Source organism: Ictalurus punctatus, chromosome 13, assembly GCF_001660625.3.
Source record: "Ictalurus punctatus breed USDA103 chromosome 13, Coco_2.0, whole genome shotgun sequence".
Lineage (NCBI taxonomy): Eukaryota > Metazoa > Chordata > Actinopteri > Siluriformes > Ictaluridae > Ictalurus > Ictalurus punctatus.
This window is the reverse complement of record NC_030428.2, coordinates 2764876-2825823: the sequence shown is the minus strand read 5'-3', so window position 1 is coordinate 2825823 and position 60948 is coordinate 2764876. Positions and strand designations below refer to the sequence as shown.

At 39.4% G+C, this 60948-nt stretch overlaps 6 protein-coding genes across 8 annotated transcripts in view; 2 read left to right on the top strand and 4 right to left on the bottom strand.

Annotated features, from left to right (window-relative positions):
• The first annotated feature begins 565 nt into the window (after window positions 1-565).
• gdpd3b (glycerophosphodiester phosphodiesterase domain containing 3b) lies at window positions 566-8285 on the top strand. Its single transcript, XM_017483010.3, has 10 exons — window positions 566-1312; window positions 1491-1533; window positions 3286-3421; window positions 3514-3559; window positions 3662-3780; window positions 3867-3956; window positions 4221-4354; window positions 6553-6612; window positions 6920-6971; window positions 7063-8285. The coding sequence occupies exons 1-10, from the start codon at window positions 1168-1170 to the stop codon at window positions 7186-7188; spliced, it is 951 nt and encodes a 316-aa protein (XP_017338499.1). The 5' UTR covers window positions 566-1167; the 3' UTR covers window positions 7189-8285.
• nif3l1 (NIF3 NGG1 interacting factor 3-like 1 (S. cerevisiae)) lies at window positions 7237-14941 on the bottom strand. 2 transcript variants are annotated; one of them, XM_017483003.3, is made up of 7 exons: window positions 14879-14941; window positions 13702-14283; window positions 13451-13607; window positions 12529-12652; window positions 9739-9877; window positions 9009-9092; window positions 7237-7534 (listed from the first exon to the last, which is right to left on the bottom strand). In XM_017483003.3, exons 2-7 carry the CDS (start codon window positions 14252-14254, stop codon window positions 7350-7352), a joined length of 1242 nt encoding a protein of 413 aa, XP_017338492.1. In that variant the 5' UTR covers window positions 14255-14283; window positions 14879-14941; the 3' UTR covers window positions 7237-7349. The 2 variants fall into 2 exon arrangements, with proteins under 2 accessions (XP_017338492.1, XP_017338493.1); XM_017483004.3 differs by lacking the exon at window positions 14879-14941 and adding an exon at window positions 14468-14853.
• A 3506-nt stretch (window positions 14942-18447) lies between these two features.
• cabp5a (calcium binding protein 5a) lies at window positions 18448-24487 on the bottom strand. The gene is made up of 6 exons (XM_017483013.3): window positions 24452-24487; window positions 23704-23734; window positions 21758-21901; window positions 21167-21276; window positions 20168-20315; window positions 18448-19977 (listed from the first exon to the last, which is right to left on the bottom strand). Exons 1-6 carry the CDS (start codon window positions 24485-24487, stop codon window positions 19949-19951), a joined length of 498 nt encoding a protein of 165 aa, XP_017338502.2. The 3' UTR covers window positions 18448-19948.
• Window positions 24488-29908: 5421 nt separating this feature from the next.
• On the top strand, window positions 29909-41096 carry lrrc45 (leucine rich repeat containing 45). Its single transcript, XM_017483000.3, has 18 exons — window positions 29909-29989; window positions 32192-32474; window positions 32908-32969; window positions 33411-33481; window positions 33932-34110; window positions 34346-34474; window positions 35579-35691; window positions 35788-35846; window positions 36129-36206; window positions 36419-36554; window positions 36946-37023; window positions 37107-37218; window positions 37306-37376; window positions 37463-37555; window positions 38692-38784; window positions 38992-39165; window positions 39542-39689; window positions 40327-41096. The coding sequence occupies exons 2-18, from the start codon at window positions 32243-32245 to the stop codon at window positions 40521-40523; spliced, it is 2025 nt and encodes a 674-aa protein (XP_017338489.1). The 5' UTR covers window positions 29909-29989; window positions 32192-32242; the 3' UTR covers window positions 40524-41096.
• Window positions 41097-43825: 2729 nt separating this feature from the next.
• On the bottom strand, window positions 43826-49908 carry dcxr (dicarbonyl/L-xylulose reductase). The gene is made up of 9 exons (XM_017483012.3): window positions 49803-49908; window positions 49653-49706; window positions 49371-49468; window positions 48057-48211; window positions 47920-47962; window positions 47736-47835; window positions 46253-46317; window positions 44431-44548; window positions 43826-44143 (listed from the first exon to the last, which is right to left on the bottom strand). The coding sequence occupies exons 2-9, from the start codon at window positions 49702-49704 to the stop codon at window positions 44040-44042; spliced, it is 735 nt and encodes a 244-aa protein (XP_017338501.1). The 5' UTR covers window positions 49705-49706; window positions 49803-49908; the 3' UTR covers window positions 43826-44039.
• Window positions 49909-51083: 1175 nt separating this feature from the next.
• rfng (RFNG O-fucosylpeptide 3-beta-N-acetylglucosaminyltransferase) overlaps window positions 51084-60948 on the bottom strand; it is an 11382-nt gene continuing 1517 nt past the window's right edge. The window contains exons 3-10 of one of the 2 annotated variants that reach the window (XM_017483007.3): window positions 58683-59158; window positions 56297-56345; window positions 55994-56093; window positions 55173-55326; window positions 54070-54155; window positions 53150-53315; window positions 52430-52515; window positions 51084-52263 (exon numbers count right to left, since the gene is read on the bottom strand). In XM_017483007.3, the coding sequence (XP_017338496.1) occupies window positions 52197-52263; window positions 52430-52515; window positions 53150-53315; window positions 54070-54155; window positions 55173-55326; window positions 55994-56093; window positions 56297-56345; window positions 58683-59072 (1098 nt within the window). In that variant the 5' untranslated portion in view covers window positions 59073-59158 and the 3' untranslated portion in view covers window positions 51084-52196. Of the gene's footprint in view, window positions 52264-52429; window positions 52516-53149; window positions 53316-54069; window positions 54156-55172; window positions 55327-55993; window positions 56097-56296; window positions 56346-58682; window positions 59159-60948 lie in introns of both variants that reach the window. The other variant, XM_017483005.3, reaches the window with a different exon arrangement.

Sequence of the window (60948 nt, the reverse complement as noted above, 5' to 3'; positions counted from 1 at the left end):
AGAAATAAAACTGAATTGAAACTGCAAGGCAAATCAATTTCAGATGTGATGACCTTGACAAGCTTACACTTCCACCTCTAGTTAGAAGCAGCTTCTCCATTTCCACAGGCCTTAAAGTTAAGCCCAATGTTGTTGTTGTTGTAGTTGTTGTTTTCATTTGCCACTTGATGGGGGGTTATGAAAGACAAACTGTGAGAGAGAGGAAGTTGAGGTGTCAATGCTCTGCCTCCTAAAGTTTGTCTCACAGTCTTAAGGTCATGACATACCCATGTGTGTGTAAGGGAGTGTCGAGGCTGAGATTGTTAAGCGTAATGACCGTTAATGTGTTTACGAGTGGACAGGTGCGTCACGCTAGGGACCAGTAGCAGTACAGACACACTTAGATGATATCAGTGGCAATGAGTGGTTTTTTATTTATGCTGTGGAACAGCAAACTGTGCTAAAGCTAAATGTCTTTACTGTGCTCTTTAACTGCAAACTGAAACTTTAACACCTCACTTGTAACACATCAGTGCTAAATACCTGTTCAGTTGGTGCTATGCGTACGATTAAGATATATCGTTTTAAGTCAAAATACGGACTGTAAAGTTGTCTGTCATTTTTATTCATCTAAAGGCTCTTAGCTGAGGAAGTCCTTTTTAAGGCGGTCTGCATTATACCATGATTGTGTAATTGTGGGAAGCATGAGTAGCTTTGTGGTCTCCATTGTGATACGCAGTGCTTTACACTGACACCAAGATACAGGACCTCAGGCTTATGAAGAGGTCAACAGTCCATGTGACGTCTCGTGGAAAACTGACTTCTTGCGGTGTGAAATTATTCCTAGCAGTATTAAAGCCTACATGTTAATTTCTACTTATTCCATTTCACCTCATGTGTCACGCAGTAGTGTGCGGGTCATATTTTTGTCCCATTATACACCGTTATACTATATAACACCCTCTGGTTCCCATCCGGTATATTGTTTAAGATATGTCATACCTGACCATACCCACGCTTATTTCACTCCTTCTCAATCACGTACACTCACATGTTCACTCACATGCATACGCCGATGGTTTAGGTCACGTATGAAGGATGTGATCAGACCAGGAGACCAGTAAAGATAAATGAACCTTCTGCTCAGTTTCTGAATCATTTCAACCAAACAGCGTACTAGTGCACACCATGGATGCTGAGTTGGGAGTCGGGTTGTTGGTCGTGGCTGTAGGATGTTACATCTTATGCTCTCTGTATCTGCTGCGTAACCCACTTATTCTCCACAAGAAGAAACGTTTAGCCTTTTACAGCAGACACATTTCTCACAGAGGCGGTGAGTGCTCCGGTTATTCTGATTTGTCTCTGCTTTTTTGCACATTATGAAGTTAATGAACGACTTTATTCTTTTAGATAGTGTTTGTTTTTTTGGTGATATTTGCTTGTTTGGATACTAATAGTGTTGATCATTTAATACGATCTTAATTAGATGCATTTTCAATCATTTTACTCAGGTGGGGGTGAGAGGATAGAAAACACTATCGAGGCTTTTACACAGTAAGTACGGCAGATCTCTCTCATAGATTCCAAATCAGATCTCAATTCGATTCAGTATATAGACTGAATGTGCTAGACTATGCATTGCCAAAGACAGGGCACGCATACAAGATTAAATGAAATTGTCACGAATAATAAATAAAATATTGAATGTGGGTCAGCCACAACAACGACAAATACAAATATATTTAGTATTAATTTTCCTAATCATATTATCATTCCATTATATTTGATTATTAGTGATTAGAATAGACATTTTTATTAAGAACATTTGTTAAACGTACATGTAATGTACAATTATATAGTTTATATTTAGGCAATGCCATTTTCAGATTATTAAACAATGTAACATTTGTATTGTGACAATAACAATTGTATTGTTATTGTATTGTAACATTGTATTGTAATGTTAAACATAGAACCTTCTGTATCAGACCACCCAATGTTTAGGTGAGCAAAAGTATAGGAACAGATAAGTCTTGAAGTAAATGAAAGTACATAACACTTAATATTTGGTTGCATATCCCTTGCTTGTAATAACTTGCATCAAGCCCGTGACTCACTGACGTCGCCAAAGTGTTGGTTTCTTCTTATGTGTTGCTTTCCCAGGCTTGTACTGCAGCCTTTTTCAGTTGTTGTTTGTTTCAGGGTGGTTTCTCCCTTCAGTCTCCTCTTCAGGAGGTGACATGCTGCTCAATTGGGTTAAGGTCTCGTGATTGACTTGGCCAGTCTAAAACCTTTCAGTTTTTCCCCCTGATGTATTCCTTAGTGCGCGATGTGTTTGGGATCGTTGTCTTGCTGCATGGTGAAGTTCCTGCTGATTAATTTGGATGCATTTCTCTATAAAGTGGCAGACAAAATGTTTTTGAATTATTCTGAATTCATTCTGCTGCTACCATCACGAGTTACATCTTCAATAAAGATTAGTGAGAATGTTCCAGAAGCAGCCATGCAAGCGCAAGCCACGACACTACCTCCACCATGATTTACAGACGAGCTTGTATGTTTTGGATCATGAGCAGATCCTTTCTTTCTCCACACTTCGGCGTTTCACTTTGGTAGACGTTAACCTTGGTTCCAGAACTTTTGTAGCTCATCTCTGTATTTCTTTGTGAATTCCAATCTCACTTTCTGATTCTTACTGCTGATGAGTAGTTTGCATCTTGTGATACAGTGGATTGTGATACCTTCACCCCTGGGCTGTGGAAGTTGTTGGTGATGTTTTGGGGTTTTTATTCACAGTTCTCACAATGTTTCTGACATCAGCTGTTGTTGTTTTCCTTGGCCAGCCCATTCGGTGTCTGTTGCTCAGTACACCAGTGGTTTCCTTCATTTTCAGGACATTCCAAATTAGACCAAGAGTAGAGGTTCAGAGCTATTTTTGTTTAAACAATCAATCTAACAGGACACAGCTGGGTAACAAGAAACAACCTGCCAGGACCAAAAATCTGACCACAAATTCCGTATCAGACAGAATTAAAATATATAGCAACAGCAGGAAGTAGAAGCATGCAAAAATCCGTCTAAACAAATCAGATTACAGGTGAGATTTAAATAAAACAATGGAGTCCAACTGACAGAAGTGATTTCCGGAGACTGGACGGAGTGCAGAAAGTCTTAGTAGTAAAGATGTGAAGGTGGAACAGTCAGTAGTCCAGCAGAGGAGGAGCGCAGGGTGCAGGACGGAGAGCAGATAGGCACGAGGACACTATAATAATAGAAATAATAATTAGCCCTCTTCCTCCTCCTCAGTGCAGTGGATGTGGGAACTGAGATGTTCGAACTGGACTGTCATTTAACTCGAGATGGTTATGTTGTGGTGTGCCATGACAAATACCTTGAAAGACAGACAGGATCTGATGTGGACATCTCTTTGGTCAAATTTCAGGTGAGCATTACAGAAATTCTTCTTGGTCTCTTTACTAAACATATTTTAATTAAGTGCAGTTTCATTATAATGTTTTATTATTTATTATTTAGGACTTGCCACTCTATAGAGAGAAGCTTGAGGTCACATTCAGTGTTGGTAAGTAGGTTCAGATTCCAATGCAATAAAATGTTAGAACTCTCCAAGAGAAAGACTCAGTGAGCCTAAATAAAAACACGAACACCTTAAAATCTCCATCAGGGCATTTCGGTACGGGACAGGACCGGAGAATCGCCCTGCTGGAGGATGTCTTCAAGAAATTCCCCCACATGCCAATCAACATCGAGGTTAAACAAAACAATGATCTGCTCATACAAAAGGTGTTTACAATTGTGCTTGACTGATCACCAGTAGAGGAAAGCAATCTCGGTCATTTTAGCCATAATAACAGAGCTGTGTTATTTAGGTCTCCGCCCTGGTGAAAAAGTACGACAGGGACAACATCACAGTCTGGGCCTCTGATGACTCTCACATCATGGCAAAATGCAGGAAACAGGTATATCACCGCATTACATACGGTATGAGGCTGTGATTACATGTGAAATGACAACGTCTTGTGACACAAATTTATCTTTCGTGTCACTATTTATTTATTAACAGTTCAATCAAAACACAGTGCAACTAAAATATCAATAAATCACTCAGTGGTCCGAAGTATGAAAGACAGTTGTTCATTATTAAATGGCAAAGTGAGTACTATTTTCAGGCCTTAGAAAGGATTTGGCATTCTATGCACTGACTTGTGAAATTGCATGCCCAGAATCCCTACATGCCATACAGCTTCACCATGAGACGAGGAATCCTTCTTCTAGCGCTCTACTACACTGGCCTTCTTCCCTTCTGTCCTCTGGGAGAAAGTCTACTGCAGTTCTACCTGCCCAGAGTAATAAACAGGTCAGTAGCATTTTCTGTCAAAAAAAAAAATCTAAGAAAACTACAGTAGATTGGGGTTTTCTGGAATCTCTGGGCGATTCAGGGTTTGTTTGTTTGTTTGGTTTTTTTTGGAAGGGGGACTCTACATATAACTTGCTAAAATTGCATAAGTTGTCTTAAATAGTAAGTTGTTGGGTCACCACACTGGCATTGGCACAGACTCTACAAGTCTGAAAGATGAAAACTGTTCTTCAGTTCTTCCCTTGATTGGTGTTTTGATGATGGTGATAAGGGAGTGCCTATCTCCCGTAGGTGTTCAATTGGATTGAGATGAAGTGACTACGTAGGGCATAGCATATGATTTACATCAGGAGTGTAAAACTGCCTCATGTATGATGAATCGAATATAAAGGGGAAAAACTCTATAGCTTTTTTTTTTTCTTTTTTTAAGTACTTGTCAGCTTCTGGCATATATTGTCAACCAGATACAGTAAGTTTATCCACTAATCTATCAAGTAGTGGTCTGTTTTTAGCTTTATATTACCACCTCGTGGGACTCTGTGACAGACACAGGACACAATAATGATGTTCTATAGCTAAATTAAAACAAGCCCCTTGACAATCTTAACATCCTAACAGACATACGACACAATAAAGACATACTCTATTGCTAAAGTAATGATCTTTCCTGTCACTAAAGTAAACCAAGCTCCAATTTAACTTATAACACCGTACGACTGAAACGTGACACAATAATCACTTTTTCTATAGCTAAAGTAAAGAAAGCCCCTTGATAGTCTTAACACTCTAAGGCAGACATATGATGCAATAATGACATTTACTTTAGTTCAATCAAAGCAAGCCCTCTTTTTAACAGTTTTACACTCTAAGACAGACACATCACATTAATGACACGTTCCATAGCTAAATAAATACGGTTTGGTTTTGTTTAAAAAAAAACAAAACCCAAACATAATCATAATGTTCTATGACACAATATTGACGTGGTCTGTAGTAAAAGTAAAGCAAGCCCCCTAGTTTAAAAGCCTAAACAGCCATGAATAATGATATTTTCTATAGCAGGGGTGCAAGACATATGGCTTGACTGTTGGTATGGACTGGCCTGTGGTATGAAGAGATAAAAAAGGAAGGGGAAGCTCTTTATTGCTCCTTATTTATGTACTAACTCACATTTTCTGGCTTTTATTGATGCCCAGATGCAGTTTTTCAGTGCTGTTTCCCAGTCTCACTAGGGCATCCAGGCTAATGTACAAATATAGGCTTGCGCTGTGCAATTTAATGGAAATATCTTAGTTAAATAAACATAATAAACCTGATCAAATTGACAAAGCACGTATTATAAACGACCGGTGATTAGATCTGTTGGTGCAGCCAATAGATTTATTCTGAGATTTTAACCAATGAATTACTTTGCCAGTCCAGATTTACATACGGATTTTCATCCTCGTCAAACCATTCAGTAAGCCCTCATGCCCTGTAGATGGGGGTGGGGGGTGGAGTCATACCGGAATAGACCACACCCATCAGGATGGAAATGTTTCATCAGTGAATCAAATGGATAAGGTGGAGCCAAACTATGTTAGTAAAATACCTCAGCATATCAGAGCCACCAGTTTTAACTTTTTGACCTGTCTGTATATTTATCAATTGCCTTCTGTTGTGATGTTAATCATGCTGCTACACTATATGCCCAAAAGTTTGTGGACACCTGACCGTCACACCCATATGTGGTTCTTCCCCAAACTGTTGCCACGAAGTATAGAATGTCTGTGTACGCTGTAGCGTTACAATTTCCCTTCGCTGGAACTAAGAAGCTCAAACCTGTTTCAGCATGACAATGCCCCTGCGCATAAAGCAAGCTCCATGAAGACGCAGTTAGCTCAATTTTGTGTGGAAGAACTCGAGTGTCCTGCACAGAGCCCTGACCTCAACCCCCCTGAACACCTTTGGGAACACAGACTGCACTGCAGGCCTCCTCACCCAACAACATCTGACCTCATTAATGCTCTTGCAGCAGAATGAGCACCAATCTCTACAACCACGCTCCAAAATATAATGGAACACCTTCCCAGAAGAGTGGAGGTTTTTATAATAGCAAAAGGGTACTAAATCTGAAATGGGATGTTCAAAAAAACATACGAGTGCGATGGTCATATAATGTTGAGCTAACATGCCAACTGTATTCTGTACTCTTCCAGGGGTTATATTCCAGAGGAGTCTTATCTTAAGAAAAGATTTATGGTCTCTCTCATTGAAAAGTAAGTCATAAATTCTATTCTGGTTAGTCTGTGTAGAATTTCTGGTCATGCTCTCTTTGTGCCTGTGTGGGTTTCCTCTGGGTTCTCCAGTTTCCTCCCCCAGTAGATTGGCTATTCTAAATTGCCTTAATGCATGCGTGCGTGTGTGTGATGCTCTGCGATGGGCTGGCGTCCCATCCGAGGTCTAGTCTCGCTTCACGCCCAGTGTTCCTGGGACGGAAACCTTGACACTAACCAGCTTACTGGAGATGAATTAATACATTCAAGGGTTTATTGGTTGTTATTTATTTATTTTTGTCTTCTCCAGGCTGACTATGAGAAAGTCTTTGTTTGAGCACTTGGTGAAGCGAGGCATGCAGGTGTGTTTGTCAGTTTCTTCCCTCTGTAATCAGGATTATGTAATCATACAGCCAAGATACTCTCTGTAAACTGTGTCTCTTTCTTCCTCAGGTGCAGTTGTTTGTGTGTAACACAGAGAAGGACATGGCTGCGGCTTTCGCATTCGGCGCTACAGGAGTGATGTCCGATTATCCCACCATGCTATCCGACTACCTAAAGAAACATCCTGCTATTTAAGTTTAAGTACTGCAAAGATGTGACGATGACAAAAAAAAAGCGAGAACATTCCAGTGTAATCACGTTTATTCCTTTTAAATCATTTTGAAATTCAGGATGTTAAATCAGAAAAGGTGCAATGATTTGGTACTTCAGCAGAGTAATTTCTGAAGATAATGACATCACATAACCTGCAGCGGGTCTTTGTCTTTTTGCGAGATAATTATGGTAACAGATTCTGGTAGATGTGCAGATAACCGCTCCTTAAACACACTGAGGAAACCCCTCTCGCTGTTACTGTGCTCACTCAGAATCACACTTGTGCCTTTAGAAACAGCATCCAGCACTTCGTGATGGGACATCTCACCTGAAGAAAATAAAACGCACATCATTCTTAGCTCTTAATGCAGGCGTTCACAAACTAGAAGGTCACGACCCCATGTGGAGAAACGTAATTTACAAACACGGTCATGATTGTCTTCTTTTTTGTAATTAATATTAACTAACTCGAACTGTGAAGATATCATTTGTGTGCTACTGATTGCGCTCGAGTCTGTTTCACTATCCTGATTTGCAGCATTAGTGTAGGAGTTCAGCAATATTATTCCGTCCGTTTACTCCTGCTAGTTCCGACACAACATCAAGTCAAGACTGAAGTCGAGAAAACGAACATGAAAATATGCCGAAACATTGGTCGAGGCAAAATAAAATAAAAAAGCCCATTTGGGGTTGTTCCAAAAAGTTTATATGAATCCTACGATCATTATGGAAAACCAAATTACACATCGTTATGAGGACTTTTAGACTCCTGCAGTTAATCTGAAGTCTTTAACGAGATAAAATTAAAATAACTCCTAAAATTCCAAAAAGCAAGGATATTTTACAGACATTTCACAACTTTTTGCATTCGGATCGATTTTTGCTTTTACAACAAACTAACATAAGAAAACCCAATCCCATCTCCAACCCTAATTATAAAATCACTACTGAAATCTATCGATTTGGGTGCAGACCGGTCAAGCCATGAATTCAGTTCTCAAAACTAAGTCCTCTAGAACATCATTCTGTTTTTAAACAAGGATTCGACACTTTTTTGCCATTCATTTTGTCTAACATGGGGGGAAAAAAAAGAGGCTTAGATAAGCAGAAGCATTTAACTTCTCTTAAATGAATGTTTTTTGAGTTATTTTACAGAATATATGTTATCTACACGATAGTATAATATCTTGGGACAAAAATACAAAAAGAAGTTCAACGTGCAGATAAAATCTGCTTAAAAGTCTCAACACGCACAAATCGATCACGCTCCGAGAGGGAATTTGCTTGTGATTTGTTTCTTCGCTTACTCCAAGAGAGAAGAAACAAATTGCACAGGGATTTCGCCTGCAGCCTTTCTCAATTCCCATTTTAAAGTCTTGCTCCCTTCCCTCAAGACCGAGACTTTTGAACGCAGTTATCAACTTGGAGAGTCCTATAATAATTTCATCCTTGCTGTTTTGATCATCATCAAGTCCGTACTTAAAACAAAGTCAAATCTATCATTTCGTTGAGACTCGTTGAGATGGAAGACTCATTTTACGTGGTTACAGTAAATAGTGTAAAACATTTTTTTGCTTACCTCGCTGTACTATTTCTAGCAATATTGATCACAAAGCCATAGCCATTGTTTTTTTAAATTAATTTATTTATTTCCAAACGTAAATATTAAACGGATTCCTGTTTCTGATTATTTTGTCCGCATAAACATTTTGTATTTCTCATTTTAAATCGCATAAATAAAGGCCGGGTAACAGAACCAAGTTGTGTGTGTGTGTATGTACAGTATGTATCTGAAGGTATACCAGTGATGTAGAGGTCTGCTTTCACGCCCTGCAGGACTGAAGCTCCTGAGCCAGCACACACAGCTACGCTCTTCACCGCAGAATCTTGGGAAATATTGGCAACAAAACACACAGGCTTCAATAACGACTGTGAACTGAAAACAATAGTAAACAAACACGCCCAGTCTCTCTAGGCAATAACGGCTGCTACGCGCTCTAAACCTTGTGCTATAGTCTGAATGCTTTCTTTTTACTTTCGGTTGTTACTATTTGTCATTTCCAATAAGTTCCTGCTCATGCTTAATCCACCTGTAATAAAATAAAATAAAATAAGAATGCCACAGGGTCAAGCCAAATGTATTAAAGCTTAGAATTTCACGGTCAGTATTCTTACCAAAAAAAAAAAAAAAAAAAAAAAAAAAGTGCTGTGTCAGATCTGAGCGAGAATAGCGAAAACAGGCCACATCACATCGCCAATAAACGCAAGACGAAGGCGTCGGGGATTTCCACTTTGCTAAAAGGGTAAAGAATCCTAAAACACTGTAATATGAGGCAGAGACTGACAGGTACACCAAATAAGACAACATGAAGTGAAGAGCTTAAGAAAGCTCTTTAATGACAGAATTCCTACTAAAAGAGCAATTTCGTTCAAGAACAGGTTGAAGCTTTGCCTGGAAAAAATCACAAATGTAGAATATTTGGATATTATATAAATAAAAAAATGAGATCAATAATGGTTTGTAATCATTACCTAATGTTTTCTGATTTCCCAGCGCCAGTCTAAGGTAAGGCAGACCGAGATGTTTCTTCATTCTCTGCAGTGCCACTGCTATGGATATCGGCTCATCCAATACAACATGCCGCCCCTGACCACAGCCTAGTAACGGGGGCTACAGATAAACACAGTAACAGGACGGCTTCTCGTTAAACTGGTAACCTGATAATATGTACATTAGCAATACAATTTGAAATGTCTAACTTTTGGAAGGCGATGCTACTTTTGTTTGTTCTTACTTTACTTACTTCCATTAGAATTAAAGGCAGTAAATAATCAAAAATGTCAAGTCAAATGTCAACTGAATGTATGCTAAAAGAAAAATGCTTTTAAAATACTTTCTAAATATGTTGTAAATACACTCACAAATTTATGCACGTGATTAAAACAGAATAAAAAGCTCAATGTATACTTGCTGAGCACACTTTGTTGTACAATTGTAAAAAAAAAAAACAACAAAACTGTATTGTAGTTTAGTTTAAAGAAAATACATTACCGTAAAATATACTTTAATTTAATATTTAGCCAAGTATAACAACTTAAAATTCTCTTTTCAATGCATTCAAAAGAAACAAAAAATTCTAATTACTTGAACGTACTACATTAAAGCGCAATTTAATTACAATACTAAAGTATTTTTTTTAAATTTAGGTTTGATATTTCAATACATTTGTAACTGCCCTAAGGCTGTTGGGAAAAAGGAAAAAGGACAGTCTAAGGAGTGGTTTGAGAACAACTGGTTTTACATAAACCAACATACTGACCTCAAGCATATACGCTCCTCCGAGTTGACAGACATTTGCATGCATGTATCAGTCTGTCGTCCATTTGCTTTGCACTGTTATGTTACTTTTGTGAATGTCTTTGTAAAGCATCACAGGACTTTAGAATAACACTCTGTAAATTACATATTCATTGCCTTGGAGAGACTGTACAGAGAGATCTTAGAGAGACCTCGTATTTGTCTAGGACTGGCCACGAATATTACCATGAAACCCCATATGCACTTTCCGCCTACTGACACCAAATTTAGTGCGCATGTACAGTACATGACTCTGAAGTAGGCTACCAATTTTGATGCACGTATCTCAGTAGGAGGAGCTATAACCTTCAATTAAATTGTTTTGGGATCAATGGGTTTGCCATGGATAACTCCATTAGTTGAAAACATAGCCAGCATTGGCCAATCAGCTTTGAGCATGCAACGGGTCTATCCACTAGTGTTCTATGTAATATGACATGAATTGGCCACTAGGGATGCTATGTGCAAAGGAGTGCTCAGGTTGCTGCTTGAGCTTACATTTATTATTATCGCAATCAAAACCTTTTGTGTCTTATCTCTCTGACCAAAAATCAGATTTATCTATTTTGACAGGTTTGGTCTAGAATGTCTCACCAGTAACCACAAGTGTTCTGAGACTAAACCACAGAAAACCATATCATTTAAAATATCAAGATGGACAGCAGCACCTATCACAGTATATACAGTGCCCTCCATTAATATTAGCACCCAAGGCTGTGAAATTTTTTATTGTTTAACCTTTTGATCCTTTGTTAAAAAAAAAAAAATCACAATTCAACAATTGCAAACAAAACACAGGTTTATAAATAAAAAAATCGTCTTAAATATAGGTGTGCAACAATTATTGGCACCCTTTTGGTCAATACTTTGTGCTACCTCCCTTTGCCAAGATAACAGCTCTGAGTCTTCTCCTATAACGCCTGATGAGGTTGGAGAATACATGGTGAGGGATCGGAGAGCGTTCCTCCATACAGAATCTCTCCAGATCATTCAGATTTCGAGGTTCATGCTGGTGGACTCTCATCTTCAGTTCACTCCACAGGTTTTCTATGGGGTTCAGGTCAGGGGACTGGGATGGTCATGGCAGGACCTTGATTTTGTGGTCAGTAAACCATTTTTGTGTTGATTTAGATGTTTTGGATCATTGTCCTGCTGGAAGATCCAACCACCGCCCATTTGAAGCTTTCTGGCAGAGGCAGTCAGGTTTTCATTTAATATCTGTTGATATTTGATAGAGTCCATGATGCCATGTATCCTAACAAAATGTCCAGGTCCTCTGGCAGAAAAACAGCGCAAAACATTAAAGATCCACCTCCATATTTAACCGTCAGACCATAAAACCCGATCCCATTTGAAGTTCCAGTAGTGTCTGCAAACTTTTTGGATGAGAGTAGAGGCTTTTTTCTTAAAACCCTTCCAAACAGCTTGTGGTGATGTAGGTGACTTCGGATTGTAGTTTTGGAGACTTTCTGACCCCAAGACACAACTAACTTCTGCAATTCTCCATCTGTGATCCTTGGAGATTTTTTATTGGTTTCACTCGAACCGTCCTCTTCACAGTGCGTTGAGACGATATAGACACACGTCCAATTCCAGGTCAATTCATAACATTTCCAGTTGACTGGAACTTCTTAATTATTGCCCCAATGGTGGAAATGGGCATTTTCAATGCTTGTGCTATTTTCTCATAGCCACTTCCCATTATGAAGGAGCAAGGAACTTTTCCCTGTGCTACCTCATATTTATATCCCTGTGAAACAGGAAGTCATGGTTGAACAATTTCCTGTTCCTAGTCACCCAGGTGTACTATTTATTTATTTTTTTAAAATATCAATGGGAATATACTTTAAATATATTTATCTCATATGAATTCATAGGGGTGCCAATATTAGTGGAGGGCACTGTAGTATAATATAAATAGAAAATACACACAGTATATGAGGTGTAAAGACAGCTCTTTTTACCTGCTGGACCTGTATGATGTTGAGAGACTGTCTGGCTGTGGTGTTTCCTAATATAGCCTGAACAGTAGGGGTCAGTTCTGAGCTGGGACAGTTCAGGATTACTTGCTGTGCCTCTTCTTCAGTCCTGAAAACATGCATGAACAAATATATTACTGAACTAGACTCTTTCTAAATACTAGCAGTCTTAAATTTTGGCCTGTCATCACAGCAGCTTCTACTCCTCTGGGAAGGCTTTCCACTAGATTTTGAAGCGTTGCAGTGGTGATTTTTGTGAAGTGAGGAGGCCTGGTGCACACTTGGCATTCCAATTCATCCCAAAGGTGTTCAGTGGGGTTGAGGTCAGGGCTCTGTTAGGGTCACTAAAGTTCTTCCACATGTAAAGACATTCAAATCAGAGCTCACTTTGTGCTCAGGCACACGTTTGGGCCTCTTAGTTCCAGTGAAGGAAAATCTTAATGCTCCAGCATACAAAGACATTCTATACAATTGTGTGATTACAACTTTGTGGCAAGTTTGGGGAAGAACCACATATGGGTGTGTTGGTCAGGTGTCCACAAACATTTGGCCATATAATTTATGTTTCTGTCTAAACACCGCTCCTTTACCAAGGCTTGTCATGTAAAAGCACCCATAGTGACTGAGATTAAATATGTTGTTACTGTACCTGCAATCTTTTACTAGAGAACATGAAAATGTGTCTTATACTCATGTCTGTTTTGCAAGTGCTTGAAACTAACTGGAATTTGTATCAGACATGCGACTATGACTTTAAATGATTTGACTGTTTAGAGATACTAGATGGTAGTGATGTTCGCACGTCATGTCCATATCAAAACTGCATAAATACCATCCCGCCCTCTAAAACAAGCACTGATGCAAATCACAGCCAATATTAACAACGCATATCTGAATACTCACATACCTAAGTATGCTGTACTGAAAGGTTTCACTTTTTTCTGTCTTTCTCATGTCCTTCAAGATATTATCAAGCCCTTCTTCATTTCTGACTGTGAACTCCAATCTGTGCTTTTGGTGGGCGCTACAGAGAGCCTGGCTTAGCACTGACACTTGTCCATTACCTGTAGAAAATAAATACATTTTGTAATTAGAAAAAAAAGTACAATAGAAAACAACAAAGCAACCTGACAGTAGATTTGAATCAAAACAACCAACCTACGCCTTCTATCAACCAATCATTAAGGCCGCCTTTCACACTATCCCAGGATGTATGCGGTGAGAAGACAGCGATCCCGCTTTCTATAGCTCTGATGGCTAGTTGCTGTTTCCAGTCCTTCTGAACAAGTCGTTTGAAAGGCCGGAAAAGAGGTGGGTGGTATGAAACGATCAGATCGCACGTCATCGCTTCGGCCTCATCCATAACGTCAACAGTCAGATCGTTGGTGAGGAGGATAGTCTTGATTGGATGCTGTTTGCTCGGTTCCACTAAGAGACCAACATTATCCCAAGATTCAGCCAATGAGAGCGGAGCAAGCTGCTCAAGAACGTCCAGAACTGTCTTTAAATCCATGGAACAAGGAGGACGAGAGAAAGAACGAGAAGAAAGAAGAAAAGGACGAGTGCAGAATTGATGACAAATGGAACAATGCAGTATGGAATGAAGACAGGGCGGAGGATAGTGGTGTTTTCTTTCGAGAGCGGTGTTCGAAATGAGATTAAACCGAGACAGGCTGCAGCTCAACCTGAATAATCTTCTCGAGAGGTTCATAGACCTGGTAAACGTGGATGAAGTCAGCTCTGTGAAAGAATAAGAAACAATCATGAAATTATATGGGGAAATATCTAGTCACATCTTTTAAGTCAGAATTTCTTAATTTTGGATCTCTGTATTAGGAAGAAAGCAAGAGGAAACATAATACAATAGTCTTACAACACAATGGAGTTATTTCTTTCCATTTCTATGCTATTATATAAAACTTACTACGAAATGATCACTGTGTTTATATTTTTGTAAAACTATCCAACAGCTGCAGGACTGACCAATAAGTTTTCAATATAAATGGCTGAATGTCATGTGGCGTCCTAGTGGACAATCCAGTGCACTATGTATCGTGTAGAAGCTGTTAACATGAACCCTACGTAGTGCATATAGATAGGGAGTAATAAGCGATTTGAGATTGAGCCCTTGCTTAGGTAGCTCGCGAGCTAACCCTGTCTCACTTCCATTAGCGAGCCTTACATCATTCTTACAAAACGCTAGTGTTGAGCAGACTGTTCGCACACAAAATGTCGCACACCAGTATTACAGATAAAAATCTATTTGTTTATAGCCAGTGGAATGCAATTTAAAACTAAACTGGCTTAAAACATCGCTATCACAACACCAACTTACCAGCAATGACACTGCTAATACTTCCGGTGGGCGGGACTTTTAAACAACGAGGCCTCTGATTGGACGGATACACATTTTGTTAACAGTCACAAAAGCTACTCAAATAAGTCAAATACAGTTAACATATTTCACTGATTAAAACAAATTAAACGTGTTATTATTTATGTTTACCTATTCCCAGTGGTAGTATTACATATAGTATCAGAGAAAGCTTATTACTACTATTAAATACATTGGCTTTGAAAAGCAGCTCCATTTCTCCATGTGGTTTTTGAGGACCTACCCAGGTCCAGTCTGACCCAAGTTTACCTTTTGTTTTAACCCCCTTATACAATAACATCTGTCACAGTAAACCCTAACGAAATGTACGACACAATATTTCAGCATTAATGTATAGAATATACTCACATTATACATTTTGTTTGTTAGAAATAAAAGAAAATTAGCATATTTTATAGGTATGTACTCTTTTTTCCTTAGGGGTGGAGGGTGGGGTGTATTGATGGTCCCACGGGTGACTCTGGATACTATAAATAATTGAGAGTGATACTGTGACACTAAACCAGCTGTGCTGCTGAATTACACTGGGTCATGTGAGAGGCAAGAGCAGATTAATTCGGATTAATGAGATAGAGGACAAGAGCGCAGGAACATCCTGGATATATCACAATATCTTCTTATAGTGGATCGTTGCCAATTCTTCTCTATCTAATCACATATATGACCTCTTATAAATTACCCTGTTGCTGTCTTTTGACAGATGTGCACGGTGTATGACAGATGTTAGAGAGACACCCATGACAGTCCCATATGGATAATTTATGTTGTAAGCCTCTGATAGCCAGCTGGCTATATTGTAAGGGATTTAATACTAAAATTGTATTTCTATATTCAGACCTCAGGCATAACTCCAGACCCAGATAGCAAGGTGACATTGATTCAGTGTTGAAATTCCATCTGAGTCATCATTTTGCTTTGGGTTGAATATTCAATGCTAAATAATATTGACTCAATGTTGATAATTCATTGCTTTTCATTGTTGAAAAGACAAGCGTCAATCCATCAATCCACAACACAAATCATTTGCGTGCAATTTAGTGAGCATATCCATGCTCCTCAGCGAATCCTGTTAATTTTGTGACCTCGTGACCCTTCCCTCTACAGTAGTTTTTGTCCATCTTGCTCTATTTTTCTTCATTGAAATAACATTATTTCAGTGTGCAAACCTGATGAAAAATCAATGTTAAATTTCAACATTTCAACACTGATTCAGTGATAGCTTTGTTGATGCATTAACACTGATTCAATGTTTATTCAGTGTTGGTTTGCTATCTGGAGACTTAATGTGTTAGTTACAATTAGCACTCTTCATGCAACAATATATTAGCAGGATACTAGACAGCAACAAATCGGCGATATACTAGAACAAAACATTATTTGCATCTTCAATCCGCAATTTCTATCCCTGATTTTTTGGGGACTTGTTTTTAAAGGTGGTGTTTGAAAGATACTATTGAAAAACACTGCCTTGGACGCTTCTACTACCAGAAAAACAAAACTGCCAAGGTGTGAACTTAATTTGCATTATCTGAAGAGTGCACCAAGAAAATCCCCATGTAAACACAGATGTAACTTTTGGACCTAAGTCGCCATCTGTGAATACAGCCCTGAATAAAGTCTGAAAAAAGTTACTGTAATGTATTCTATGTCTACTTGCCAAATGTAAATGATAAACGTATTTTAAATCCATTAAAGCTATTTAAGCAATATTGCATGAGCAATATCTGCTGAATATCTGCAATACTGAAAACTGCCAATATTGATCAAGTTAGTGAAACAGAACTAACTGCTGTATAAAAGAATTATATTATACTCATAGAGACATACTTGTCATATTCCTGTTTCATTCATTCCTCTTCAGTAACCCTTTCATCCTAGTCAGGGTCATTCCTCAACTCTCTGAGCCACATCTTAAAAGAGTCTCTGATTTTTAGTGATGTGGAATCATAACCAGTGATTCATATTCGGTACAGATGCAGGTTTCTGGGAATTAAATAATGTCTTAGATGAACTGTGAGAGTGGGAAAGGAAAGCATTGCTTCACAGAAGACACACTGTGCTCAGTGGCTGTGCTGGTGAATGATGCCTGGTCATGACATAGACAAGGGTGGATTAATCTGGATTAATGAGTTTGAGAGAGAACAGAAATGCCCTGGATTGGGGACATGAGACCCAAATCAAGTGCAGATGCTATCACCAGTATTATCTCTTTCTCAGACACATATTTGCCTTTGTTTACTGGTCTAATTTCCAATAACATTCTCTTCCAAACCTTGATAGATTGATCGACCCTGACTGATTTTCAATACATTACAAATGTTTTGCAGTATCTCTCGGCACTGATGGTTGCCTTTACTTTTTTGAGTGTGTACATCTGTCTGGTCACATATTTTAACTAGCCAAATGTTTGAATGTATGACTGTATAAAGCATGGATTTGAAATAAACACCAAGATGGGTAAACTTCAACGACTGCACAGCATTTTAACGGTGAATCGTTTAGAGAACTGTACTTACCTGATCTGCGGTCATCTGATAACCGTGCTTGGATGATGTACTACAAATAGCAGAAAATAACATTCACTACTAGAGCCTATGTGATTAGAACATTACAGCTTGGAGAAATTTCAGTTCATCATTGTGCAGTTTTGTATCAGATATGTCTTGGTCTTGGTAGTATTTCAGTACATGCTCTCAATACAACTTCATTCAGCTAGACAGCCAGAGGACAGCCAGATCCAGGGCAGTTTGGGATTTTGGTACTCAGTAATCATGTTTTCCCGCCCTGTTGTTTTCGAGCAAGTTCTGTCTGTTTGAGATTTTTGTACTGCGTGTGCTTAATTCTTCCTTGTTAAGATGACAGCAGCACTATTCATGGAATTATTATATAACTATATATTCCTCCATGAATTGTGCTTGACTTCTGTGTATATTGTATTAATAGGAAATTTGCATTGATAATCTTAATCCCCCCCCCCATTATGATGTATACAGAGCACAATGAAATTCCTATGCTCCAGTAATATTTTCTTATAGCCTCCATAAAGCGCATAAACTGTTTCAAAGATAATTAAATGATTGCTTGTGCAAATATATATATATATATATATATATATATATATATATATATATATATATATATATATATATACATATAAAAAGCCAACAATTTCCGTGACTGTATGTAACTGTGGCTCTATGAACCCTGGATAACAGTGAAGGAGCCCTGAAATATCTGTATCTGAATTTGTTGGAAAATCTCACATGTACACAAGGAACTATCACAGATTACATACTGCCCCTGGAACTATCTAAAATACAGTAAATATATGTAACTAGCATTACCTATCTGGTTGAAGTTAGCAAACCTGATTCCTTCGGCTGGGTTTGTGCTTTGATGCATACTCAAAACATAGTGTAATACACATTTAAAGCATACCAATATAAAGCTTAACCTTTTTTTTTTAAAGCAATGCATTTATTAATAAATGTTGTCCAAGATACAGTATTTCATCATCATACAGTATAATGTATAACATTTGAGCCTCATATACACAAATTTTATCATTGCATAATGTGATTTATATCTATCTTTAAGACTTTTGCATAGTTGAAAGTGTGTATCTAGTCATATATGTAGCTATGCATATACATATCAGTGACAAATTAAAAAAAATATATATATATTAATACAAAGATCAAAACGATTCCAGACAGGTGCAGGGCAAGATTTTGGATCAAGCTGACAAGAGGAAAAGTGTAGGTGACTTTGGGTTCATTAATTTGTTACGGATGGCGGGACTGTCATGCACACAATCTGCAAAATAGGAATATCATTGCAATGCCTTCGTCTGTGACACATCAAGGTAAACTACATTTAAACTACAATTCCAATGATTCCCAGCCAGCCCACAAACTACACACCCTAACATTTCCCCATTCCCCATCCCTGTGACATGTCCCTATGATAGTTTTGCTTCTGAACTTCCAGCTCAGTTTATGTCAGCTTGCTCACTGCTTGACTATTTGCCTGTTTCTGTTTGAACTTTTGCTTGTCACTTCAGAATTATTTGCTTGAATTAAAGGAAACCTCTGTACCTGTGTTCTACCATCTGAAGTTCATGACAATGAACTAACTGTGAGGAAACATCTGGATTTAGTTCTATGAGAAGGACAGCAGTAAATAGGATTGGAAATTTTGGTTGAGGGTGTACATTCAGTGACAGTGATGCTTGTAAATTAGTGTGATATGTAAGGGAAACCAGAAGAAAAACCCATTTGATGCAGGTTTACTATGAATGTCAGTGCAGGACATGATCACACTGTCAGCACAGACAGTCTGTCAACAGCTATATGTCATATTTTTCCATCAGTGTCGGTATACACGGATGCACAGATCATTCTTTACTAAGTAAAAGTGCAATAGCTCATTTAAATAAAAAATCCGATACAACTTTAACGCCTCCGATCTTTCATTCACGTTAAAGTAGAATAATATAAACCTTCAAATTTAATGAAAGTACAAGAAAGATAGAAAAGAAAAATATGTCTAGCTCAAACCACATACTGGTTTTAATTACGTATGGTAAAGTCGTGCCTCTTTCACCAAGTAACCAAGGAAAAAGGAAATATTTATTTCTAATCTCTCAAATGTTAGCTAGCATGATGATAATTCTTATGATAAAAGCTAGCTGAATAGTAATAGCTAGCCTTCATAATATAATCTGCCCTGATAAATACGACGTGTATGACATAGTAACAGATAGATTACAAGGATGGGTATCAGGTTTCATTGTCACTGTTAAATCCGTTAAAGTAAATGTGTTACAAATTTCCATAATCAACTCCTTATACATGATTATACAAAATCCTGTCCGTGATTATCAAGAAATGTAGTGAGGAGAAAGTCGAAAAATTGCTAGGTGAAAGAAAGTAAAGTACAGACAGTTAAAAACCACTTGAAGTGCAGTAACAAAGTAATTGTACGCCATCACTTCCTGCCGCACCTTTCTCAGCAGCTTGACATCATTTTCACAAACTCTGCAAAAAAATCAAAAGCAAAAATTATTTTTGCTCCATCCACAGTGATCTGGAAATTAATATATATATATATATATATATATATATATATATATATATATATATATATATATATATATATATATATATATATGTTTCAATTATATTTCCCTTGAGGGAGATTATTACAGCGGCTGTCATTCGTTCACACCTTCAAAGTCTACAGTTCCATCACCGTTGTCATCGATCTCTCTGACCACTGCATCAATCTCCTTGTGACTCATGTTTTCCCCCAACAGCTTATTCATAGCTAACTTCAGCTCTTCTGTTGTGATCTCTCCATCACCGTCCATGTCAAACTGCAGAAGAATAACAAGAAAAACTTAAATAATAGAATAAATAATCCTAATTATAGCAAATTCTATTAGAATTGGACCTCATTCACTGTATTTATGCGTGCTTAGTGAGCTTATGCGTGTACAGACTTAAGTACTATTGAGAGAGTTGCATGTGGGGGGTAGTTTGAGTAAAACAGGACTTTTTTCCTGTGCAATATCAACTAGGGGCACAAGGCAGGGGACACCCTGGACAGGGTGCCAACCCATTGCACCATCACACATATTCACACACTCATTTAAAAATGCTAATCAGTCTTTGGACTGGAGAGGAAACCAGAGAACCCAGAGGAAACTCCTGAAGCACGTGGAGAACATGCAAACTCTACACTTACAAGGCAGACGTGGGAATCAAACCCTCGACCCTGGAGGTGTGAGGCAAACATGCTAACTGTGCCCCTCAAGGATGGATTAATGTGATTACTACGACTGTTCATTCAGTAATATACTGACAATATATAGACTCATGTTCAATGTTTATTTCAACGCATTCGACCCCTGTTTTCTGGGCTTTAAGGCATGTGCTTTTATTTAAACGTGGTGGTCTAGATCCATTTGAAAACCCCTACCTCTACTCAAGAGTAATCTGGCAAGCTCGGCGGTATGAACTACAAACAGGTGAGCTTCATAACCTGAGCGCCACACTCAGAAAGTTAACTTAAGCAGGTGCTGAACCCGTTTCTGATTACCCCTAACTTTCCCTGTATAAATATTAATGGAAGAATTGAACATCCCAACTCAGTCCAGTATAAGGTCATATTTGACATACTTAACATTTACACACACACACAAATATTTGCAGGTTCTCTACTGACCTGTTTGAAGGCATCCCTCAGCTCTTTCATGCCAATCATTCCAGCTGTTTCAGCCAGGAGTTTTGGTGCCATCAGTTCCACAAAGTCTTCAAAATCCACCTGTCCTCCCACTGCAGGGCATAAAATGATATTGCTGTTTAAATTTGTTAAAATGTAATACAATTGTATTTGAATCAAAAACACTATGTAAAGGCTTATTCACTAGGATTGTCACAGGTACCACAAGGGGATTTAGTAGACAAAAATGCACGGCAAAAAATTATATTAATAAGTAGAATTATCTTAAATCTAGTCAGATTCATCTCATTTTTATATTTATGTGATTACTATAATATTATTAAGCCCATTACTAGACATGTAAAAAAAAATCAAGCTTGAAATTGCTTTATTCTATTAGAAGACAATGATATTTATGCTTTTTTTATTTATTAAGAACAAATTAATATTTTTGCCAAAAGAACAAGCGCATTTCAAGATTATAATTTGCCAAAAATGTCTGGAAATCATAATCTTATATTTGCTTTATCATAATCCATATATTCCAGATATTTTCATTCGATATGTTGGATGTTTCTTTGCAACAGAATTTACGGTTCATATTGATATTCTGGCCCAGTTCAATCAGCTCCATCTCCGTAGGCATGTAACCCATCGTTCTCATCAGGTTGCCGAGATCTTTACAGCTGATCAGTCCATCCTTATCCTTATCAAACTCTTCAAACGCCTCACGCAGCTCTGCAGCGAGACACAAGCACACAAATACAACAGGAAGAGAAATAATGTTGAACGTACTGGAGATCTTAGCGCTCATATACTTCATATCCACTGTTTACTACAATCCATTTGACTAAAATAATAAGAAAAATGAAATACGTCTATTTTCCATCTAAGGGCTGTTGAACTTACCTGACAGACAAGTAAGTTCAACAACCAGAAAAACCCCATATTCCTTATTAACTTTTACAAGAATATCATTTTGAAATAAAATCCAGTGTAAAGCTGTAACTCTCCTGATATAAGCAGCAGTCAGCTTGCGGTTAAGCATGCTAAAAGAAAAAGAAAACCCTAGCTGAACCTTATTTCCCATGATTATTATTCAATCATTTAAGATCAGTTCAATCTGATCTTTGCTTACTCATGGTCTCATGAAGTTTTTGGGTTTCTATCCTTGAGTATGTTCTTGTCAAGGTGTTTTGTCTTGTGTTTTTCTCTCATGTTTTCCTTAACTGACCTTGGGTATGTTGCATGTACGTACATCTGAGTACAAAATCCAACTTATGTTTAGATTAAGATTGAGACTACGAAACGCTCTAGTGCCCCAGGGTGTCTCTGCGTGCATAACAAACCACCTCTTAGACTCTACCCTGGCTCTCGGTCTCCTGATTCTCCAAACATCTTACTTCTGACGAAGCTGAAGCATTTTAATCATCCAGATTTACGTCAATGTCTTTTACATGAACTGCAAGAACACAACGCTAGATCTCATAACTGAAATTTTGGCCAGTGACTTGTTGACTTTTCTTCAAAGGCACAAACACAAATTCAGAAGATGATACCAATCATATTCAGTACTGTGAAAAAGTCTTGCAAAGAAATGCTACAAAGCGAAGATTCCTTCAATATTAATAATAAAAAATTCTACATATAAGAATGCTATAAATAGTGTTAAACAGTAATAACCTAAACAAAGTCAATATTTGGTGTGACAACACTTTGCTAAAAAATAAATAAATAAATAAATAAATAAATAATTGGAAGTGTCAGGTACAATTTGTGCAGTTTTGTAAGAAAATGAGCCGGTAGGTTTCACTGAGCATTTAGGAGAATCTGCCACAGTTCTTCTCGAGGCTTTAACTGTCGCACTTATTTCTTTCTTTTTTTTTTGCAACAAAACCCAGCAGCCTTCATTATGTATTTTTGTCTGAAAAGTGGTCTATTACTGTATGTAAAATCTTACTTTCTTTACTGACGCACAAACATTTTTTTGTTGGGAAATTAATGGTTGGAAAAGTAAAATGTTTTGTACTGATTTAAATGCAGAAATCATAAAATAAACATCTGTACCAAAATTTACTAAAAAAAAAAAAAAAAAAAAAAAAAAAGGGGGGTGCGTAAGACTTTTGCACAGTACTGTACTTGTTCATTTCCCAAACTCTGCTAGCTCACCATTTATTATTGCTTTACATTAGCTAGAACTTTTTAGCCAAGTCAATTAAATTTCTGGGTGACTAAAACGGAGGTCTAGGCAGAATAATCAGATATGTGTGTATATATAAATATATATAAAAATGCAAATTTAACACTTGAAAAGCTTTAAATCCTCATGGTGGTCTGATACACTAAATGTAAATAATTATGGAGCAGTAAACAATAAAGTAACCCTTTTAATTCTTTCATAGAAAGTTCAAATCAATGTGCTCTTTATGACAGAAATGACAAGATTCGGTGGTTATTTGGTAGTACATACGTAGACGTCAAATCACGTTTCATTTCTCTATTTCATCTCGTACCACGTTCAATATGTTAGTGCTATTTACCTTCGATTTCATCATCTGCCAGTTCTCTCTCCTGAAAAATAAAATAAACATCAGTCACATTATCTTACAGGAACTATAATTGTGCATTTGATCATTTTCTGGTTATGTAGTATGTGATATATTAAAGCAATAAGCCCCAGAAGGCTGTAGTTTACGGAGCAGCATTACTACATATACCTGGTTTCATAAAATAAAACCCACAGCAACAACAACAACAACAACAAAAAATGCAATAATTTATGGATAATAAATAATTATTCTTCCACCAAGCATGTAGTTCTTCAGCAATATTTAGCAGAATGGTTGCCGAGCAGGACAGACGCAGCAACACGCTGTAATTATAAACACTTTAAACTCGTATACTACACTCCAGTAGGTAAAAGCTGACATTTTGAAACTGTTTATTTGGCGCAGTAATACTGATGTTATGAGGTTGAAGGTGTGTGTTTATAGAGTCATTTACAACCGCTTCGAACGCGGCTCTGCCAATCAGCATCAAGGATTGGAACTATCCATTTCATAAATGTATATATCACATACTATATAACTCCACACTCCTGCACTGTTCCTACACATCAGTGTGATGCTTACAGTTTCAAAACTACAGACTGGATCGATCTTATGATTGTCGTACGTATGTATTTTGGTAGTCATAAATCGGATAAACAGATAAGAATATCCCGGACCATTAACCCATCTAATATTTTCAGTTGGGATGTGGAATGTTTAAGGATGTGAAATTACTTACAATTTTCCCTCCGCGTATGAAGATGCACGCAGTCATTGCTTTGAGAACTTCTGCCTCTGTGGCACTGCAAGAAGTAGAGCAAATAATATTATGTGCAAAATTGAGGCCAATAAGTGTTCAGATTCGGGCACTATAAAAAATGGAGTACAATTTTTGAGCACTGTATCTGTCATAAAATGACGTTTTTTCAATTTTTCCCATTTTGATTCCTTTTACTATTAATATCATGTGAGTTACAGTGTAATACCTGGATCACATCTATTTTAAATCTTAATTACTTAATGCATTAAAATAGAGTTTATCCGTCTCACCTAAATTTTCTCTTTCTTGTTGAGAAAGTCCAGTGTATATAAAACTCCACTCTGTGTTCTCCTCTGAACTGTCCGTCCTTGTCGTTCTCCTGTCTCTCTGGTCTCTGCTTTGCCGAGAGTGTCTGGGCAGTCTCTACAATGGGAGTTTCTGGCAAATAGGAGAGCAGCAGGAGGAGGGGACATGATGACCTGATCTACAATCGGATTAGTGCAGCGCGGCAAAAATAAAAAAAACAAACAACAACAAACAAAAAAACCCCACCATGTCATGACCTGTTAACACGTAGTACATATATGACATGTAAATGTGATGTAGTTCATATTTTAGTTACATTTTAGTTTTATTACACATATATCCAGGATGCATGGTGGCTTAGTGGTTAGCACGTTCGCCTCGCACCGTGGCCCTGTGTGTGTGGAGTTTGCATGTTCTCCCCGTGCTGCGGGGGTTTCCTCTGGGTACTCCGGTTTCCTCCCCCAGTCCAAAGACATGCATGGTAGGCTGATTGGCGTGTCTAAATTGTCTGTAGTGTATGAATGGGTGTGTGAGTGTGTATGTGAGTGTGCCCTGCGATGGATTGGCACCCTGTCCAGGGTATACCCCGCCTTGTGCCCGATGCTCCCTGGGATAGGCTCCAGGTTCCCCGTGACCCTGAAAGGGATAAGTGCTATAGAAGATGGATGGATGGATGGATGGATACATATATGCATACACAAATCTGTGCAGGTACAAAAAAAAAAGTCCATGAGCTATTTGTATCTTCACAAGATTTTTATTTATCTATTTATTTGTTACGTGGTGTATATTTATATACCGAGAAGAACAAATATACTTACGATTACAGCTGCCAGATATGAAATATTTTTGCACAAAAATGTTGCGATAAGAAAATGAGGCCAAAAACAAGGCTTCTGTTTGAACAAGGCACTAACTGAGGAAGATGTCATGGGTTCATGGGATGACTTTTAATTCTTCCTAGAAAAGACATGAAGGAGGTAAAATGTGCAAATCAGTGAAGTCAAGTCAAGTTTTAACTGTCATTCTTCGATATAGCATGTATACATTGGAATTGAATGTGGTTTCTCCAGGACCATAGTGAAACACATACCGTAATAGTACGCAAGACTATGCAAAACAGTGTGAGATGAGTGCAGGACAATAAATACACAGGAGAGTATATACACGGAACATGGGCTGTGAACTGTAAACTATTGGTAGGGTAGCAGCAATACTTTGAGTGTTCCATAAAGTGTCTGATGCAGCTTTGAAAAGCACGGCGCGCGGTGGTATTTAGTCATACTGGGTTAGGTGTTTGACTAGCACAGGTGGGCATTAGGAGTACAGCAGGGTGTTAAGCAATCTGCTGGTTGTGACACGGACCCTTATGGTTATGGCATAACCAGGGGCACATGCCATAACCCTGTAACATCTATTAGATAGTAGAAGGGTGAAAAGTCGAAGGGATGGGTGAGAGGGGTCGTCTGTAATACTACTGGCTTTGCAGATGCTTTGCAGATGAGGTGTTGATGTTGGGTAGAGAGACCCTAATGAACTGTTTTCAGTACTTGTAAATGTACAGTATGTGTATCTATCTATCTATCTATCTATCTATCTATATATATATATATAGATACATACACAGTATGTACACAGTATATATCTATACAGTTGTGCTCATGAACTTACATACACCTTGAAGAATCTGCAAAAAGTATATAAAAAAAAAAAAAAGGATCATAAAAATCCCATGTTGTTTTTTATTTATTCCTGCCCTGAATAAGTTATTTCACATAACAGCTGTTTACATCTAGTCCACAAGACAATAATAACTGAATTTACACAAATGAACCAGTTCAAAAGTTTACACACGCTTGATTCTTAATCCTGTGTGTTGTTACGTAGACGATCAACTTCTGTGTTTATGTTTCGTGATACTTGAGTCCATTGTTTGTCCTGGGCAGTTAAACTGCCCACTTTTCTTTAGAAAATTCCTCCAGGTCCTGCACATTCTGTGCTTTTCCAGCATCTTCTGCATATTTGACCCCTTTCCGACAGCGTCTATATGATGATGAGATCCATCTTTTCACACTGAGGACAACTGAAGGACTCGTACACGACTATTACAAAAGGTGCGAACATTCACTGATGCTCAAGAAAGCAAAACGATGCATTAAGAGCCAGGGGGTTGTAAACTTTTGAATAGGAGGATCTTTGTAAATCGTTAATATTTTGTTTAAAGCTTCTTTTTTTTTTTTCATTTAGTACTGCCCTTCTGAAGCTACATACGATATGTGATATTTTTGGCTCTACATGTTTACAAAGAGTTTATTATAATTATAATTAAAAGTTTATTGTTATTAGCTTTCCTCTAAACCAACATCTCTGAAGATACTGACACCTAAATTCGTGGTAAATTAGTGGTAAGTAGGTGACTGGGTCGTTCCGCTGGACAACAAGGAAGTCTGGCATGGGCAAGGCAAATGGGCTGTTGTGAGACTGACGTGCCTTCCCCTTTACAAGTTCTTCAGGAGACATCTAACCATTTCAAGAAGGTCCTGATTGGAATCTGCAGAGTGGGGCGCTGCATTTTGGGTAGGGCTACATGTGTCACGCTGCCCAGAACTGGTCTCATTGGTTAGTGGCAATGTAATGACGTTGACGCCTAATCCTAACCCCTAACTCTTATGGACGGAGCGACACATGTAGGCTCGCCAAAAGTGCAGCCCTACCCCGTTCTGCAGGCTGCAGCCAGGCCTACTTGACCATTTCCAGCTGAAGAGAGCACTAAGGCGTGGTCTTTGCTCATGAAAGATCATTGGCCGTGATTCGTCTAGGCTTAAGAACCTGTGGTCAATTGTCACATCTATAGTGTTTGTGGAAGAAACTCTTCTGCTTTTGATCAAAAAACCATTCTGGCAGCAGTGGAATTGGAACCCAAGGCTCCAAAGAGACTGGACCACTCGGCCAGGCTACCCGGAGGTACAGCTTACGATAGGCCTGCCAGGCTGTGAAAGTGAGATCGTCTTGAGATCCTCTTGCAGAAAGCCATAATGTCTGCACCATGCACGTTTCCTTTTACCGAACTCGTTAAACAAGGTGTTTTCAATACCAACGGGATTCAAACCCACATGGGCAGTGCACAGTAGAATAGCAGTCCATTGCCTTAACATCTTGTTGACATTGCTCACCCATATGAACTTACATCCCAGACTGTGTAGAAAAAAAGACGTTAAGACACGGGTTATTTGTCACTGTCACCGCTCTGTGGATTGCTTTAACGGACCTCCAGCAGCTTAAGAGCCTACAGTTCCAAAACACGTAGACACGTAATAGATTTTTATGTTTCCAATCCACTCTAGTATTTGATGTAAATACTAAGTAAAGCTCCTGACCTGTATCTGCATCATTTTATGCACTGCACTGCTGCCACATGACTGGCTGATTGGATAATTGCTCAACTGAATGAGCGTTGGTACAGGTGTTCCTATTAAAGTGGCCAGTGAGAGTGACTTGCAAGCTTTTGCAATTATACAGAAAGAAAGCAGGGATGCTGGTTTTAACCAAAATGAAAATGAAATAACGCCAAGACTCCATAACTGAGTTCCTCTGTGTGATTCTTACATTTTTCATACAAATGGACTGTATCTTGACTAAACCTCACTGTGGTGTCCTCTACACTGACCTTCTATGTGTTTGTACCAAACCGCTTCCTGCTTTGTTACATAAATGTATGATTGCACTTCATTAATCCCCAGTTTGTTGCATCGAAGACTATAATACAGGTTTCATGATTATTTTGCATTAAACTCCCACTACTGTTGCCAAGAATGTGACGTAAAGGACAGGTGAGATAAGGACAATGGGAGTGGGCGTGTAGGAGTCAGGTAGGAGTATGTAATGAAATAATAACTGAGTACTTATATAATAAAATGTAGTGAATATGTGGAGAGATGAGCTTTATTGATCAATGGCTGGTCCCAGTTGTCTCTGTGAATACACACTGAGGCTGGATGCTCTTGTGCTAGGAAAAGGTTGAGTAGCTAGATGAGGAATGAAACACCACACAAACTTGGAGTCTGTTAGATTAGCACTGTGAAGACAGCGTTTTCACTTATGGTTTATTTGCCTCTAAACGCTACAGTTTTTTCTATAATAGTCCTCCTAATCTGGGGTTGATGCTGTTTGGCGTTTCATTATTGCTGTTGTTGTACTAAATATAATCATAATGAGTCTTTATTGGTCACGTATACATTACAGCACAGTGAAATTCTTTTCTTCGCATACCCGAACATGTCAGGAAGTTGGGGTCAGAGCACAGGGTCAGCCATGATACAGCGCCCCCTGGAGCTGAGAGGGTTAATGGCCTTGCTCAAGGGCCCGACAGTGGCAGCTTGAACCCCTGACCTTCTGATCAGTAACCGCCAAGCCACCACTGCCCATAATTAAATACCTTGTGAAGATCTTTACGCAGCAAAAACTTGTGAAACAGGCTAATCAAGTGAAATAATCATTGAGTCAAGCTAAGCGTGAGCCTGTTTGTGCAGACAGAGCAACAGACATGGCTGTAGCAATAACCATGTAAGACCAAATGAATGATCCGACTTCTGGACAAATAAGGAGCATACTGATAGCGTTAAAATATAGTTAAAGACAAAATTTGGTGTACAAAGTATGTAGCGAAATCACTTCACTCATGGCTCTGATGGAAGTCTGAGCTCGGTGGTCACATGTTTGATTAATAACACAGCTAGACAATAACATTACTAACTTAAGACAATGAAAGAGCTCAAAGATACCAAAGCCTAAAAGCTGAAAAGAGTTGGCCTGACTACTGAAACTCGTGAGCAAATAAAAGTCTAGTTTAAAAATAGTCCCGTAGACGAGTTTTTGGTCTTCTACCATGATCGTCAAAGATGCTAATAATATTCAGCAGTACTGTGGAAAGAATCATGATGATGATGTATTGTTTGTTATGCGACGATAAGCTATGCAATGTGTAAACGCACTTATGAAAATCAAATATTCATTATTAATAATATATTCCGTAAAAAATCATTTAAAAAAAAAAAGAGCTTAAAAATGGAAAGTTCTGTAGTTAGCACGCGTGCTACACATGGTACTACATTTCCCAGAATTCCGTGCTGCGGATATTACGCTTCTCTTCCTGGTTACGTTTCAACTGTCAAAAGAAACTGGGACGCAGAGATGTGTTTTTTATAATATACGGTAAGACACTTTTATTTACACTTTAAAATTCATTTGGAAATAAAACCTTCCTCTTATGAGCTAAATTTCTAACGATGTTCCGTGTAATTTGTACCATTTTTATCTATCGTAGCGTAGCGAACGGTTTGTTTACATGCAATTGTTTTGAATCGCTAACGAGTATTTCATTTGTATTTTTATTTATTTTATTTTATTTATTTTAAATAATTTTTTGGTTACCTTTTCACTCATGCGAAGCAAAATATAGCTACAAAGCTCACACCTATTAGCTTTGATTTTCTATAAAACTACATTAAAAGCTCACAGTGAAGTCACTATTCAAATTTGAATAGTGTTAGTTCTTTTTTTTTCTTTTTCTTTCTTTTTTTTTTTTTTTACACTTTTTAAAAAAAATTAAAAACATTTTTAAAAAACTTTTTCTCACCAATAAGACGTTCAGACAACAGAAGTCTGTTTCTAAAGGACATTAGGATGCCTTGTAATACACCTCATATTCATACAGGAGACAAACTCCCTTGGTTAACCCCCATCACCATTTACTAACACTGCACCCCACTCAGCTTCCTTCAGTAAGTGCTTTATCCTGGTCAGGGTTGTGGTGGATCTTCAATTCAACTTAACTTTATTTGTCTAGCGCTTTTAAACAATGCTCATCGTCTCAAAGCAGCCTTACGGAAATAGACACATTTTAAATGGATGAATTTGTCCCTAATGAGCAAAGCCAGAGGCCACAAAAAACTCCCTGAGACGACTTGAGGAAGAACACACACACATACACATATTCACACTTAAAGGGTAATTTAATATCTCCCGGCATGTTTTTGGAAGGTGGGTGGAAACCAGAGAACTTGAAAGATTCGTAGCTGGACATGGGAAGAAGGCACGACACAGACAGGAACCCGAACTCGGGATCGAACTGGGGACCCTGGAGCGGTAGGCGGTGATGCTATCGACAACAATCGAGATGTAGATTTAGGCAAAAGTGTGAGGGGGAAAAACTACGAACAGTATGGAAAAGATGTCAAACAGTGTGTGGGAAGGATATTTAGTATGAGCTTGTTGTGAAGGGATACGATTGGACTGCTCCAGGCATTATGATTACAGCAGCAGTTCTCAGAGCTCCTTCAAATGATAAAAACCTATGCTGTGTCTCAAGTCGCCTTCTGTCCGTCCTAAATAGTGTCTGAGATTGAAATTAGCACGTCCCAAATGGCAGTATGTTGCTATGAGTATCCCAAAGGCATCCGGGTGGTCTACTATTTCCGGTAGACCTAGCATACTATTTTCCAGCTAATTGCCCACAACTCCTTGCACGAGGGAGGAGGAGGAGGAGGAGGAGTTTTGTGACAGTTTCTTTGCCGATTTCAAGGGCGCATTTTAGAGAGGTGTAAATGAAATGTGGAAAAATAAAGGAACGGTAAATGAAATGATATGGTGTATATTATATAAGGGATAATGAAGGAGGAAAGGTCGAAATGCAACGAGGAGTTTGTTTACGGTGACGGTGTGTGTTGCGTAACCGGGCAACAACATTATCCTCCGTTACATGACGTGCTCGTACGTCCCAGTACTTACATACTCTTTTGCGCCATACTCAAAAGTATGTACTTTTTCTTCTTTTAGTGCATAGTATAAGTAGGTGAGACGAGACGCAGGGATAGATCTTTCATCTTATTGGTTGCGTGTTTGAAAAGGTCAGCAGAAATTGGGTCAAATCGGAGTTTGAGTGCATCTCCAAGGTGTCAGAATCCAAGCTGCAACCACTGCACAAGTGCAGTTTTGCAACTGATCATCTGTAGGTGGCTTTAGGTACAAATCTCCAAGAAAGAGTGAGGCTTGGGTGTAAACCTTTTTTGGGACATCACAAGCACAGAACGATGAATTAGGCGGGTCCGGAGCTACAGCTGTGGAAGCGGGTCAGGAACAGGTACTGGCGTACATCAGGTAGCAGGAGGGTGTGTATAGATTGACAAAGAGAGAGAGACAGAACAGATTATCAAGTATGCTCTTATCCTGTAGTGGTTTAAAAGGGTGTACAAGAATAAAAAGGAGCACCAGAAGGTACCCCAGCCATGAGGCTGTCACTCCAGTGCCATCAAACCTGAGTGTTCATGTAAAGAAGCGGTGGGTAGACACCATCAAAACATCCCGGTTTACCAAAACTGACACCTCTTGTATTTTTTCCTGCTGCACTGTTTGTAGGTGTGAAAGTGAATAAGACAGCCACACAGGGACGCTTGACTTCGTCCAGCGATGGAGGATTTCAGAAGAACCTACCAGCGGCTGTGTAAGGAAGCAAGTGTGGAGCCCCAGGAGTCGGTCCTGGCTCAGCTACAGGAGGTCCGGGCTGCGACCGGAGGCGCCAAACTGGATCTGAACGGCCAGAGTCTGACAGTAGAGTCGTGCTCCATGCTGGGCAAGACACTGCAGAAAGACACACTTTTCACTGAGCTGATCTTCAGCGACTGCATGCTTAGTGAGGAAGGTGAGTGGTGATGAAGTGAAGATGCTGTGAACCTCAAAATTAATGAATCTGTTAATATTAGATATGATCCTAGTGCTAGCTGAACTTACTCATAGCTCATCTGTGTTCCAGTAGAAATGGAAACAGTACATCTCATACAGATACCCTATGGTTTCTGGTAAAAACAAGGAATTTGCTCCTTTATTTAAAAAAATAATAATAATAAAGCAATAAATTCCAAGAAGCTACAACTGAAATGCTGATGTACAGTGCCTTGCATAAGTATTCACCCCCTATCGAACATTTGGGATCACATGTTGGGCTTGCATATTGTCCTGTGTAGACTTTTTGCATTCAGCCGTATATCGCATCAAGCACATTTGATTCACCCAGGCATTGTGGGAGCAAAAGGTGTGTTGTTTATACCCAGTGCCATCTTTTCTGTCAATCGCAGGCACCAAGCTTCTCCTGAAAGGGCTGTGTTCCAACACCACAGTAAAACTGCTGGATCTCAAGGTAAGGATTGGCTTTTAGAAAATGTTCTTTGAGCATAGTGTTAGTGTACGTTGGGTGACATTTGATCTTCAACAACACTAAACACACCTAAATGCTGTGCAAGAGATATTTAGAGAAGAAAGAGATCACGCTGTCTGTAACAGGCAGACAGCGAAGGAGAAGAACCTGAGCACAACGTGTGAGAATGTCGAGGTCTCTTCTGAAACGTAAGTTCCAGGGGTAAAAAAGACAAACGTGAGAGTGTTCGAGTATTTTTCTCAGGAGAAAAATTTGAGAAGCAGGAGACATAAGCAAAAGATGTGAATGTAGCCTCATTTCTGAATATGATTTTTCTTTCCTCTGGGTGGTCGGTGACCCGACCTTTACCCCTTTACCTGAACTGCTCTGGAAGGATTTGTATTGAAAGGTATAATCTTAGAAAATGTGTCTTTGTGCTATTAGGGAAACAACTTAAGAGGTGGAGGAGCAGAGGCTTTGGGGAAGTTGTTGGTGAGAAACAAGACATTGCAAAGGTGAGTGTTCGTTTGTGTATTTAGTCTTTTCAAAGTCTGTAATTTTTATAGTTTACTTCATATCTGAGCTAAAAATCATTCTTCATTTCCTACTATGTGTGTGTATGTGTGTATATGTATGTGTGTATATGTTTGTGTATGTGTGTGTGTGTGTGTGTATATATGTGTGTGTATATGTGTGTATATATGTGTGTATATATGTGTGTATATGTGTATGTGTATGTCCCTGTGAGTGAGTTGTCACTATAGAAACGATAACGTATCAGAACAGGTATATCACCGAGCGCATTAACCTGTGATTTGCCTACAGTCAGAGCTGCTACTATAAATAGCCTTTGATGAATCAGAATCAAGAAGTTAAGATTAAAATATCATGTTGGATTTTGTGCTGTGTATATTCTGTTGAGGTTTACAGTGCTAGAATATCTCAGTTCATCATCTCGTTTACAGGCTTGTCTTGGAGTGGAATGCTTTAGGGATGTGGGAAGAAGGCTTTTCTGTATTCTGTGAAGGTCTCGCTTCTAATAGTTCCCTCATCCATCTAGACCTGCGCAATAACCAGATCAACCACCAGGGAGCAGCTGAGATTGCTCTGTCCTTAAAAAGGAACTCGGTTCTACGAGAGCTTGGTGGGTGCTGACCACTAGAACCAGTATTCGTCTCTCATCCCTCACCTCTCTCTCTCTCTCTATCTTTATCTCTCTCTAGCTTTCTTTCTCTTACTCTTTCTTTCCATTATTTTACAAAAATAGTGATCTGATTGCTAATAGAGTGCTATTCTCTATATATGTTAAGATATCTTCTCTTTCTCTGATTAACTAAAGTTAACATTTTCTGAATGCATGTTGGACGGGTGTGTGACAGACCTGCGGTGGAATAACATTGGCTTGTTGGGCGGCCGTGCTTTGCTAGAAGCTCTACAGCAGAACCGCACTCTCCTCCAGCTCGAGATGGCGGGCAACAACATCCCGAGCGACATCCTCAAAGCCATCGGTCAGATACCATCGTCTTTGTAGTGCTAACACAGCAAGAAAGACTAAGTGACTGGAGATGTTACCGAATTACCAATTCCCAAATTTCCCTCTGGGGATCAGTAAATGTCAGAAAAGTCAGGAACCAATGAGAGTAAAACCACATGTACTTAATTTTGTAATAATTATTTACAGCATATGGGGCACCTCTGGGGGTTGGGGGTGCGAATTCCACCTCCGCACTGGGTGCGCAGAGTATGCATGTTCTCAGTGTGCTTCGGGGGTTTCCTAAGGATACCTTGGTTTCCTCCAACAGTCCAACGACATGCGTTGTAGGCTGATTGGTATTTCCAAATTGTCCGTAGTGTGTGAATAGGTGTGTGATTGTGCCCTGCGATGGGTTGGCACCTCGTCCAAGGTGTCCCCCGCTTTGTCCCACGAGGCCCTTGGGATACGCTCCAGGCTCTCCTGCGACCCTGTGTAGGATAAGTGGGTATGGAAAATGGATAGATGGATGGATTTACACCATATGCTCTATGCATATATATAATATTATTTATTTTATCTTTTGGGGATTTTGCTGAACATATTTGCTCAACATACTCCCAGTGGTTCCTGACCTTTTGGACACCCTGTATATTTAGAGATGGCACAGAATATTGGTGTTGCGCTGATACCACGAACAAGCAGCGGATTGATTATCAGAGAAAACATATTGGACCCTGTAACAAATGGCAAAGATTGGAGGTGGATTTGGAATTAAATGGAGCTGGAAAGTGATAAAGGGACTTGACTGTTTTTTTCTTTTTTGTTGTTGTTAGGATTGATTTTATTATATTGATACTTGATTATATATCTTTATATTTATAATATAAGTGAAATATTTATAATATGAGTTCAACTGTGAAGTGGTTCAGTTAAAAAACATTTAAAGCTTAATCATTTTTAAAGAAAGCGATATCGGATGGGTATCGGTATCGGCGGACACTCACGGTTTCAGTATCTGAAAAGAAAAAGTGTTATGCCATCTTTAAATATATTAATAGTAGTTATTGTAATATTTTTTTTGCAATGCATTCCTAGATGATTCATACTACATATTTCAGTTTGAATCTTTCCTTTACAGAGCAGTCTGTGGATCACAATGCAGATAGACATTCAACCCGGCGTGAAAACCACAGCAAGACTCAGGTGCTCAGCAAGGAGATCCATATCCTCAAAGAGGAGAAGAACCGACAGGTCAGCGCTGCTGAGAGAAGTAGCTCTAAATTCTCTGGCTTCAAACAGTTTACTTTTCAGGATAAGCTAATAACCCTTTGTCCTGCTTTTGTGCAGTTTCTAAGTCTGATGGAGACCATTGATAAGCAAAGGGATGAGATGGGGAGGAGCAGCAGGTCAGTTATTGCCTTAATGATTTTAAAAGTATTAAAAGTCCATGTTGCAGTGATTAAATGGTGTGTAGCGTTGCCGCCTCGTAGCTCCGTGATCCCCGGGTCGATCCAGAGCTCAGGTTACTGTCTACACAAAGTTTTGCATGATCTCCCTGTGGGTTCCTCTGGGTTCTCCGGTTTCCTCCCATCTCCCAAAGACATTCTGATGCTAAAACACGTGAAGGCAACTGATGGGTTTGTTATTTTTATTATCAAAATAATAGACATTTCTCGTGTCTGATTCAGAACTTCATCAGTACGCTTGGGACAGCTACAGGAAGCTCTGAACGAACGGAAATCAGCCGTGAATTCCCTCACAGCCAAGTAAGCAGGCCACAGACTTTATCCTCTTCCTATGCAGTTCAAATATCTGGATTTTTAAAGAACAATAATAATTATAAAGAATATCTGGATTTTTAAAGAACATTTTATATATTTGAGGTTTCATGGTTCTCCTATTCTCCGAACAGCAAGTTCTTGATATCTAATCAGAGGTGACGTTATTTATTTATTTATTTATTTATTTTGTCATGCAGGTTACAAATGACGGAAGCTGCTCTGGCTCTATCTGAGCAGAAGGTCAATAACCTGGGGGATCTACTGACAAAAACAAAAGTGGAGCGGACTGAACTCATGGACAGGCAATCCAGAGAGTTGAAGAAACAGCAAGAGGTGTTACAGTTTTTTTTTTTTTTTTAATCGTATGCTCAATCTAATTATTTCATAGCGCTGTTGAATTCTCAACTATGATTGGTCAGAAGGTGTTAAATAATTTTTTATAACAACGGCTCTGACAGTAGTGACAGGTGTATTTCAAACTACACGTTTATATTATTGCCTTCAAGTACTTTCTGATATGAAGTAACTGATAACAGGAACTAATTATAGTTAGTTATACTCGTACATGTATTGTACAACATTTTCAATTCTACAGCAGATTATAAATTTTTATTGGAAAAGTTTTGTATCTGTCTGCTTCACACCACAGCACACCCTGTTGTGTTTTATTCCTTATTTTATATATTCTTAGTAATGCTGGTGTTTTTTTTAAATTTATTTTTAGGATCTTGTTCTTCGAGAAGGGAAGCTTTTGAGGGAAGTGAACAGTCTGACTGAGAAGAACCATCAACTGAAGAACAAGGTACAGGGCTTCAGAGGTATCACTGACTTTTAGATATTATTGGGTATAAAGTGAATGTTAACATCTGTGTCCTCTGTGTACAGCTAGAGGAGGCTGAGCGGCGCTGCAAAGGTCAACAAGATCAAATCTTTGAGCTGAAGCAGGAGCTGACCAACTCCACTGCAGAGCTCAAATTACGCCTGTCTCAAGCTGAACGTAGCATCTCTCTCTCTCTCTCTCACACACACACACACATACATGCATTGTAGCCCCTGTATTAACGTTCTTATTTATGTCCTCTAGAACGCTTGGACATGGAGAAGAGAAGATCAAAACAAGCTCTCGAAGACATGGACAGTTTGCGTCAGAAAGAGGTGGTGTTTTATGCGCAGTGACATCGCATCACACACATAAACATGTTCTCAGTATATGTTTCATGAGAGCATGTGTCCTTGTGTAGGTTGATCATGTCAATAAGCATCTGGAGGAGAGTGAGAGAGGTCTACAAGACCGTATTCTCAAACTTGAGGGTCAGCGGATCCAGCTGGAGGAGGTATGATCGACTCACCTTTTAAACCAAATCTATAAATCCTTAGTTTGGTTTGGTCATGTTCTACTTGAATTAATGGTGCATTAGGTAAGATTAGCTGGCTTTTGGAGCCGATGCTGATAACAGTTTGGACGGTCCTTTTCCTCTTTGGCCCGGAGAACACGACGGCTGTGTTGTCCAAAAACTATTTGACTCGTCGGACCACAAAACACAATTACACTGTGCTACTGTCCGTCTCAGATGAGACCGAGCCCAAAGAAGTCGGTGTTTTCTTCTGGACAGTGTTGATGTATGGCTTCTGCTTTGCACAGTAAAGCCTTAACTTGCATCTGTGGATGCAGCGGCGAATGGTGTCGACTGACAAAGGTTTACCAAAGTATTCCCGAGCCCTTGTCAGGATGTCCATTACAGACTCATGACAGTTTTTAAGACAGTGACGTCTGAGGAATTGGTTTTCGGCCTCGCCCTTTATGCACCTAGATTTGACCGGATTCCTCAACCCATTCTTGCTCTTGAAGGTCTAGGCCTTATTTGGAGGCTCCTTATATACTATGATTAGACGATTGCCTCACCTGTTTCACATCACCTTCTTATTTCAACTTCTCTCATCTCGATGAGTCCTAAATTGCCCCTGTCCCAACTTTTTTCAAACGTTTTGCTTGCATCAGTTTCAAAATAAACGTTTATCTTCAAAAAAAAAAAAAAAAACTATGCAGTTGATTAGGTAAAACATCAAATACCTTGTCTTTATACCTTTTTTCGTTTAAATACAAGTCCGATTACATTTACAAATGACTTCTGTTTGTTTTTATGTGCATTTTCCATACTGTCCCAACTTTTTCGGAATTAGGGTTGAATAAAAATTGTTTTAGTGGAGTCACTTCACCAGATAATTTCCGATTGTTTACAATAATACTAAGGCCACAATAATGTGTTTCAGGAGCACTATTATTCATCGTTGTCTGAATTTAATCCGATGTCTCCGCCTACTTTTTTCCCCCATGTACTGCTGAGCTGAGTGAACGAGCGCTAGCTGAAGTTAATTCAGAACTCAAATATTTGACTAAAGACTATACAAAAATGCTAACAGGGATTTTCACCTGCAAATTTGATTTGAGACTCTTTTTTTTTCTACACAGGAGCTAAGCCGAATGAAGGCTGCTATGGTGACCCAGAGGGCTCAAGCAGAAGAGGAGCTTGGGAAAGTGCGTGCACAAGTGCGCCTGGAAGAGGTATGGATCTCTGCTGCTGAGGTATATTTAGAAAAATAGGGACCAGCTATCACACATGCATGATTTGAATGGTTCTTTAAAGCCAGATGTGAGAAATCACTTCAGGATGTATTATATGTATACATATTATAGCATAGTCATAATCAGAAGGATATTATAAATCTTCTTATACGACGGTCAAACGTTGCTCTCTGTATAACCCTGCAGCGGCAGCATTTGAACAGCATGGAGGAGAAGCTACGGAGCACACGTCAGTCACGTGATGAGGCTCAGAGCCACTGCACACAGCAGAAGCAGACCATCACTGAGCTGCACAGCCGAGTAGGCCAGCAGAGCATAGAGCTGGACACCCTTCGGCGTAGGATAGACGAGCTGCAGCAGGTGTGGTGCTGGTGGCAGAACTGCAGTGTAACAGCGCACACATAAACACGGGTGACGGATTAAAGGCAAAACCAAGATCATGTGTATTAGTTCGGTATTGAGCCACCAGAACAGCTTCAAAGCACCTTGGTGTATATTTTTACAAGTCTGTGGAACTGTACTGTAGGCATGAACTCCATTCTTCCAAAAGGTATTTCCTTTAAAGAGACTTATATAAGTGGACATCAGCGTTAAGAATGCCAATAAAGCCATCATCACCTGAAACTGTAACTCACTAATGGCTGTTTATTCCACACAGTGAAGCATGGTGGTGGTAGCATCACGTTATTATCTTCCTCGTGATTCTGTTTTAAAGTCAAACCGTTTTCGCCCACAGGAGCTTGCAGGGAAAGAGCAAGAGAAGTTGGCGGAGGTGACACGGGTAAAAGTAGAGCTGCAGGAGCAGATCGGGCACTTGCAAGCCGAGAGGACAGCACAGAGCGGTCTAAAGGAGAAGATCGCTGCTTTAGAGAGGGAGATAAAAGGTAAAGGCTCACAGATAAAAGTGTATTGCTTTATCTCATAACATACAAACTTTACCATAAATAAAGAGCACATTTGATGTGTATTTAGTTTTTGTTGCCAGATTGATATAGAAATTAAATTGTTCGAACAGCTGAGGAATAATTTTGATTAGAAAGAAAACTGTTTAATTGAGTTTAAAATCTGTCTGTATGTAAGGAAGTAGGCAGCTGTCCGTCCTCATTTTTACTTTTTTTTTTTTATCTTAACGTTGAGTGGATGTGGACTTTGTTATGAGTGCAAACAATAACAAAAACTTAGAGATATACAATTATTTCCCGAGTAAATAATACATTAAAACACAGTTAGTTTTCATTTGCCATTGACACCCAACCATTTTTGTTCGCCTAGCAGGGTACAAGTAATACTTGAATTTTGCTTTTTAAAATTGAACTGCTGGAAGAAACGTGAAAAGTTCAAATCATTAAATCGCAATAAATGAAGTTTAAAACCTATTAACCAATCAGCTGGACACAAAGCTAACAGTGGAATCTGGCAGCCAGACCGTATGACGTGCACAGGCATGAAACCTGTCCAAGGATCATCAGACTGTGTGTCTGAAAGGTTATTTATTCATTTATTTGTATTTTTTTGGAACAGCACTTAGCACCACTCACCGAGAGGCTCTTCTGGACAAAGAAAGTGAGATCTCGTCTCTGCAGGAGCGCCTGCGCCTGCGGGAAGCAGAGATCCAACGTATACACGAGGACGAGGCTCAGAGAGCCAGTTTTCTTCAGAACGCCATCCTCACTTATGTTCAAGGTTCCCGTCTAGGACACTTCAGCCCAAATAAATGACCCTCACCCAATCCATAATCAAGCCTACTTAATTCCTTTACTGTGTCTTCAGTCATTGAGGTCATTTTGAAGCGAGAGTAGTAATAAATTGAGCAGAACGGTCTTGGACGTCTTGAACACTCATCTGAGGGGCTTTTTCAGTTAAAGCCGCCGTCTTCAAACGATTAAAGATTGTAACCCAAGTCCAGTCATTTTGACTTACCATGCAATAACAATATTCCTCTCATTTTAAGCATCGAGTTACAACAATAAATCGCCTGGATAATTCAGATTGTGATGTTTTCAGAAATTAAAATGTTTTTCTAGGCACAAGATATAATATGTATTGAGCTGACTTTGCATATTCTTATCTCGATGTGGTATTGTGTTGTTTTATTAAATATGAACAAACGATTTTTACCTTTTTTTTTTACAAGTAAATCATTTGATCATCGTTTACACTAGCCTTCTGGTATCTCAGGAATAGCAAATTGAAGTAAATCCCAGCACACTTTTCTATGTTTTTTTTTTTTTAACTTGATTTTATTTTATTTGTATGGACTGGTTTTATACAATAAAATTTTGCTAAATAAGTCTCAAATGTAAATTTTCTTGACACCAAAGATAAAATGACACTTTTTGTCATAGTTTTGACATACAGTATATGGTACCAAAATATACACTGATCAGCCATAACATTAAAACCACTGAGAGGGGTCTCACTGAGTGAGTCACATTGATTATCTCATTACAGTGGCACCTGTAATGGGGTGGGATGTATTAGGCAGCAAGTGAACTTCGGTTCTCGAATTTGATGTGTTGGAAGCATAAAAAATGGGCAAGCGTAAGGATCTGAGAGACTTTGATAATGGCCAAATTGTGATGGCTAGATGACTGAATCAGAGTGTCTCCAAAATGACAGGTTTTGTGGGGTGTTCCCAGTATGCAGGGGTTCAAGGAAGGAAAAGCGGTGAACTGGGGACAGGGTCATGGGTACCCAAGGCTTATTGATGCATGCGGGGAGTGAAGGATAGCCCGTCTGGTCCGATCCCACAGAAGAGCCACTGTAAAACAAACTGCTGAAAAGGTCCATGCTGGCTATGACAGAAAGGTGTCAGAACACAGTGTATCCCAGCTTGCTGTGTATGCGGTTGCGTAGCCACAGACCGGTCAGATTACCCATGCTGACCCCCTATCTACCGCCAAAAGCACCTACAATGCGCACGTGAGCATCAGAACTGGACCATGGAGCAATAGAACAAGGTGGTTCGGTCTGGATCATGTTTTCTTTTACGTCATGTGGAGGCCGGGTGCGTGTGCGTCACTTACCTGGGGATGAGATGGTACCAGGATGCACTATGGGAATAATACAGAGGCAGTGTGATGCGCTGGGCAATGTTCTGCTGGGAAACCTTAGGTCCTGGTATTCATGTGGATGTTACTTTGACACGTACCACCTACCAAAACATTGTTGCAGACCAAGCACATGCCTTCATGGAAACGGTATTCCCTAATGGCAGTGGCCTCTTTCAGCAGGATAATACGCCCTGCCACACTGCAAAAATTGTTCAGGAATGGTTTGAGGAACATGACAGAGTTAATACTGTTGACTTGGCCTCCAAATTCCCCAGATCTTTATCCAATCGTGCATCTGTGGGATGTGCTGGACAAACGAGTCTGATCCATGGAGGCCCCACCTCACAACTTACATCTGCTGCTTAAAGGAAGTTATGGCTGATCATTGTATCGCTCCTTTTATCTCTAATTTATTGAATTTACTTTTTTAAGAATGATTTTTTTTATTATTGAAACAATTATTTGCTTGTATCTTTCTCATTTGTAAGTCACTTTGGATAAAAGCGTCTGCTAAGTGAATAAATGTAAAATGTAATGTATAGTTTCTCGTGGAAGCAATATCGGATGGAAATGAAAAGGAGACATCTGCTTCAGTCTCCTCTCTCAGCTTTTTATGTGAGCAAGTTTTAATCCTGTATCATTGTCTTAATATGTTACGAATACATCTTTTATATTTGGCAAAGAGACGTCAATTCTGTTTTACTCAAATATCATTTTAACGTGTTTTTGCTGTGCCAGCACCTGAAACATAATTCTCTCATTTGAATCTCATTCTATTTATTCTATAGAGAAACGATTAACTAAATCTATAGCTACACTGTACGGCCAGGTTTGTGCACCCCTGACCATCACACCAAAATGTTCTTGTTGAACATCCCATTCCATATTTAGTCTCCTTTTGCTGTTATAATAACCTCTAATAATAACTTTCCACTAGATTTTGGAGCGTGGTTGTGGGAATTTTTGTCCATTCAGCCACAAGTGAGGTCAGGTACCGACGTCAGACAAGAAGGCCTGCCACACAATCAGAGTTCCAGTTCGTCCAAAAAGATGTTCAGTGGGGTTGAGGTCAGGGCTCTGTGCAGGCCACTCGAGATCTTCCACTCCGAATTTGGCAAACCATGTCTTCATGGAGCTCGCTTTGTGCATTGTGATGTTGGAACAAGTTTGTGCCTCTTAATTCCAGTGAAGGGAAAGTGTAATACTACAGCATCCAGAGACATTCTATATAATTGTATGCTTCCAACTGTGTGGCAACAGCTCGGGGAAGCAACACATACGAGTATGTAGGGTCAGGTGTCTTGACAACTCGACCTCTTTCAAACCTCAGCTCAACTGCCTTTGAGCAACACTCCTCACCTCCAGCTGCTCTGATTAGTGCTTGTGCTTTTTCTCTCAGGATTGTGAACTGCTTTGGAGAAAAAGCACAAAACGAATAAAATGTCAACTGTACTGTAAAACTCTAAGTTCCATATCTTTTTGGAAAATAGAAACCCTTTTTTATTTGTAGCATTAATTCATTTCTTAGTCAAGCTTGAGGTTCAAAGTAACGATATCAAAAGGCATGAGGAACAAGGGCATTACTGGCCAATGCTGTCAGTTCCCTATTAGCGGAGGACAGAGGATTATTGTGTAGGATGAGGAGGGGTGATGGCAGCAAACCAAATGGCCTATGAAAAATACCACGAATAGAAGCCTCCTTTGTATTTTGTGTAACTGATGTCCTGACACCGAGTGCCATCTTGCCAAAGAAAATAAATACATGAATAATGTAGTAGTAGTGTTTTAGCTTATAGTTCCTAAAAAAAAAAAAAAAAACCAGCTGTTTAGCTAAATTAATAATTTAATCTGACTGTGTATCTGTATAATGTAATTGTTCTCTTTTTGAATGAGCTTATTTCTCCTGCTGTTCTGGAAACAGACAACGCTGGCTGGATGTGAACAAGTGCAATACACAATAGTCAATATACCTTCAAGAACAATTTAATTCAGCCCATGTATTTGTATTTGTGCCACCATTACAACCATCTTCTCAGTAGTACAGATTTTCAGTTACTAATTGGGAGAGAACAACCTCTCACTTCTGTACAATATAATTTTTACGGTAGGACATGATGTGTGTGTCCGAAATTTAATATTTTTCCTTCAAGCTCTGTCAATCCTCAATTCCCATAGCTGAATCTAGCTGGCCAGGAAGCCTCCATCTATCGGCAGGAACGCTCCGTTAGTCATGGCGCTCTTGTCGCAGAGCAGAAACAGTATGGCATGGACCACATCCTCCACTTCTGTAAAAACAAAAACGACAGATGATCGTTTCATCAGATATAGTACTAGAAGATGGAATTTGTCTAGTATATATATATATATATATATATATATATATATATATATATATATATATATATATATATATATATATATATATATATATATATATATATATAAAACTGACAGTACAGTATACGCCAATATTATAATACTAAACTACCTGACACTGATCCAAAGCTATATTTAATTGTAGGACTTTGTACCGGAATCCCCTCTCTTAAATGATCGTTTCATTTTAACTCACCGGCAAATTTGCCCATAGGGATACGTGATATCATGGCGTTGGCCTTCACGGGGTCACTCCATCCTATCTTTGCCATGTCCGTTAACACCACAGTTGGGTTTACAGAATTCACTCTGATCTGCACAAATTTGACCGCAAAAAAAAAAAATATCAGCGAGAAAAATTTAATAAATATTTACTTTCATAATACAGTAGCACTACAGGTCATTAGGAAAATTCACATCCAAAACACACATACTTGTATTAAACAGGTAGCTGTGGGTTAACTGTGGGATTGAACTCTTTTTAAAAAATTTTTTTTTTACCAGAAGCCTGTTTTGGGGGTGCCCATGTTCAGCACTGAATTTATTCGTGATGTCACACAACACAGTGGTGGTTAATAATCAAGACACTCAGGGCTTTAAGAACAAGCAGTGTTTCATAAGTATTTTTACCTATCTCACTAGGTTTAAATTAAATAATTTTATTGTTATAGTTGCGCACACACTTTTTTTTATAATTTTTTTTTATAGAAAAAAGAGAGAGGTGGGAATTGTTTGGCCAACAGGGGGCTCACATCCCTCCCCTTTCCACTCCGTCCAGGAATTTTGCGATTGCAGAAATAAGCACAAAATGAAGCAACCTCGGCAAGATTCAGAGGATCTTGCAATTTTTCAAAACTGTCCACATTTTCTACAGATTCGGGGCAAGGCGCATCATGTGATATCATCACAACGCACATTCATCCAAAGCCCTCGTCGATTCGCGTGCGTCAAACAGGAGTACAGGTAAAAGGTCTCATTTAAAAAAAAACAATGAAATAATAGACATTTAAATAATTTTGTGTGATTGCAATTTCACCAATTCAGCTTTCTACACACACACACAAAAAAAAAAAAAAAAGAGTACAAAGTACTCTGAAAATTTTGAAAAAAAAAAAAGACGTAGCAAAATCAAGTTTTTTTTTGGTCACAACAATCACAAAAAAACAAACAAAAAAACCCCCCACATCTTTCCCATCTCCCTGGTCACCATCAGCTAAACACAGAATCTCAATACAAACAGAAACCCAACAGAGTCCTGGCTAATATTAAAACAGACTTACAACGATAATCATTTTCAATATACTGATTGAAAATGTCCGATAAATCGATTTCCATGTCGCCGGTGGAATGGAACGCCAGTGCACTTGTTACAGCAGTCTAGACCATCACTAGGCTTGCTGTTGCATTATGAGAAAGCATTCATCCAACTGACACTGGATTTACTGAGCGCACACCTAGACTTTCTGAATGCAAGTGAATAAAAAGCAGCCTTTTCTCCTTATTTAGTTATCACCAATGCAGCTAGTATAAACAGGCTTGCAGGACTAAACCCCCTTAATCCCATCTAAGACATTTTTTTTTTTGCTCACAGAAGCCCTCGATTGGTTAGTATCACTGAGTGACATGGGAGAAATAAACACAATCTTTCCTACACAGAGAACAGAGCCATTGTTAGCAGCATTTTATGTTTTGGTTAAAAAAAAAAAAAAAAGTGAAAATCTCTTCAATAAAGCCAAATTTATTTAGTATTTCCTACTGTAATATTACAGCAAAAAATATAAGATTATTAAAGCTATTTCTAGACATTTTCCTCATTTCAAGCTTTATATACATTTTTTATATTATTGGCAAATAATTTTGCTTCTTCCAAAAAAAATTAATACTAAACACTAGGCTAAATATTCTTCGATTTAGTTTATTATAATCATACAATAGGACATAGTAGATTAATTTAACTATATTCAAGGTATTTCCACTTGCCTACATCATTGTGTATTAACGAGGTAACAGTGACTCACCTGGTAGGGCGCCAGCTCCAGAGCCATCACTTTAGTCAGCATGTCGAGCGCTCCTTTGGTAGCACCTTCATTAACAGTGATAAAAAAAAAGGCACTGTCTGATATATTCTAATACTTTTTAAGAAGAAGAGATTATGAGGAGATGGAAGGAAGTGACAGCAGTAAAAGCAAAACACATTAGCTAACCAAAAACGCAACAGCTAATTAATTTTTTTTTTTAATTCCCCAAACAAAAACAAAAACATGAACTCCAAATGAAGAGGTGGGTACTCGTTGATGGTTACACGAACGGTGCTGATTGGACACGGCTTCTATCAGCATCACAAGGAAAAAAGAATTGCACTTTTTCAGTCTGTTATCTAGTTAGCCGAGTGAAAATGATTTAACTTGGAGTTGTTGTAGTGAGGAGTATGCTTCCTTCAGGAGGGGTTTCCGCGTTCGCATACTGATCTTAATGGTGTGCAAAGCTGACAGAATATAGGAAATAGCACTATATGATGCCCTTGAAAAGAAAAAAAACAGCAAGAATAAAAGCATAAATAAATGAATTTAAGTTTGTATATGTATAATGTAAACATCCACAAGCTCTCCATTTCCATGAGCATTTCAGTGATTATTCAGTAAGGGCCCAGCAAGTCTGTTTCGATTAGTGCTGATGTGCTTCCGAAATTGCTATTGTGTTATTGGGGTTGCTTCTGAATTTACTATTGTGTTTGTAGTTTTGCTCGAATCTGCGGTTCTGTTTTTGGTTTTGCCGTTTTGTTTCCGAGCATGCCATTATGTCGTTGATCTTGTTGTTGCATTTTCTGATGTGCTGTTGTGTTTCTGGTTTGTTCATGGGTTTTGGACTTAAAGGCTACCGTAAGTTAAAGTTCTGTGATAGCGAAGAGAAGCTTGTTTGGTCAAATCCCAGGACTAGCACAGAGCCATGTTTTGAATAACTGTCTGTCTAATAAATGTAATGATGGAGCCTACTTTGTCTCCTTACAGCAGAGAGGCCCTTATTTCATATCATCTTGGATGTTCCTTTAAATATCAATAAACTGTGCTGAGCATTAAATATACAGAGTTGGCGGTTTATTAGACACATTTATATTGCACTTAATAAACCATAAAAGCCGAAATAAATAGAGCTATAAACAATCATAATCAAGTCCAAGTCCACTCATAATACTCTACAATAAATCCCAACAAGGACACACAGTCTTTATAGGTACAAAATCCTGCTATTAAAGAGCAACCAATGTTCATATCCACCACCAGGTCTGAGTTGTGTGTATCGTAATGCATCTCTAGATTATGGATATTTAATGCATTCTGCATGTTCCTATGAATCAATTTTTATGTTTTGCGTCTTCCTTTGGCTGTCGTATAAGGGTGGGAAGTAGCAGTGTTCAACTACTTTGTTTCTGTATTAAAGTCTGCTTTACTTAAGGGGTTTTTTTCCCCCACCTATAACAGTCAATAGATTCTTTCTACTCACAGTACACAGCATGGTCTTTAAAGGCACGGTGGGACGCTTGGCTGGAGATATTCAAGATGGAGCCACCACCTCCCCTGGCTTTCATTCCTCTGGCCACAATCTATATTTAAAGTGATCACCTTTAGTAAACATGGGCCATTTTAATGAGTAAGTACTGGTTCTGTTTTTTCTTTTCTCTCCTTACTTGTGCAACATGCAGGGCTGCTTTCACATTGACGTTGAAAGACCTGCAATTACAGGGAAAGCATGGCAAGTCGAAATGTGCAATTTTTTTTATATATATATATATATATATATATGAGAAAGTGAAAATGTCTTTACATATCAAAGCTGTCCTGCGTGATCTCGAGGAAGGATTGCAGCCTGGCGCAGCCTGCATTGTTTACCAGCAGGTCAATAGGACCCACATCCTTCAGCGCGTGCTCTGTAGCATCCCAATCCGCCAAGTCCACACACACAGGCTTAATAGAAGGGCACTTTACAGATGCAAAAAATAAACACAATTTTTTAAAAATCCCACACAAATTACTAACTTTTCACACTTAGGAATGAGGAAAAGATGAAGGTAATATTTCTAATAAGTGTTTGGTTTTCATTAGAATTACAAGTAATGTTTAAGAATAAGTGGGATTTAAGAGGATGTGAGGACGTTTCCTGATGGATGACTTTGGTAAACCAGTCTGAATAAAGGGCCACAAGTCAAAACCTGTCTCACTGTTAATGTTACCATCATGTGGAAGGATCTTTGTAATGAAAGAATATTCAGTGGATTGTAATCGATGGACAGATAGAAATAAGACAGACAGACAGAACGACAGAGAAACAATGACAGACTGAGAGAAAGACAGACAGACCGAATGACAGAAACAACGAAAGAGTGACAGACTGAGAGAAAGACAGACAAACAGAATGACAGAGAAACAAAGAAACAATGACAGACTGAGAGACAGACAGAGAGAAACAATGACAGACTGAGAGAAAGACAAACAATGACAGGCTAAGAGAAAGACAGACAGAAACAATGACAGACTGAGAGAAAGACAGACAGAAACAATGACAGACTGAGAGAAAGAGAGACAGACAGAATGACAGACTGAGAGAAAGACAGAAAAACAATGACAGACTGAGAGAAAGACAGACAGACAGACAGACAGAAACAATGACAGACTGAGAGAAAGACAGAGAAACAATGACAGAGAGAAACAATGACAGACTGAGAGAAAGACAGAGAAACAATGACAGACTGAGAGAAAGACAGACAGAAACAATGACAGACTGAGAGAAAGAGAGACAGACAGAATGACAGACTGAGAGAAAGACAGAGAAAAACAATGACAGACAGAGTGAAAATGACAGACTGAGAGAAAGACAGAGAGAAACAGAGAAAGAATGAGACAGAAAGAAGACTGTGTCTTAAATCGGATAGACAGAAAGAATAACTGAGAAAGAAAAACAGAAAGAAAGACAGGCAGGCAGACAAAAGAAAGAAAGACTGAGGAACAGGACTGAAAGCCCGACAGAAAGAAATAATAACTAAGATAAATAGGAAGCAGGTTTTACTGCAGGAGGAGAAAAAGGATTTAAAAGTGACAAAACGTCATTTCCTGTCTGTTACCACCTAACATGTTTATTTACCTCGTGCACAAGCGTGTCCAGGTCAGCCTGTGTGCGCGTGACCGCTACCACTTCCGCACCGCCGCGCGCTAACGCCAAAGCTGTGGCTCTCCCGATGCCTGAACGCGTTACAGTCCGTTAATGCGCATTAAAGCGTTTCATTTGTACACGTTTCACAACGCTAGCAAATGACGTGAGCTTGTTGCACTCGCCGGTGTGTTGACGTGAAAAAGACAATAATCACCACTGCGTCTTAAAAATAAATAAATAAATAAATAAATAAATAAATAAATAAATAAATACCTTTTCCGGCTCCCGTCACGAGCGCGCGCTTGCCAGTGAACGTGATCTCCATGGCTACGAGAATAAAAATCGGGGGGGGAACACATTCAAACAACACATTTCAGTACACAAAGTGGTTTAAAAGCGTTAAATAGGTAAGAACGGCTGTACCTTCTTCCTCGCGGCGGTTAGCAGTGGAGAGAGCAGGAGGGCGGGAAGGGACTATACAAGGGGAAAGTTCAAAGTTTAAGGGTTTCTTTAAGGTCAAAGTTTGTTTGGTTACAGTGGATTAAATCGCTGGAATTCAACGACTGACACGGGGTTAAACGTTTAGTTGGATTTCGAGTCTGAAACTTTATAATAAATCAGGTTGGGTGAGTTTTTTGCGCGCGGTGTATATACTATATACTGGGCTTTTATCACCAGGCACCAGGTTTAATGTCTATATACCTTAGAAACACACTCCAGATCAGGGGTTCCCAAACTGTTCCAGGACAAGGCCCCCCACATGACATTAACATTTGACCGAGGCCCCCCTTTTGCAACATGTCTTTAAAACACATTAAAAATACAGACTTCTGGATGTATATGCCCCTTTTTATTATTATTAATAATAATAATTACATCTTACATCTTTACATTACATTAGGAATTGATTGCGTGTGTGTGTCAGAATTTATTTTTCACACCAAATTGTTGAGGCCCCTCGGGCGCCCCCTGGCGGCTACCACTGCTCTAGACCCTAGTGCACTCTTGCTACTTAACATTTTTCACAGCATAGAATGCTCATTTTGCATAGGTTTACTCAACGAAAACGGCCCATTTTATGTAAACATGATATACTACATCCTGTCCAGGGTGTACCCCGCCTTGTGCCCGATGCTCCCTGGGATAGGCTCTAGGTTTGCCTGTGACCCTGAAAAGGATTAAGCAGTATAGAAGATGTATGGATAATATACTACTAATAAAAATCTCAATTCTGTCATTTACAATAAATATATAAAATAATGATGTACACTATGTGGCCAAAGGACACCTGACCATCACACCCATATGTGGTTCTTCCAAAACTGTTGCTACAAACAGTTTTATCTTTGTGTGTAGCGTTATGATTTCCCCTTCTCTGCAACTACGAGGCTCGAACATGTTCCTGCATTGCAATGACCCTGTGCACAAAGTGTGGTTTATAGAGACATGGTCCACCAACGTTGAAGTGGAAGAACTCGACAAAGTCTTGTACAAAGCCCTGACTTCAACCGCACTGACTGCACCTCAGACCTCAGGGCTTCCAAAATCAGTGCCTACCCTCATTAATGCTCTTGTAGCTGAAAGGACAAATCCCCACAACCACATGTACAAGAGTGGCGGTTATTATAAAAGCAAAGGTAGACTAAATCTGGAATATGGGACATAAAGTAAATAAGCGCAATAAATGGACACTTTGGGGGAAAATAAAAATAAATCAACAACATGGTTTATTTGCATGAGAAAAGAAGGACAGGATATAGTCAAATAGCAACAGTATTTGGTAGCAGCTTGGCATTGCTTAATCCTCTTTTGTTCACAGGTCAATAGCGTTTTTTTTGTCATGTATAACCAGGAAAGTCTTCTTTTTTTTTTTTTTTTGGCACATTCACATGAATCACTGACCTGCAGTGGAAAAATCCATGCTTGTGCATCAATGAGCAGAGACATCATAATATGATTTTAAATCTTAAAAAATTAAAAATCGAATATTTTGGCAGTTTTTTTTTAAATGAGTTGGTGTTAAGGCATCTTTTAATTAAGCATAATTATAATGCTCAGTAGGAGTTGGGAATATTTCTATTAAAAAAAAAAAAAAAAATAATAATAATAATAATAATAATAATAAACAACAACAGTTTTGTCCTTAATCAGCTGATGCATATGAATCCATACTTTGACGTCACCTTGCAAGCAAGGGCCTCCATTCATCCATGTTCACAGATCACCACACTAAAACCTACTTTAGATACCCTTAACCCTAAATTCAAGGCTTCCAAGGAGCCGAATTCATGCCTAAACTGCAACTGTAATGCAGTGAACCCTTATTCAAATGTATGTCCTCACGACTTCTATTTTTATTCAAGGGTTCTGTTTGAAGGTGAAACCTGACTCTCCGAAGAGATTATTTTCTCCTGCAGGAAATGCTTACAACTAAAGCTCCGTTTAGCATTTTAAAGCTTTGAGCTGACTTGAGGGCCGAAAAAAAATAAAAAAGTAACACAAGATCCATAAAACCCTAAATGATCCCCAATAAGTTGGGGGGGGAAATAATAATAATAATAATAATAAAAACATTTAGAATCTTTTGCTATTTCTCAGACTTTGGGATATCAAAATAAATTACCCTGATAATCTATTTAAAAATAATAATAAAAAAAAAGTACAACAAACTTTTCAATGAAGTCTGTACAAAACGCAGCAGTGCCAAATTGACATGGTAATCAGCCTGCTAGTGAGTTATATTAATGCACGAGAGAAGCCTTTTTGGGATTGAGACTAAGGAGATATTTGCTTTGTCTCCAGAAGGATGCGTTGAGGTCAGCGATGACCGTTGCGGAGACACCATTCAGTATCAGGATAAAGTAAGCAGTGAACGGTCTTAAACCTACAGGGGGTGGGGGAAATAATCCGTAAGTGTTGCACAAATCAAGGCAGCCTGTGGTATGTCCATGCAAAATTAACCACACTAATAACAGAATTGTTTTTATGGTAATGTGATAGTGGGATGGCAGATCTGCGTTAATAGCTGCAGTCAGTGGTAACAATATTACCGTGAAGGGTCCTCAGTCAAGGAGAAGGCTCCAGCAATAGGTATGACGTTCCTCCTGTTCTCAAAACCACCATAGCTGAGGGTGACCTAAAGGAATGAAAAGCGGGGTGAAAGATTATACAGCCTTTACGGCAAGTCCTGCTGGGGGATTACACATGATCTGAGAGAGAGAGAGAGAGAGAGAGAGAGAGAGAGAGAGAGAGAGAGAGAGAGAAAGAGAGAGAAAGAGAGAGCGAGAGAGCGAGCGAGAGAGCGAGCGAGAGAGCGAGCGAGAGAGCGAGCGAGAGAGCGAGCGAGAGAGCGAGAGAAAAAGAGAGAGAGAGAGAGAGAGAGAGAGAGAGAGAGAGCGAGCGAGCGAGAGAGAGAGAGACTGTTCCATACCGTATCTTTAAAAACCAGTGCTTTTACAACATAATGAAGAGTTTATCTTATCTAATAGTTTAAAATATTAAGGCCAGGATAATGGAATACAAAGCATCACCATTACATACCCTTATACTACCATTCTGCTCTGTCACTCTAACTCCGTTCAGTCAAATCATTAAATACCCCTCTATCTTCTAAGACTCCTTTGTATAAAGTATTAGCAGCTACTGATCTTGAAATCAGTTCCTCGCTCTCCCAATCCATAATTACAAACGTAAAATCAAGCGTACATCCCACACCAGTCATTTCTATGCATTCCCGTTCCCCCGGAGGGAGAATAATGCATGACAGAGACCTGTTTGAGGACGTCTGCAGCAGGCATCCTCTGCAGGTTCTCCAGATGCGAGTGGAAGAGGTTGGTGTGTATCAGAGGAACCTCCAGCAGCGCCTCGATAATGTAACCGATCGTGCAGTCATCCGGGAGACGGATCTTCTCTGCTGTAGTGATGAAGTTCCCCAGACTGCGACAGCGAGACATAAAACTATATTGGTACCCAATAATGCTAATAATACTCCTCTGCTCATTGGCCACTTAAATAGGAATGCCTGCTCATTCATGCAGTTGGGCAGTTGGCATAGAAGAATCTGGACAGCTGAAGATTGGAAAAAGACTAAGAGTGTCCAGTTTGGGTGAGCCTGTACCTCCTGTCAGTTCTTGGTTGACAGGAGTGGAACCTTCGGCTGTTGTAACACAACCGCCTCAAGGTTCGGCGTGCTGTGCGTTCTGACATGCTTTTCTGCTCACCATGGTTGTAAAGAGTTATTATTTGAGTTACTGTAGACTATCTGTCAGATCAAACCAGTCTAGTTGTTCTCCTCTGACCTCTCTGATCAAGGAGTTTCTGCCTGTGGAAATGCCACTCACTGGATGCTTTTTTTTTTCTAAAGTTGACACTCTAGTTGTGCATGAAAATCCCAGCAATTTCTGAAATATTCAAACCAGCCCATCTGGCACCAATAATCATTGCCACGGTTAAAGTCACTGCATTCGGATGTCTGATTGCAACACTAACTCAAGCTCTTGACCTGTATCTACAAGGTTTTATGCATTGCACTGCTGCCATAGAATTGCCTGATTTCACAAATGTACAGGTGTTCCTAAGAAAGTGGCCTGTGAGGGCATATTTATGCACCAAAATGGTTATTTAGCAAATTCAGAATGAGAGGTTATTAAATGTGGAGGAAAGTTAATTCAAACACTATCCTCTTGAATACCTTGCCCATGGACTCATCTTGAGTGCCAAGCCTCGACTGACACAGAAGCCAGCACCTCCAGTAGCAAACCAGAACCTGACAGACGTCTGGAACATAAACAACATACATGGTTAAGAGATTATCCTGACAATCGTTACTCACCAACCTCCCACTAATACCATATGTAGCCTCTGCTTTAGCCTTACAACAGTGCACTAGCTTATTCTGACCCAACTTCCTCCACTTCCCCCATCTACCACACCACACCCAAACAACAAACAAACAATAATGCAACTCCTAATTGCATTGTCCTTCAATTGGGGCTGAAAAGTGAATATTTTAATATTCATGAGAATTAATCGACGAACGTTTAATGAATCGGCTGAAATGTGGTTTATAAATGATAACGGCTATAACAAATATTATTAGGCATTTTTGCCCAGTATACGGGTAAATCGACGCAAGGAATGTTCATTTGTCTTTTCTTTACTTAAATTACACATATGTTTATACTAGTCCTAGTCCTTTTTAATCTAGCGTGATTAATGGGGTGCACGGTGACTTATTGGTTAGCACCTTCGCCTCACACCTCCAGGGTCGGGGGTTCGATTCCCACCGTGGCCCTGTGTGTGTGGAGTTTGCATGTTCTCCCCGTGTTGCGGGGGTTTCCTCCGGGTATACCGGTTTCCTCCCCCAGTCCAAAAGACATGCACGGTAGGCTGATTGGTGTGTCCAAATTGTCCGTAGTGTATGAATGGGTGTGTGAATGTAGCATCTCGTGTATGTGATTGTTCCCTCTGATGGATTGGCACCCTGTCCAGGTTGTACCCTGCCTTGTGCCCGATGCTCCCTGAGATAGGCTCCAGGTTTCCCCGTGACCCTGGAAAGGATATGCGGTATAGAAGATGGATGGATGGGTGATCAAGGCTTGGTTGAGGTTGATAAAATTTCATAATTTCCATTTGGGGTTGTTTGCCCAGAATGTTTGCATCGTTATATGTTTCTGTTGATGGTTAGGTAAATGAAGCATATCATTATGTTGGATAATCCTTACCGATCGAGTTTCAATTAATAAATTCACCAGTGTCATTCTTGAAAGCATGATACGAGTTGGAATTGCTCACCGATCCATCGCTCCTGACCCTCTCAGGAGCCTCTATAGGGTGATCGAGACTGGGCCGGCCCAGGTACACATCCTGTGTATGGGAATAGGATGAGAGCAGCTGCAGCAGACTCGGAAGGATAACATAATTATCGTCATCCACGTGACAGAACCATCTAGTGTGACACAGAGAAATCGAAGAAGAGGTTAGAGACACCGTTTGTACCACAATTACGTAGTAAACACTTGCAATAATATATTGTATAACTGCAATTCTGAACAGGCAAACTGAGATGGTTAAAAGGAACCTACTATGCTTCAAGTATTTAGTAATTGGATCCTATTGACCGTCTAACCGCACAGCCCACTGCTATCGAAGTTATTATATTTATAATTAAGCATCAAGTAGTTATACGCCTATAAACAGGCTTATCAATAATGTAAACCTTGACCTAATGTGTTCTGACAGAGGGTAGTCAAGTTTGAAATCCCCCATTCTACTGTGCTTGATAATAAGTTAGTTCTATTACAGTATCTTTACTGTGACGCTGACATGTCTGGTATTGCTGAGTCTTAGTTCAGAAAAGTTTTTGTCCTTGATCAAACAGCGTGCACCGGCTTGTCTGATATCAGGAAAGCTGTTACACACATATGGCCATGGAGAGAAAATGGCATCAGCACTGTCAAAAAACGACAAATAACAATCCGAGAAAGCAGTCTGGAGTGTGCTGGACACATTTTTAGATTCCTTTGAAGATCATCGTCATGATGGTGATCGCCCAGCCCTACTCGCAGCTAACATGGACAAGGAACATATTCATTACAACGATTTCAAAACTCAACCTTTTCTGCGACTCGATGAACTTGTCATACTCTACAGACATCTTGCAGCACAGCGCCTGTCGTGTGTGAGCGGCTGAGCAGTTGGTGTTGATGACGTTGCCTTCTTGAATGGAAGAACAAATAAAGGAAGAGAACACACAGATGAGAGAGGAGTACAAACCTGAAGAGAATTAAATTAAGGTTTTGTGGCTTTATATGACGTGTCCATGATGATTACCTGGAGCCCTGGGTTGTTATTTAGCTATTAATTGTGCGTGAAGAAAAAAAAAAGCGGCTCTGTGTGCTTTATGTACAGGCTATTACCTGCTTTCTGCTTCAGCTCCTTATCCTCACCATCAGTGAAGATGAATGTCTGAAAGAGACAGAACAACACTGTTTAAAACACATTGGCTCCAGTGTTGGAGCTACAAAACATTCTCGTCCATCTCTATCGGTCTGAAATCAGCCAAGTGTGACTGCAGTGTTACTAGCATTTCCAATGCCATTCTCCTCTAGCACCATGTAAGCCATGGGTAATCCAACCCAGCCAATCCAGAGGAGACCCCAGCCAGCTCGGACCAGTTTCTGAGCCTTGTATTGTGTAAGGAATAAAATATAAAAAGGTGTGATTTGATCCAAAGCAGGCTTTGTTACCATCCCAAAAGTTCCTACAACAGCATGTTGTAAATTGTTATATTCCTCTTACAATAGATAGTTGTGGTTCTAAAATCTAAGTTGTTGTAAAATCCTTGATGCAACACCTGAATTCTGTGTTAATGCACCAGGTTTTAAACCAAAACAACCGAACAACAGCATATCCATATAATACCCTAATCTTTTCCTGTTATGTTGCTTAGCATCCAAAGATGACTGTTAAAAGAGTGCACGATGGATGAATTGTCTTTATAAACATTATTAATAAATCAATTAAATGATATACTGAACACTGGATGTTTTTTCTATTGTTTTGTCACTCCTGGATAAAGTGTTGCATTGATAAAGGGTGTTCATGGGAACGATGTGAAGCGGAGAAATCGCAAAGTTACAGCTTTACGCCCCTGACTGTTACACAGTGCCGACACTGGAGACGCTAAACTCTTCACAGAACACGTCACCATATCAACAATTACAAATGGTTTTAATCTGCTTATGCTTAAGTTCCACCATACAAGTGCCTGCGTAACTCATTAGAATGAGCGCATTAAGATAAACACGTGGTTTACCTTGTAGATGGAACAACGACCAGAGCTGCTGTTAGAGAAAATTAATCAGCACCTTTTGAACAAATCAGAACAACACTGTGATACAATGCTGAGATAATATGGATCAGTGAATTCCATCCTGCAGTGGATTATGGAAGCTTTTGTGGTTGGTTGGGAATGTGAGCTACTATGCTGTATTAGTAATCCTAATAGCTCTCTTTAAAAACATAGCTCCTGACCATTTTTTCCAAATAAATGTGTCTGGGCTGTAAGCTCTTAGTGATTTTATTATGACTCGTGACAAAATAAACTGCCTGAACAAAAGCCTCTTTCAGAGCGCCTCCTTCTGCCACTTTCACACACGCTTGATTTAAAGTTTACTGCGATTCGTTTCCAGGAAATTAATACCATTATATAATCTAGCACGCTTCTTACATTTATAGATGTAACCTGAGATCAAATGTTTTGGTTTTTTTTGTTAAACATAGATAGGATTGTTAATAGGGCTTTATACAGCGAAATGAATTAACTGACACGCTGTGAAAAGATCCCTTGTGTTTGTCAAGCTAATGCGATTTAACTGGAACCCAGAATCTGATGTTAGGAGGCTGATTGTGAAACAGTTCCCTCTGGATATTGCGGTTACTCAACACTGGCCACTTATGTAAATGTCTGTGTGCAGCCAAGGTAGAAATTTTACATTTTCTTTGCCAAACCAGTTCATTAACTAAAGAGCGACTGATTCTTTTGAGCCGTCGTTTATAATCGCAGATGAATAACGTGTTCAACCCACAGTTAACCCTATAGAAGAAGAAGCAGCCTTTATTGGTCACATACATTACAGCACATATCTTCGCATATCCTGGCTTGTTAGGAGGTTGGGGTCAGAGGGCAGGATCAGACATGGTACAGCACCCCTGGAGCATAGAGGTTTAAGGGCCTTGCTCAAAGGCCCAACAGTGGCAGCTTGAACCCCCGACCCAGTGCCTTAACTGTTGAGCCACCACTGGCACCTTGTTCAGGTAAAGAAGTGCCCCAGCTGGTATCTTAGCCCGCAGTAAAATTTGTACAAAAGAAAACACACTGTCTTTTCACCCCCGAACATCCCTCCCAGCTTATTTTTCAATAACTCCCCACCAGGCACGCTGCCAAAGAACAGCTGCCTGTCCTGCTCCTCCTCTGGCACTCACTCATGTATTCATCCTGCTCCGGCCTCACAGCCACGGTTCAAGTCAAGGCAGTTTATTAATTCAAATGAACAACAGCACATGTGTAGAAAGTGTGTAGCTCAGGAGAGAAAAATCAGGGAGGGCATGCATGAATACAAAGAAATAAAAAAGAAACGTGCTCCAAATATGTCTAGAAACCAAATAAACTCTGCTCCTACTCTCAGCTCCTAACAGCTCATGGAAATGGAATGTCACACACTGCAGATTTCTCACTTCTAGGTTTTGAAAGTCCAGTCCAATACTGTGCTGTCTAAAATTTTAGTTGAGTGTGTGCCCTACCTGCTCCTTGGCTTGTGACACCCAGGTCTGAAAAAGCAGCTCCAGACGTGATTTGTGATACTTCCTGGTGGTTTTGACCGCAATGAAAATGTCTTTCAGTCTCAGAGGCTCCTTGGACTGTGAGCTAAGGATTTCAGCACCAATTGAGTCCCTTTGGGATTTGTCACGAGGAAAGGGTAGCCCAATGACTCTGCTGTGCTTAGCGTTACTAGCACCTTTGTAGCCTGTGGTGTTGTCTCCTCTGGCAGGCCTGTTGTGGGGCAAAGGTCGGGGAAGCTCGCCCTGCTGCTGCGGCGTTTGGAGAGTCGGGATCAGCAGAAGCACGATGGCACAGAGGGCCGAAGAGGCCAGGAAGCAGCGCCTGTTTGTGCCGACCGGAGACAAATGCATTCTTCCTGAGCACGGTGCCAGCTCAGCCACCTGGGCTCGGCCACCTGTCCTCTCCTGTGCCCATCTTCAGTGTAACAAGCTGCAGTCTGTAAAAGAAATCAAATGGAATGCATTGTAAAAATAGCTATGTTTAAAATGCCTATTACAGATAGGTATGAAGTAAAAGTAGTGTGTGCCATCCACGCAAGTGATTTCTGGACGTCTACGTTCAAAGCTTACACTTCAACTGCTAACAGATGTGCAAGCTGGAAACCGAAACAGCCTGGAGTTCTTAAGGGTCAAGAAATAGTTGACTAAAGGCCGGCTAGGAAAAAAAACACCAGAACTCCTACTCGGAAACTTGGGACGGTCTCAACCCGCAGCTCAGCAAATCAACAAGACTGCTCTCGCCATGAACAGCAAGCACTTACTCTCACCTTTATACGAGTTATACAGTATAGACACGAATATTTGCTTTAGATGAATCAACATACAGAAAGATCTGCTTGTTAAAACTAGAAGAGGTAAACACACATCACTCACCACCGTTAACTGGTTATCTTGGACGACCATAGAGGCATCCGTGTCGCACTATTCAGTGTTATCTGGATGTGCTCCCTACAGAGTCTGGTTGCTCTCTAGGTCTTCTCAGGGAGGGTTTTTTTTTTCTTGACACTCTCGCTTGCTCATTATAAATCTAACTCCATATCTGCCTTTCTGTAAAGCTGCTCCGTGACAATATCCGCTGTTCAAAGTGCTCTATAAATAACCACTTTTATTAAATTAGCTGCATTGCTAATTTGGGACATCAGAGTTTGTCGTCTCTACTTATTCTATGCTGGATTTCTCGCTGATATATGGAGTAAGAACAGCTCTGGTTCTTTTTTGTTTTTAAGCTCAAACAATAAAACCTGACCTTTATTGCTTATGTTTGAGATGTTTTTCTCCTGTTAAACAGCACTGTAACTGATATAGCAGCACACCACCGGTAACTTCTCACAAGACTAACAGAAATACAACACCAATCAACAAATTAGCACCACAATCATTAAACACATCACAAATATTTCACTATCAATATATGTGGTTCAGGATGGAGTTTCAGGTGTCCAACAGTTAGGTGGGTATGACATTTGGATGACTCCTGCCCATGTTCACAAAGCTCCACCCCTAGTATCTTAAATGACTGACAGGAGGCGTATCAAAACACAAACAAGCATTCTGGACCGGAAATCAGTTTTCCAAACGCAACTTTTTCTTCGCGACTTAACCCTCTACTGAGCTCAGGCAATGGAAAATTTTCTTAAGATACCATGTCCAGTACATCTTTTGTTAAATTATTGCAACCAACCAGAATGATCAATAAAGTATCAAAGAACAGTCCAATAAGGTGTGGGAGCCACTATCACGCATCATCTGAAGGCGGGACTTCCTTTTCTGACTGGTCACAGGAGCACATGGTGTGAGAAGGTAAGCTTATTTGCTTTATTTAAAATGACATTGACTGTAAATAAAAGTGTGTGTGTATGTATGTAGGTGTAGAGAAGACTTTTTTTCAAGTTTTATGAAGTCATTTTATTTATTTTCAGGTTCAGAAATTGAGCTTTTCTGTTCACTGCCTTAGGGCAACTGCCTAAGGGCCACTTTTCAAGGATGTGTGTGTGTGTTTTTTTATATGATCACATAGTATTCACATGTATTTGTGTACAATATAAGCTCTAAACAGATTTGTATGTATTTTCGTTATTTTTTTTCCCCCATTTGACTTATTTTGACAGAAAAATGCCAGACACTGATCTGAAAAAGATCTGGCCGTGGGTCCTTCCAGGAAAAAACAAAACAAAAAAAAAGGCCTACGTTGGAGATACCCAGCTGCATGTAGTCAAATTATTTGACA

What these genes read in the sequence shown, in the direction of transcription:
- gdpd3b (XM_017483010.3), top strand. Translation starts at nt 1,168, where the DNA reads ATGGATGCTGAGTTGGGAGTCGGGTTGTTGGTCGTGGCTGTAGGATGT. An exon ending in TCTCTTTGGTCAAATTTCAG is followed by an intron (nt 3,422 to 3,513) that starts GTGAGCATTACA and finishes TTTATTATTTAG; the next exon opens with GACTTGCCACTCTATAGAGA. An exon ending in TGAGGTCACATTCAGTGTTG is followed by an intron (nt 3,560 to 3,661) that starts GTAAGTAGGTTC and finishes AATCTCCATCAG; the next exon opens with GGCATTTCGGTACGGGACAG.
- dcxr (XM_017483012.3), bottom strand. Translation starts at nt 49,704, where the DNA reads ATGGAGATCACGTTCACTGGCAAGCGCGCGCTCGTGACGGGAGCCGGA. An exon ending in CAGCCCTGCATGTTGCACAA is followed by an intron (nt 47,836 to 47,919) that starts GTAAGGAGAGAA and finishes CTTTAAATATAG; the next exon opens with ATTGTGGCCAGAGGAATGAA. An exon ending in CCCTATGGGCAAATTTGCCG is followed by an intron (nt 44,144 to 44,430) that starts GTGAGTTAAAAT and finishes TTGTTTTTACAG; the next exon opens with AAGTGGAGGATGTGGTCCAT.
- lrrc45 (XM_017483000.3), top strand. Translation starts at nt 32,243, where the DNA reads ATGGAGGATTTCAGAAGAACCTACCAGCGGCTGTGTAAGGAAGCAAGT. An exon ending in GTGAATTCCCTCACAGCCAA is followed by an intron (nt 36,207 to 36,418) that starts GTAAGCAGGCCA and finishes TTTGTCATGCAG; the next exon opens with GTTACAAATGACGGAAGCTG. An exon ending in ACCATCAACTGAAGAACAAG is followed by an intron (nt 37,024 to 37,106) that starts GTACAGGGCTTC and finishes CTCTGTGTACAG; the next exon opens with CTAGAGGAGGCTGAGCGGCG.
- nif3l1 (XM_017483003.3), bottom strand. Translation starts at nt 14,254, where the DNA reads ATGAACCTCTCGAGAAGATTATTCAGGTTGAGCTGCAGCCTGTCTCGG. An exon ending in GGGAAATCAGAAAACATTAG is followed by an intron (nt 9,093 to 9,738) that starts GTAATGATTACA and finishes ATATTTCCCAAG; the next exon opens with ATTCTGCGGTGAAGAGCGTA. An exon ending in AGCAGACCTCTACATCACTG is followed by an intron (nt 7,535 to 9,008) that starts GTATACCTTCAG and finishes TATTTTCTTCAG; the next exon opens with GTGAGATGTCCCATCACGAA.
- cabp5a (XM_017483013.3), bottom strand. Translation starts at nt 24,487, where the DNA reads ATGACTGCGTGCATCTTCATACGCGGAGGGAAAATT. An exon ending in TCATACGCGGAGGGAAAATT is followed by an intron (nt 23,735 to 24,451) that starts GTAAGTAATTTC and finishes TTTATTTTTCAG; the next exon opens with GAGAGAGAACTGGCAGATGA. An exon ending in TGAGGGATGCCTTCAAACAG is followed by an intron (nt 20,316 to 21,166) that starts GTCAGTAGAGAA and finishes ATTCTTCTGCAG; the next exon opens with TTTGACATGGACGGTGATGG.